General features: G+C 33.6%; 7 protein-coding genes across 8 annotated transcripts; 2 read left to right on the plus strand and 5 right to left on the minus strand.

The window, feature by feature from the left end:
- The first annotated feature begins 3938 nt into the window (after positions 1-3938).
- Positions 3939-11410, plus strand: LOC133189348 (LHFPL tetraspan subfamily member 2 protein-like). Its single transcript, XM_061324741.1, has 4 exons — positions 3939-4088; positions 8821-9314; positions 9657-9770; positions 11003-11410. The coding sequence occupies exons 2-4, from the start codon at positions 8870-8872 to the stop codon at positions 11143-11145; spliced, it is 702 nt and encodes a 233-aa protein (XP_061180725.1). The 5' UTR covers positions 3939-4088; positions 8821-8869; the 3' UTR covers positions 11146-11410.
- Positions 11411-14376: 2966 nt separating this feature from the next.
- On the plus strand, positions 14377-44621 carry LOC133189349 (CBP80/20-dependent translation initiation factor-like). 2 transcript variants are annotated; one of them, XM_061324743.1, is made up of 5 exons: positions 14377-14499; positions 16719-17010; positions 18734-18930; positions 19272-19363; positions 44452-44621. In XM_061324743.1, exons 1-5 carry the CDS (start codon positions 14395-14397, stop codon positions 44585-44587), a joined length of 822 nt encoding a protein of 273 aa, XP_061180727.1. In that variant the 5' UTR covers positions 14377-14394; the 3' UTR covers positions 44588-44621. The 2 variants fall into 2 exon arrangements, with proteins under 2 accessions (XP_061180727.1, XP_061180726.1); XM_061324742.1 differs by lacking the exon at positions 44452-44621 and adding an exon at positions 19932-20108.
- On the minus strand, positions 38063-44053 carry LOC133189184 (uncharacterized). Its single transcript, XM_061324593.1, has 2 exons — positions 44046-44053; positions 38063-38546 (listed from the first exon to the last, which is right to left on the minus strand). Exons 1-2 carry the CDS (start codon positions 44051-44053, stop codon positions 38063-38065), a joined length of 492 nt encoding a protein of 163 aa, XP_061180577.1.
- Positions 44622-49830: 5209 nt separating the features above from the next.
- On the minus strand, positions 49831-50730 carry LOC133189273 (uncharacterized). The gene is made up of 2 exons (XM_061324675.1): positions 50109-50730; positions 49831-49902 (listed from the first exon to the last, which is right to left on the minus strand). The coding sequence occupies exons 1-2, from the start codon at positions 50703-50705 to the stop codon at positions 49831-49833; spliced, it is 669 nt and encodes a 222-aa protein (XP_061180659.1). The 5' UTR covers positions 50706-50730.
- A 268-nt stretch (positions 50731-50998) lies between these two features.
- LOC133189274 (E3 ubiquitin-protein ligase TRIM45-like) lies at positions 50999-51829 on the minus strand. The gene has a single exon (XM_061324676.1). It carries the CDS (start codon positions 51827-51829, stop codon positions 50999-51001), a length of 831 nt encoding a protein of 276 aa, XP_061180660.1.
- Positions 51830-60865: 9036 nt separating this feature from the next.
- LOC133189351 (uncharacterized) lies at positions 60866-61508 on the minus strand. The gene has a single exon (XM_061324744.1). The coding sequence runs from the start codon at positions 61394-61396 to the stop codon at positions 60917-60919; it is 480 nt and encodes a 159-aa protein (XP_061180728.1). The 5' UTR covers positions 61397-61508; the 3' UTR covers positions 60866-60916.
- A 40-nt stretch (positions 61509-61548) lies between these two features.
- LOC133189275 (E3 ubiquitin-protein ligase TRIM45-like) lies at positions 61549-62893 on the minus strand. The gene is made up of 2 exons (XM_061324677.1): positions 61711-62893; positions 61549-61613 (listed from the first exon to the last, which is right to left on the minus strand). Exons 1-2 carry the CDS (start codon positions 62891-62893, stop codon positions 61549-61551), a joined length of 1248 nt encoding a protein of 415 aa, XP_061180661.1.
- Positions 62894-72089: the final 9196 nt, after the last annotated feature.

Raw genomic sequence — 72089 nt, forward strand, 5'->3', positions numbered from 1 at the left:
CGAATCTCGGCCGCGACTGAACTAAGTCGAGAAAAAATGAGTAGCAACTGTTCCTCTGCCATGCGTTTGGCACTTTGAAGTGAAAGCTGCGGGTCCTTCGGATCAGACCTTAAAAACCGAAGCCCCGTGTCACGGCAGCCGTTGGCACGATAAAGATCCTTCACTGCTCAATGGCCCTGAGCCTGAGTGCCGAGTAAAGGTCAAAATTTTGAGCCCTTCACCGGTATATGGTGACGTCTCTATATGAGTGAAAAATTCTCGAATGGGACGTTAAACAACATACAATCAATCAATCAAGCAAGCAAGCAAGCAACTTTTTTGACCTTGACCTTTCGTTTGACCTTGACCTCACTTTTTATAAATTTGTGTTTAATTTAGTTTGTAAGAAAACATTCATAATATTTTTTAAATTTTTATCAAACTTCATATGCTTATACATACTGTTGTAAGCTTTTCAACTGCATCAACATTTTTTGACCTTTCCTTTGACCTTAACTTCATTCATTTTAAATTAGTGTTTAGCTCAGCTTTAAATAAACCATTCAAAATATTTATATCAAACTTTGATATGTCAAACTCTGATATGTGTTTGACCTTGAACTTTCCTGTGATCTTAACCTCACTTTTCTTAAATTTGCATTTTGCTTAGTTTAAAAAAACATTTAAGAAATATTTATGTAAGCTTATGCACTTATAATACATAATTTGGTGTGAATTTATATTCTATAACCAACTTTTTAGATTTCAATTTTAAAGAAACTATTCACGATATTCTCATCAAATTTCATACACTAATACAAATTTTCATGTTGCATTACTAATATACCCTCTGCGGGGCATTCATGTCCTATGGACATATTTCTAGTTTTTCTCAGGAATTATCAAAATCCAAATATTATGCACATAGATTCTAATATATGTACAATTGATCTGCATAATACATAAAAAGTCCTATCTTGAAAGCTGTAGGAGGATTTATTCGGTCAAATGATGTACCATTTTGGCAGTCGCCCACCCCTTTTCTTCATTTCAAAAATCTTATTTTTCCTACGCAAAACCCGGCTAATTGATAATAAAGTAAAGAATTTTACTGAATGAAAAAAAAAAACAAACAAACAAACAAATACATATCCACTTTATTTCTTCTGATAATTGAATTTTAAATGTTGCTGACAATGAGAAGACGTAATCTTAACCTCTTGATCGTAGATGGATTGATTGTTAGTTGCTTTATATCCCTTTCGAGTTTTTTTCTCTCATATGAGACGTCACCATGTACCCGTGAAGGGCTTCAAAAGACCTCTCCTCGGCACTCATGCATTGCCATTTAATAGTGAGGGTTTTTTATTGCGAGACCTCGGTTTTTAAGGCCCCGTGACATCTATTACCGGGCGCTTGGCGAAGAATGGTCACCACTTTTGATTAGATCGTGTTAGGTTTGTTAGGTTAGTAAATAAAAATTATTACAAGCTGTAAGTTGTTATATTGTAATTTTTAGCCCTCCTGAGCTGAAGGCTCAAGTGAGCTTTTCTAATCAAAATTTGTATATTGTCTGTCCTCGTTGCCTTTGCCATCATTTTTGTATTCGTTAACTTTTCTTGCTGCAATCCACGATTGTCATACACTGTGTCCTCCCTCTTTCTATACTGTGCGAGAAAGGATGGGACGGATTAGTGAAGAAGTTATCAGAAGGTGGAAATCTATTGGACATACTGGATTCTTAAACTTTTTTCAAGTCAAAAAAAAAAATAATAATAATAATTATCTTTTGTCATTTTTTTTTTTTTTGGTGAACCTGCATTTTTAGCACATTACTGACAAACTTCAGTACCAAATTCATTTCAAGACCACTACAATCATTTCATTACTCGACAAACTGTGAGAAAAAAAATTGCAGCTTTGAAAACAAATCATAATTGCATTCTTAGTTATAATGGCTTGAGTAAAGGTGTACATTTTACATCTTTCTTCCCCATATACCCATTTCGCTATCATTCCATGTTTTAGGTATTCAAGCAGGACAAAGATAATTTAATTTTACAATTTTTAGCTAACCTCAACAAAATTGGGGGAGCTTATATATACATGTAATACCTTTGTCGTCATCGTCATAGTTTGGGAAAATTTACTGTATAGTAAAATTTTTGGGAGGAAAGTTTGCTACATAGCAATGATTCCGAGATGGGCTTTATTACATAGTAAAATTTGCGGAAATAATTCGATTGATCTAACAACAAGTAATCAAGCTCCTTTGCAGAGCAATGGCACCACTTCTAAACACAAACAGGCAAAAAGTAAGATCTCAATGTCTGGTATCTTCTAACAGTCGTAAAGCATACTAGTAGTAGCTAATTACTATAATGCTAAAAAAAATCTGCAAATCGGTATAACAGCATTTGTACAAAAAAATTGGACAGAGCGTTGAACAGAAGTCCTGCCAGCCTGCAATGAATTTTGTTGCTACCTGATGTTTGGTGCCAAGAAATAAAGGAATTTTTTCCTGATGTTCTTTTGACATGTCTTTCTTGTAAATTATCATTTGGGGGACGGGGGGGGGGTAATTTTGGGGGCTTTAACTTCTATAGCTGTATATGAATTAATGTCAACCAGACCTATTGTAGTGAACAGGATAAAGGGGTATCCCCCGGCCCGACTATAGAAAAAAGTAGTAGCTTAATTTGGAAATAAAAAGAAAATTAATGCAATTTTTTGGCCAAGAATGCCTTTTGAAGACAGGTAAGACTCCCGCCTAAGGATTATAGAGGTTTTTTTTTTTTTTTAGATATAAGCCAGAAACCGTATGTTTATTTGAGATATTAGCCAGAAATAATATGTAAAAATATACATGTTTGTGACCTAAAAACCCTTTTCACTTTCACCTTAGACTCCTTTGCGAACATGTTTTCGTTAAATACAACATTAAAGTAAATCTGATTTTATGCCATAGGAATTTGCGACCTTAATTGGGCCTTGCGTAAGTTAGAAAGAGTAGTCATCACCTAAAAAAGAAATCATTACCTTGAAACCATGAATTATAGTGATCTTGACGTTTGGCCTTTACAACGCAAAATCAGTAGAGGTCTTCTTTAAGTTTTAAGAAGTTATGATATAAAAGGATAGTATTTTCAGAGATATTATATAATCTGGAAATTAAAGTGCACCATTTCTTGATATATGAATTTGTAATTAAAATTATCTTTTTGATCTTTTGACCTAAAGTCAACTGGGGTCTTCTTCAAGTCATAGGAAGTTATGATATAAAATCTTATATTGCAAAAGATAATAGACTTTTAGGGATATATCTTCCGGAAACGAAAGTATTACAGACAGAATGATGAACAGCTAGACAGACTGACAGATTGGACGAGCGGACAGCTAGACGAAAATTAGATCCCTGTTATAGGGAAAAAAGGGGGGCAATTAATAATAATGCATCCTGGCGTAGAAATATTTACTATAAGACAATGAAATACTTTGAAAAATCCTCGTATATTTATCAGTATAAACTATTGCATATATTTGTTCAGCGAATTATTGAGTGGATAAAAGATTTACTTTTACCTACATTTATGGACACGTTTATGGATTTATCATTGCTATAAAGTTTGATTGTGTTACGAAATCTGGTATGTGTTAGTGTATCAGAAAATCTTACCAAGGCTAAATATTGACACATCGACTTTAAAGGAACATTTAATAAAATTGATTCCACTATTACTTCTTATGTAATTTTCTGTGACATATATAAGCGTTTTTAAGTGTGTCTTTGGCGTGTCCTATAAGTAGGAATAATATATGTTTAGTAATCTCGATTAAAGTAACCACTGATCTGCCTCTTCTTCATACAAACACCCCCATTTCTTTGAGTATTGGAATCGCCCGTTCTCAAAATTCGCACAATTATATGCGCGTGAATCGCTCTAAGCAGAGAGTTTTCATATTCAGCAATTAATAATGCATGTTCGAGAACAGATGCGCGTGCAGGATGATGCGCTGGGACCACCTGTTTTCACACGTGCGTGTATCCTCTCAGGGTTGTAAATAATTTGACTCCCGTGGAATTTGTTTAAAATACGCCTATAGAACAGGTAAGTCCGTCTAAGGACGTGGTGCTTTAAATGTTACATTTTTTTTAATATAGAAAGATGATACCTTGTGTTTATGCATCATTCAGTTTTTTGCTGTACTATCTCCCTTACACATGTGTGTTTCTGGTCACTGTAGCTATTTATCATTTTGACAGAGGCTGAAAGGTCGAGGTGAAAGATATTTTTTTTCTCTGGGCAATCGTGAGGTACTTAATACTTCACAGTAAATGTTGCGGCTCTTCACGCCGTGGAATATTTTCCCTCAGCATAGTAAAACGATGACATCAATGTTTACATACATTATTCATAGTTAATCAATTCCTATACCTAAAAGACGCGCGCACTGCTTTAACCTAGAGCTGGGGAGTGTCATAAATTAAGATACTTATACACTGAAGGGCTACCGGCGGTTCACATTCATTAACATGTAAATGTGTTTAATCATGAATGCAATAGAATTTGATCTGTATCAAGGGGTAATTTAACGTGTGTATTCATTACGCAGGTGAGTTAAGGCTAGGTATGGACATTTCTATGCAAATTAACTAATTAAAACGTCTAAGGACTATATCTATTATACAGAAAAAGTTAAAACTTATTGTCTAATACATACTTGGTACCCACGACATGAGATAGCCAGTACACATTATGACGTCATATTATGACGTCATAGTTCTTTACTTCACATGATTATAATGGACATCAACAAAAATGGTTCGGCGCAAGGGCATGCTCTATTTTATTTAACTGAAACATGGTATATTCAGAAGCAAAATATTCCGAAGTTTGTTGGTATTGCTGCACAAAAATCAACAGCTTAGTTGAATAATTTCTATTTGTAAAGTTCTAAGTTGAATAAGGGTAAAAATGTACAGTCCGGTAAAAGTTTCCTCAAATTCCGATCAAATGAGAAAATGCCTAGGATTTGTGCAGCAGTTTTATTAATCTATAGAATATTCTTCTTAGCATTATACAATTTTTATGTAAAAATAAATAGGGTAATCCCTTGCGCCGAAGCTGTTTTGTTGATGTGTTTTATTACCTCCAGTAGGTAAGATCAGTGACGTCATAATATGACGTCATAATGTGCACTGGCTATGACATATCAATGGTACTAAGTATGCATAAGAAAATAAATCAAAACTTTCTCTGAATAATAAATATACCTCTTATGCATTTTTATAAGCTCATTTGCATAGAAACGCCTAAACCTAGCCTTAACTCACATGCGTAAACAGGACGTTTATAACTTCTAGAGACGTGTTCTGCTACAGTTCATGTAAGTAAAGTGTGTTCTACTAACAAACACAGGAAGTTTTATTTTAAAGCTTTGATCAGTAGCCATTGGGCTGTGTGAAGGATGAGAAAAAATTTAAATTATCCCTCCATTTATTTTCTGGCTCATTAAGGACTTGTAAGACGAGGTAGGGTTTTTGATAGATTAAGGGTTGCAGTATAACTCTGACGGATTAAGTTTTGCTTGTTCATGTTGTTTGAAGGACGAAATCAGGACATTTTGAAGACTCTGATTTCATACTGCGCTTTATAAAAGATTTCTACATACACTTGTCATGCGATCAACTGTATACGTTTAATTTTTGATTTGTGACGTGCAGTCAATCCAGCAGCTCTTATAAAAATGATTTTAAGAACTGGTTTTATCTGAAAATGCAGATATAATCGTCAAATAACATCGTAGGAATATATACATGTTTAAATTAAATAATCGCCATCTGGGAATGTAACAGCTAGGAGAGGGGAAGGTGTGGTGACTTTATTGAAGGGGGGGGGGGGGTATACTAACATGTATTTAGTTAGTTTAGGTGACCTTGACTTGATGTCGTGATTTTGCCTTTTGCATATAAATTTAGGAAGTAGCACGTATAGATAAATAAAAGTAGCGTTCAAATACCACATGTAATTTGAATTAAAAGTCTCTCAATAAATATATAGTTGGCAAGACTGTGCAATTAAGATTAAATCCTTATTTAAGATTTTTTAAAAATGTGAAAATGTAACATTATTCTACACAGGAAGGTCAAAAACTGACACAATATCAAAGTTGTGGAAATATCCCCCTTAGACATGTTAGAGCTGAATAAATGTGTCTTAATTTTTTCCTCTACGGCATTGCTATGTTTTGATGTATTTACAGAGTTTAACAAATTGACAACGAACAATGTACAAACCGTTATCCTTGCTATTCAGTAAGAATTCATTATTACTTACAAAACAACAGATTTATAACGAACATCCGTATCCTTATCGTCGCTATTCAGTAAGAACTCAATATAATTTACAATACAACCCATTTATAACGAACACCCAAATACGAGTATCATTATCTTTGCTATTCAGAAAGATTATTTACAGTCCAGCCCATTTTAAACGAACATCCAAAAACTATTATTTTCACTTTTTGATAAGAAATCATATTATTAAGAGTAATTTGTTTAATTTAAACCCCAGAACATTATTTTGATTCAACTCCCTATAAGAGTTAGTTATCTGTGTCTTCGTTTACACAACAAGGTAGGCGCATATCATGCGTGCCGTTGTACAATTGTCTAAATATCTATATCAATGATTACGGTGTTTTGGACTACGTACGTTTTTCTTTAAATCATTTTCTTTACAAACACTGTTTGGTCATATTGGTAACTAAAAAACTTAATATGTAAATATCTTTTTCAGCAAAATATACAAAATTATTCATAAGAATTAAAAGAAATTAAACTTGAAGATGCACTACGAATATAAATTATTCGGCAAAAATATTGCGAATGGCTTTCCAGTTAAGCCCAGAGAACAGTAAAAAAATGATGGGTAAATGAGAAAATACAAATACTGTTTTGGCATAGAGACTGTAAGAGACGGGGGGACGCCGGATTATCATACCCTAAGTATGATCCAAACACAGCGGGGAGGGGCGCGCACCATCTGCCGCGGTTGTTGTGATAATGAGTAATAGTGGAGGCTGTCGACCAAGTAACGTGTTATCAAAGTTGTAACGGTAATCAGAGTTATCTCCACAGCTGTCTGTGATGTAGAGCCTGATTCAGAGTCAGGATCTCAGCGAATCTCTCTCTCTCCCCATCTCTCTCTCTCTCGCTACATTGTATTACTCTCTCTCCATCTCTCTGAAACTTGAAAAGATGAAGATATGCAAACAAAATTCAGTTCGATATTCATGCAATTGTGGAAAGATTTTAATGTATCACGCATGTATGCATTACACTAAGAAAAGAATTTGCATGCAGGAATGGAAGTCAACATTTACATTGATGATTCTGATTTCAGGAAAATTGACCAGAGATTCAAAATGAAACAAATATTGCTAAAACATGTAAAACAGAGTGTGACTCAATTCAAAACACGCTTCCTTTGAAAGCATTTACATAGACTATGGAATGCATTGGTATAGATTTACATAGATATTGTCATGTACACATTTTGATATATATATTTTTTTTTTGGCATGAATACATTTTTAAGTATCAAATTCTAGATTTAGTGAACGACGATACATTTGGAGTTCATAAGAAAAATTAACGACTTTTTCTTAGATCCGCTCCATATTAAACAAATACTTCAAAAGAAGCACCGTTGCAGATGATAATAGAAAGATCAAGACACGTTATCCGTGGGTATCCGTGTTATCGAATTCGTTAGAGGAAATCTTAGGGCAGGCGAGGTTCCTTAACCTCTGACAGGAACTTTTCACGGGGTGATAGCAACTGAGTTAATGATAGATTTTTTAATCACAATAAAGGCTTTCTTAATTAAACAATTATGTCTGGAATGCCTGTATATATACTATAGCTTATAGTGAAACTGTCGTATTTATCATTACCTGGGCCTAGTCGACCTTATCATACATTCTTTGAAATGTTTTTCGCGAAAAGAATCTAAGGAATACAATTAAAGAATGCAACATTTCTCTAATAATGTCGGAATATGTATTTTACCCGTTGCAAAGAAGAAAAATACCACATAGCATTTTTTTTTCTATTTGTCACCCCCCTTCCCCCACCCAGTAACACACATACGCGTACGCGCGCATACAAACAGACAGATTGTTAGGACACCAGATTCTCGAGCCCGATCAGAAAGTCGATTGTTTGGTCAAAGATCGACCTACAGCACAGAAAACCGATTTAGTGAACGGTTTGCATAATCCGCGTATCATTAGATAAGCCGATTTAGACCACTTGATGTCAGACAGCGGTTTATTTGACATTGGACGGTGAATTATAATATAATGGTTTTATAATACAAAGATACATTTCTTTAAGAATCGGAATTAAAAGGCGATCAAAGTAAAAGCGGATTAAAATACGGCGTGAAAATTCTGCAGGGCGCCTCGTATACTGATCCTTAGAATTCCTGGGTATAATTCTAAACTTAACATGTACGTTCATTTCGTTAAAATCTAGAATATGATATGATAAACAAATAAAATATCAAATAAAACACAATCGTATGCCTGGTTATTAAATAGAATCATGCATAATAGAGATGTTCCCCCCTTTTTATGAAAAGTTTACCTTAAGACGATATCTATCAGTTACATGTAATAGTACAGAGTGTATAGATTTATTTTAAAATCAGCTAAGGTTGGAAACAAATTCGTCAAATTTTGCAATCTATAAAAATAACTAAACTTGTCATTTTATATATTAAATGGTATAAAAGATGCATGGTAAATATATTGTGTTTCTTTTATTTACAGAAAGTAAACTTAATCGAACACGTTCGTTGATTTTCATCTGGAGGACATAATGTGTTACGTCATCGTCACATGTCGTTCTTTAGGCTGGACGCTTTTAAGTGTCACTGTTACCTTGGCAACTGTCGCCGCTGTTATCTCGCCTCACTGGATGATCGGAACCCCTCGAGAAACTGCCATAAAATTGCTGAATGCTTCAGAAGATTTTATGGACTCTGAAACTTTCAGACCAACGCTAGGAATATTTAATAGATGTACAAAACTTCAGTTAGACTTCCAAATAGCCAAAGTCAGGGATAATTGTGCCACATTCGTTGTGTCGTTTTCTGCAGCGGACGATTTTTTCCCGCATGCGTGGAAGGCATGTGTGATATTGTTCGGTATTGCCGGAACCCTTCTGCTCTTTTCCATGTTGTGTTCTGTAATGAGTTTGTTTGTCCGATCAATTTGTGGAAAAAGTATATTTACAGTTGCAGGATTTATACAAAGTATTGGAGGTAAATATTTATAGTTACACAAGTCTTGTTCAACCTGAATAAAATCTAAAATCCCTTAGAAACATATTAAATTGGCCTTTTTGTATGATCGATATAATAATTTGGTAGACCAATAATTTCAACAGTCCGCTGACCTTTTTAAGACTGTAATACCTTCAGGGGTTCTTTTAAGACTGATGACATTGGTTACCAGCGCTCTGAAGACTGCAATGAGGGGCAGAGAATCAGTGCTCCACATTTTCTGATTTTTTAATGTAAATAGTTAAGTAAGCCTTTAACAGTGTTTAAAATCATAATTCAAATATTTTAAGTTTTTAATCCCATATTTATAATTTTTTTCAGGTCTATTTTCAGTGATCGCGCTGGTCATATACCCCACTGGTTGGGGCACCAAAAGGGTGCGGGACCTTTGTGGTGAATATGCTGAGCCTTACGTTATAGATAACTGTACAATAGGTGAGTACATGACAGAAAGTACTAGTGCACCTGCACCATAAACAAGTAAACGATGAAAACACTTAACGCAGCTGGGTAATAGCGTGCTCTATTTGAAGGACATAGCATACATGGAAAAATACATTATTTATCTTTAGAGAAGGAAACTTTCAAAATGTATTTAATTTACATGATTTAGCGAATTTATAATCCTTTTAGTATTAACTCCTTGATGTTTAAGATGGTGCTGGTATCGTCCTTCCGATCTGGTGTCTACATATACACGAATTCTTTGAATCATTTTGCAAATATTATAACAGAAATATAATCATACGACATTAAGTTATACATCCTTAAATTAGATGTACATATGTACTAGCAAACATTCGAAATATGAAAATGATATATTATTGTTTAGAATTTGTACGTTTTATTGCAAAATACCGTTGAGGGTCCATGCTTTTCATTATCATACATAATTTCAATTAGAAAATAACAACTTTCACAGTTAAAGAATAAAAACTGGCAAAATAGAATTATTTTTCATTTTATTTGACATATATTTCTTGTAATAAAATAAGTACCCTTGCATGAATAAGATTGAGTCAAAATAAAGACTAAAAATATCAGAACAATTAAGGTTTCTTCGACCCTTTGGTAAGAGAGGCAACTCGTACAGGGACTTATGACTATTACATGTAATTGTCTAGTTAAGGACATACGCAACGTAGTTTGAACTTTATTGTCTTTTTCCCTGGAGTTGAAGAGTTCCAATACTGAAAGGAACTGTGTGCTACATCTAATGTCTATATATGCCGTTGTACACTTCTTCTAAAACATGTTTGGATAAACAAAACATCCAGAATATATGTTTTGTAATTTTTGTATATTTTTCTTTGATTTATACAAGAATCTTCATCAATTGATATCTATTCAAAACCCCTGGTAATGCATGCTGATTTTTTGTCTACGAACATCTGATGGCACTATAATCTTAAATTAAGAATATCTTGAAAAAATATCAGTAGGTAAGGTACGTTGCGTATGTCCTTAAAAGTTATATTTTGTCAAACTTTAACAGGAAGGTAAGCTAAAATGTTTTGCATTTCAATGATTTTTCCTTTCAAATATCATCACTGATGCAGTTTTTTTTTATTTGTCAACAGAGGGATGGTGAACCTCTGTTAAATCTTATATACCAAGTTTGGTGTATTTTTACATAATTTTTTATTATCCAATATTTATTTGTTAAGGTTGGTCTTACTACCTCGGAATTGCGGCCACAGTACTCGTGTTTGTAGCAGCGGTTTTGTCTGTTCCCGCCGACAGATCCACAACAAGCAGGAAAGTAGAGGAGGAAATGCTGGAAGGAAAAAATCTCATTTGTGTATTGTGACATCACTTCCTGAACCCAATATTTGAAACACCTCGGCTTGTTTCTGAAGAAACATTTCCTTTTATTAACTTGTGCGTCCGATTGTTTTGTGCTGATGAAAAATGCTGGTAAATGAGATTAATTATGGCATTTTTTAAAAATACCAATTTCAGGGTTTCAAATATTTCTTTGGTAAAATATGTTAAGATTTTTTGAAGTTTCACTATGAAGCTATTAAAATGGAAATATTTTGCCAAATGAAATAACACAAAGGTGTAAATTTTAATAGAACATGTTCATCTATTGTTGATCTATAATTTGTCAGTCGTAAAGTATACTAACTCTAGTCTCCAAGGATTATATGATATAAAGTTACAAATGAGAAACCAAAGATATGTATGTATATCCGGAATATACGTGTACTCAAAACCGACTACTGAACATCGAGATGATCTGCATGTTCTCTAGTGTTGCCAGCAGGAAAAATACGATTCTTTAACTACTTTAAAAAAAAATCCTCGGCGAAGTTTTTTTTTCTAGTTGCACGTGTGCTTGTGTATTTTTATACCTTTGTAACTTACCCAAAAACGATCAATAAATGCAAGTTGAATTTTGAATCCTGTTTGTACTGAAACTTGCAAAAAATTATGTTAGTACCAAAAATTTTATATAAATACCAAGGGTAAAAAAGGTAATACATATAAGTTGATTGAATTCAGTGAATGAAAGAGTTATGTCTGTACGAGTGTGTTGATATTACGTTTATTAAGAATACTCAGTCCACAATGACAAAGAACGTAGATTAAATAAAACTTATTTATATGGCGATGTCATTGTGTATATATAGGAGGTTTGACTTAACATGGACTGTATTTATTCTCTCTAGAGAAGTGGACAAGCTTTCACCTACATCCAAAGCCTGTCCACTTCTCTATAGAGAATATAGAACAGTTTTTGTATACTTAAGTTATTATGAATTTTGTACTGATCATATATATGTTTTTTCTCCCTGTGTACATATTCTAATGATATGAGTGTTTTTGGTTTGATTGTTCATTTATTTCAATGTGTAATTACAAATCATTAAATAATTGTTAATTTATTCCCTCTTTTTATTTATGTTTTTTTTTACATTTATATGATTTTTTTTCATTTTCACTTCTACCTTCATTTACACAATTTTTTCATTGTTCATTTATCAACTGTTATTCAGAATAAATTATGAGCATGTTTACAATTGATTTAAAAATAAACGTAATTCAAAAAAAGTTTTTTTTTATTCTTTCAGACTGACCCCATATGCAAAGTATGAATACACAACCCTAAAATTACTAAACAAGATAATTATACAGATGTATTAAAAAGTTGGGTCTTGTGTCTCCCATCTTTAATTCAAAAGTGTTGGGGGGATTTCACTGTGATGTTATTCATGTACTAGGACGTACATAACAAATTAGTGACTTGAAGCATTTCCCAGGCTCGCAACATGATAATAAGGCCGTGATGTACAGTGTATCTTATTTAATTCAGCAGGCGTGTTTTGTTGAAAGTTCAAGCAATACTCTTTGAACTGCCACTTGGTTGCAATCAAATGTTCACTGTTTGGAACTCTGATCTATCTTTGGACATTTTGATGCTCAAATATTTTGGTTTCTACTGGTTACTTACCACTTCTCCATGAATGTTGAGTTTCAGAAGACTCGGGTCCATTTTTGCGTTACATATATATATTGTTTTAACACTTTTACGAACACCTGCTAAACTTGACCTTTGAACCTTCAAGGCTGTATCAAGTCTAAGACTGAAATTCACTGCAACTTTTAAGGAAATGTTCATTTCCCTCTAGTCACCTATACCTTATATCTGTTACGAATACGATTGCATGTTTGAGAAGAAATATATGTTCTAATGCATGCAGTGCTAAGAGCATCGGCAAATGTGGCAGAGGCAGTGGTTGTCGCCACAATGATTTTGTCAAAAAATTAATAATAAATATTTTCTTTGTATGAGAATACGAAAACTAAGATAAAGTTTACTAATGGTCTCAGCAAAGTTTTTACATCTATATGTGGTGTTAAGCTAGGTCATATCTTAAGCCCATCTCTCTTTAACATTTTTATCAATGGTACTGTTGATGAACTTAAAACAGACAGTTTTCATCCAGCTGCAGATTTTAGGAATACATTGTAAAACTGCTTGTGCTCCTAGCAGAACAGATTAAGGTAAACGATCCCTGTGGATAAGAATTAAATTTTTCATGTATAAATTTTTGGAACCATCTTATTAATTATTTATAAGAACTCAAAAGCATTTAAAGTCTATATAAAACAACAGTCCACACAAAGTCTATTTTTTTTTTCATTTTCAACAATTTAGGAATTTCATTCATTACTGAAAAGCATAATTTAAAAAAAAAATCACTTCAGAGAAGTATAAAGCAAAGAATATCAGATCAATGCTTACAAGAATAATACGCAAAAAAAAAAAAAAAAATTCTTAATTCACCAAGAACTAAAAATTTATCAATTTATTATTGATAATTCTAAATGCTGTGGATACATTACGGGAAAAAGATGAATCATATATCATCAGGATGAGATTTAGTGTACATAACCTTGCCATAGAGAAAAAGGGAGATACTAATCTATACCAACAGATGACAGATTTTGCAATATTTGTAATACAGATGCAAAGAGAGATTGAAGATGGATTTAAATTGTAATTTAATTAAGGTTTCAATTTTGGCCATATACGATATAATGTATATACTAGTTATATTTTGGTAGTTAAATTAGGAGGGAGAGGGGGTAATGATATTACGATATCTATATTATTCACGTTTCAGGTGCCTGTCACAGTGAAGGGGGGGGGGGGGGGGTGAAAGAGAGTCCTAAATACAAATTTAGTATTTTCAAACAAAATGATATACTTTCAATATGTAGGCCTACAACTAAAATATTTTTCACTGAAAAGAAAACTGGCGAAACTTGTTATGAGTTCTGTCTAGACAGCTTTTCCAGGGACATATACATGTATATGTATACTATGTAGGCCCTAGTTAATAGGTTTCTCAGAATTGCACTTCAATTTCATATTGTTACACTTTAATTTAAAAGAGTTAGTACGCAATAGAAATAAATTTAATTTAAAAGATTTAGTACGCTATAGAAATAAAATATTCATCTATTACTTTGATTTAAAACGAAATAGTATTCGTACGAACTAACATCACAAAGGCAATCCCTCCATCGTACGAGTTGATTTTTCATCATGGCCAGTGTCGGGCGAGGGAGGGGGAGAGGGAGGGGCCTATTGGTCACCAAAGTTGGATCTGCACCTAAGCCTGGACCAGAGGGCGATGTGGGATCGACAAAAGTAAGTGACCATTTAGTCCTTCGGTACACGGTATGTGACTATATCCGAATTTCCTCAGTTACGATTTCTGTATGGAACTGGATTGCCGCGAAAGTTTTAAAGTAGGGGATTTTACTAAAGTGTCGCCTACCCCACTATAAGGTGACGACCAAACACACAGGTATACATGATGAATAAACACGGGTATATACATTAGTGAATAGATAGACTGGTAGGACTGAACTGATGTGGGAAGCGTGCCGACAGGCTTGAGTGGCTACGAGGTTAGGGTGTAAGGTAATAGTGAATATATTTACATTTGCAATTTTACTACATTCCTCCCCGTTTTATTTAGTAAAGCAAATGGCAATTGCTGTAACTTACTTGGAGGAACGCAGGGCGATAAATCTGAATATATCATTTAATATGACCTGGAAAAGATGTGTACCAATTTATGAGCTTGGTCGGAATAATTATGTCATGGCTCTTACAGTAAACCTTCATATCCCCTGTAATGGCTCTAACATAAACTTTCTTATTTCCTATGTAGCTTGTAACATGAGCTTTGATTGGTTACAAAGTCAGGTGTAAATTTTCGTACACCCGACTTGAGCTGGGGGTACAAAACGTGACATCACAATGCATAGTTTCTCTATGATAAAAAGCAGATACATTGTAGGATGTAGTAACTCTTTATCGATAGCTTGAATCACAGTTGATTGGACCTGTTTGCAAGTAATTTATTTGGGTACATAGGAACTAAATTCATTATCCAGGTCCAATCAAGGGTGTACGGGGATTTACCCCGGATTGTATGCCAAACACCCTGAAGCTGAAGGCCGAAGGGTGTGTGGAATAAAACCCGGGGTAAATCCCCATACACCTTTGATTGGACCTGGATAACTAATATTATTTCCTATGTAGCTTGTAACACTTGCTTTAATTGGTTACAAAGTCGGGTGTAAATTTCTGTACACCTGACTTGAGACGGGTTAAAAAACGTGACGTCACAATGCATAGTTTCTCTATGGTAAAAAGCAAATAACGTGACGTCACAATGCATTGTAGGACGTAGTAAATCTTAACAGTTGATTGGACTTGTTTACAAAAAATTTTTTTATGTACATAGGAAATAAATATATTATCCAAATCCAATCAAGGGTGTATGGGGATTTACCCTGGGTTGTATTCCATACACCCTTTGGCCTCAGGGTGTATGGAATAAAACCCTTCGGCCTCAGGGTGTATGGAATAAAACCTGGGGTTAATCCCCGTACACCCTTGATTGGACCTGGATAACTAATAATATCCCCCTATAATGGCTCTTACAGTAAATGTTTATATCCCCCTGCATTCTTGCCAGGTACTTTGGTCTTCCATTTTGACTTTGCAGGAATTCATTTTCTAGGTAAGGAACTTAAGTGAGGAACAAAATTGTAATGCTCAAAAATATGAATGCTGATTAAATAAATGCATATAAATACATATAGAGTGTAAGTTTTTATCTATAGATATTTAATTCAGAATTTTAATTTTGAGTGATAAATCTCAAGTGTCTGATAATAGAAATGTTTTGAAGTGGTTTGATTGCACACACATGTGATATGTACCGGCTGTACACAAAATGTCCCGTATTTTTTACCCCATTCACGGGCTCACGGCGGTACATCAAAATTCAAGGGAAATGAAAATTTGTTCTGTATTACCGGAAACCGCCATTTTTCTTTAATTCTCTCTCTCATAACACAGGAAATCTCGTTTGATGCATGAGTTACAGCACTTGGTTAATGTAAACAAAACATCATCATCGAAGGTGTGAAACATTCCCGTGATAATTACATTGTAATTAAAACGTATCAAATCTTTTTGTTAGGCAGAATATTCTTCCATAAGACTCTTATTAAGGGTTTTTTTTAAATGTAATTAGTCAAAATTTTAACAGTAGAAATTAAAGACGTTTCAAAGAGAAAATGACAAATAATCAGAGCAACTGTGTGACAGCAACATGAAATTTCATCCACTTGGTTCACTTGTTCATTGATTTTAAAATTTATTAATAAAAAATGAACCTCTTACATTGATTTTTGGTCGGTATTTTGTACAGTTTTTGTACAGTTTTTTGATGAACAATGTACAGTATTTTCACCCAAATTCCTGTATTTTGAAGACTCCTGTACAGTATTTGGGTCTAAATATTATCACATGCATGTTTAGAAAATGCCTTGTTTTATATTTTACAGAATGGAGAATCCCCACCAGCAGGGGGCACTGTACAGGAACTTGAGGATTATCTTGAGGGGCTGACCCTCAATCTGACTGAGGACAACCTGGAGGACATCTTGACCTTATCAAAATCAATGTCAACAGAAGACCACGTAATGAATGTGGCTAAGCGGATTTATGACAAGAGTTTGAAAGACCTAGAATTTGCCAAATGTGGAGCGTGTATTTGTGATAGACTGTCTAATGTTGAGGTTCAAACAGCAAAGTTCAGAAATGTTATTCTGCGATATGTGCAAGAGGATTTTAAAGGTACATTGTATTTTATCAGGATATGTGACTTAAAATAGCATATAAGAATTTATCTTGAGTCTATTAAGACAAAAAGGGATGGGAATCCATAGAGTGATACATAAAAAATCATTACAAGGGTACTAATCTTAGTATTTCATTGAAATCATATATTTCTCCATTATATTCCTAATTTTGCATCATAAACATCTTAAAAATGAAAAAAGCCAATCAGAGCCGCTAATGGCGGAAAGTTTAATGTATACTGTCAACATACGGGCAGCCCAAATACTTCAAATGAAGTAATTCACAATAAAATATTAAATAATTTTTGCAACAAGTCAATAGATATGGGGGGTCAGATCCAAGGTTGAAAGGAATAATTAATTCCTTGGCATATTTTATTGTATGAATCATGTCTCCACTTTCCATGGTAGAGAATCCCTCATTTGGGCATTTAGTGAGAATGCTAGCCAGAATAAAACCTTAAAAGAATCTGCACTGAAACTGCAGGAACACATTCAAACTTCAGTGGATAACTTCAATATTTACCATTTAAATATTGCTTTGATATTTGAAGGGATAGGAACTTGAAAGTAATCGATTATTAATCAATTTCATCTTCCAAATGAATCGATTACAGGACAAAATTGAGTGCAATCGATTAATAATCGATTACACAAAATTCCTCTATGTAATCGATTATTAATCGATTACATTTTTCAGTAATCGTGCTCATCCCTGGCCGCTATTGACATAAAGGCAATATATGCACATTTGTTTAACAAGATAATTGGATCTGACATAAAATGGTTAAATTCCTTTCACAATTGGCGCATGAACACTTTATAACACTGCAATCAGAATGTTTTAGCTTCGCATGAGCTCTTTCATATGTTGCACAATGTCTCGCATTTGTTGCATGCTTTATGGTGGTTGCATCAAGTCTCCTCAAAATAGTGGACATATGCACACTATTCAGACGTGACCAAATGCGATCCAAATTATTGTAATACAACGCATGAACATTAGCACGAATGTCTTACAATGTTTTGTGTACTCTCAAGAGTGATGCATGATTTTTAAAGGTCGTAAGATGAATTGCAGCTGTCTATGTATTTGCTTTGTGACCATGAGACTGTTGCTCAATGTGTCTCATGTAATCCTGCAATGTTTTACTACTATCATTGCACGATTTATCAGCTTCAATTTGCCATGCTTTGCCACGAGTACATGTATATATACCCCGTATAAGCATCTCTGTTTCAGACCACAATTGAGTGTCAGAATTGGGCGGTAAATATACCCCCTCTGACTCACATGAGCATTAGTATCATGGAACGCATGATTGCACGAGCACTGCATGTCCAATCGCATTGACGCACATTCAATCGTCCGATCACCTGATTACTCGCGCGATCCTATCGCATTATCTTACAACACTCGCTTTCATTGTACAATAGTTGCATATAGATGCAAGATATATCGCAAGATTTAATGTGTTTGCATCATACAATGGTTGCTTTTGATCGTGCGAATTTTGTACGAATACGTTTTCATATGAGATTATTTTGGAAACAGTTAACGATCAAAATCAAAAAAAAATTTCGGTCAAATAAATATTCTGTCGCTTCTGCTTGTGCACCAATTGTGAAAGGGCCTTTATTTATAACACACAATTAAACCTGGATTTGTGACACAGACAGTTCTAAAGTTGACTTGCTGCTGATAATATATTTTACAGGTAAAGAAGAAATGCGAAGTTCAGACAACAAGCGTTACCTCGGATTTGTCACATTTCTTTGTCAGGTCTTTGGAAATGTTCGACTTACGACAGGGGACACCATGAAGCCATTAGTGGCACCTGTGTTCGAGTGTTTAGAACAAATCTTACAGGACCAAACCTCAACTGAGGATGAGTATGAATGTTTATCATTACAGGTCAGTATCTCAGGTCAATACAAATCAGTATCTCTGGTCTGTACAGGTTAATATCTCATACCATTGCAGTACATGAAGTACATCTATCCCATGTCATAACAGGTTCATATATTCATGTCTATAAAAATCCTCATGTTATCACATATCAGTATCTGTACTCCATAAAGTTAAGTTCCCTTTTTGTTGCAATTGTTTTCTTATTCATTATTTTCTTCAATGAATTTTATGAATTAAGATTTGGTTTTATAAGTAAAGGAGAACCACCTCTTTATTAAGGTCGATTAATCATGATGTACTAGTCAATATAAATACACTGAAACAGTTTATATGTTGATGTATAGCTGCAGTGCATTGGAAAAGACCTTGAACTTCAGGATCAGCCACGCATGTCTGCATTGCTCGATCAAGTGCGAACACGCATCATAAAAGATGGGTATGTCACAGGGCAGATAACAACCCAGATACAATATCATATTAACTGCTATTAAAACAAATTAATTTTGAGATTGATAGTTGTTCGTCTGATAGTGTATCAATGGATTTCAAGAAGAGAATGGAAACTCATATATTTTCAGCAAGAAATGGTGTGGTTTTGTGAATTTTATCAATATTTTTAGTCAATAAAAAGTATATAAAAACACTCAACACATGTAACAGCATATTTTATTATTTCTGATTTACAAAACATTGTTTATTAAAATTGAAACTATGCAAACTTTTGTGAATAATATTTATAATTTTCTATTTTAAAATAAATTTAATGAAGTAATGTGCTGAAAAGGACTTGGCAGTCAAATTCAAATGAATTATTTTCGCAAGATTGCGGAAAAAAAACCTCAAAACAAAAACAAGAAAAGGAATATGTATCAATGTTTTTGCAAGCCTACAAATGATTAAACAAATTTCAAGTAACTAAATAGCACGCATTTTCAATGAAAAATGATTGCATCTTTCCATGCGGATGACATTGAATTTATTTGATGAAATCCTGACTGTTACAGGCTGACAGCTAGAGGGCGCTGTACTCTTCTTGAACTGCTGGAGTGTGGATCACGGGGTTGGAAACCGTTATCCAACGACCTGACTCGATTCTACTGTGACACCATGGTAGAGATATTTGCCACAAGCATCGAGTGACCGCCATTTTACAACCGTACAATTACACCTTGTTACAACAGGAAGAGAGCTTCTGTTAAGTCACGTGGCTGGTATGAATTCAGTGGAACGTGACTGTGTCCTGTCTGCTGAACTTATATCTTTTTAAACATGACATATCAACGTGTTTTGTTTAGATGAAATGGGAAGGCACCAATTGGTATGATTTCCGAGTTTGACCTTATTTTTGTTCATGTGTTCACATGTTTTGCACAGATGTCAAATTTTGAACAGATGGGTCAAATTTTCATGAAATGTTAGTCTTTTACTGCCAGGAAAACTTGTTTATTTTGAGTCTGTTATAATCAAAACATTCTAGTTGTAATGCAGGAAATATTTTTGTAATGATGTCAAACTTCCCTTTGGTAAACAGTATTTTTCTAGGAATTTTTATTGCCATAGAACAAGATTTGATCATTCAGAACACTGATCTCTTTTTGGGTTGAAACTCTTTCATAGGTTATATATAGGATCTTTATATTTGTGATTTGATCCTTCTGTTTTAAGTTGGTTTTTTGCTTCTTAATTAAATTTTGGGAATTCTAATTTCTGAGTATGCAATTTTTGCAGTTTCCTTTGAAATGCAAATAACTAAAGATATGGAATTTAAATTTTTCGATTTTATTTGTGGCAAGTTTAACAGAACCTCAAAAATTACTCAAAAATAGAAATCAAAAGAAAATACCTGTTATGCAGTATATATATGTTCTTTACTGTTAACAGTTTGAAAATTTTTCCTGACAAGGATATAATTTATTGTGTAGAAAGGCATCTAAATTCAATAATTATTTCAAAAATTAAATCATAATTGATTTTTTGTTGCCTTATTTTGATTTCTGCAATACTGAATGTTTACAGTGTTACATGCATCTATCTTGATACTAAGGGAATTGTTGTGTTTCTACTTGGAATATTTTTAGTTATAATCCATTCTATATTAAATATTTTTTAAAGGGCATTATGATAATTTGATATGCAATAACTTTGATAAAAGCATATAGTTTGTCAAATGTTTGAGTTAAACTTTTACATTTTAATCTTAGTATTGTGTCAAATGATATGAGTTCATGAGGATTTACCTCTTTTTGTCACTGTTTTGTCATTCATATTGAATTATGTTTATACTTCTATAATAAGTCCATGATTAGCGGACCTGGGTGTCGCCAAGTGAAATTATGATTGATAAGTACATCTACAAAAGTTCAGGGTAAGAGAATATGTAATTTTTTTGTTGATAATCATTTCTTTTCTCATATTTGTTTTATTTTATTAATTTAAAAAAAAAAAATGGATTTTTCATTCTAAAATGGAAATTTAAAAGAGGATCCCAATATGAAGGCTCACGTTTTTTCTGTAACCTTTTATAACAGAAAAGTTAGCAGCGTTGTCTAAATGGTAACTCAAATGTTACTCTGTCTGGTCAGTTTATCATGAGTGGACAATTTTAACTATTATACTAGTATTCCTAGTCTACTAATGGTACCATTGAAATATGGTAAGATATTGCCGACTCGATTTTAAGCAATATAATGGTTGGTGCAGTTACAATTTCATCTGTGAGAATTTTTTTTTTTTCACAGTAAAACTTAATGTAAACTGATCATTTATTCCATGGAATATCACCTTATTTAGCAACAATACGGTCAGAGATTGTTTAGAAAAATGGAAAATGTTATTTTGGGGATAATATGTTTTGGCACACCATGCAGATTGAACAAATTCATTTACTGCAATATTTTTGATGAAAGATAATGCTAGATTTTTTATTATTAACTTCCACATTTAATAAGGTACCAAATTCTCCAAAGATCAAAGATTTCGATTTTAATTAATCAGTAAACAGGTTTTTTAAATCAGAGTTATGTGAACTTTCAGGGTTTTTTTTTAAATACAACAGTCTCAGTCATAAATATTAAGTTATAAGCAAACGAATATGACTTTTTTAATTCATTTATCCAACAGTTTATAATTTGTACTTCTATAGAATCTGTGCTTTGAATTGATTAGTCTTCATTAACTGACAGTAGAGAAGTGTACTTTTACATTCACCAAAATAATTTGTTGCTTGCCACACAGTGTATAATTGTGCTTCTTTACTCAACAAATGGAGGGGAAAAAGGCATAATGTGAAGCTCTAGTTTGTCAATTTGAACTTGGTTGATGTTTTATATTTTGTACTTTTCACAACTAGAACAAAAAGTCATAAATTTAATTCTTATTTTTTCAATAATAAATTCTTATAAACATACTTCTGAGTTTAGCTTGTTCCTTTCTGTCTTCTAGTTTGAAGAGTGATAAATATTATGTTTGAGGTAGGGCATTAATTAAATCTTGAATTTGACACGAGTATATTAATATTCAAGCCCGCCTTGAATATGTCTGATACTAGAACATTGTAAAGTTTATGTAGTTATTAGCCAAGCTAAGCCGAAGGCTCAAGTGAGCTTTGCTGGTCGAAATTTGCCCGCTGTCTGTCGTCGTCATTGTCATAAACTTTTCACATTTCATCTTCTTCTCCGGAACTAGCTGCAGATCTATAGCTCTCTGGTCTGAAAAAAAAAAAAAAAAAAACTGGATTGACGGCCAGAGAGCTACAGTGCCACCCATTTAAAAAACTGTATATTTATTGTGCACAAAAATGCGCTGTTTTCTCGATTTATTTCTTCGTATATTTACGCTCCCATCTCAAAATTTTACTACTAGTAATCGTGTGTTCCTAGCATATTATTTTACTACTTCCACAATAAAACATTTCCCCAAACCGTTGTTTATAGCCCTACTGGGCCTGAAATTGAGACCATCGAAAATTTCGCCTATTTATACTGCCATATTAGGTGGCAAGATAATTCGGTCCAATGCACTACATGCATGATTTGTACATGCAGTTTTGTTGTGTAAGTAGTAAAAGAATACGCTAGAAACACAGGGTTAGTAATATTTTTAAATATAAAGTGAAAAAAATATCGAGAAACAGCGCACTTTTTTGTGCGCAATAAATATACACTTTCTTCTATGGGTGGCACTGCAGCTCTCTGGTCGTCCATCCCATTTTTTTTCATTCCAGAGAGCTACAGATCTGCACTACTCCAGAACCACTGAGCCAATTTCAACCAATCTTGACACAAAGTATCCTTTTGTGAAGGGGACTCAAGTTTGTTCAAATGAAGGGCCATCCTTAACAAAAAAAAAAAAATACTATGGTAAACTATAGTTAACTATAGTAAATCAAAGTTTCAAAGTTTTTACTAGAGTAAATCAAAGTTCCAAAGTTTTTACTATAGTAAACAATCGTAAATTGAAGTTTCGAAGTTTTTACTTTGATACTATAGTTATTCAACGTTTTACCATAGTAAATCAACGTTTCAAAGTTTTTGCTATAGTATATCAAAGTTTCAAAGTTTATCAGCTTATTAAAGTATCTTAGTAATTTATTGCTTGTTTTACCGTTTTGGGGGATAGGGGTGGGGTAAGGGTTGTATATCTTTTCATTTAAATTTACAAATTAGTTAATTAAATGCAATATTTTCATTAATAAATTAGGAAAATTAATGTTTACTTAAGTTGATGGAGCAGATATTTCGGTTCTAAATGACTCAAATTTCATTTTATAGTGTTTTTTCCCTTTCTCAAAACATGTAAAAATAATCTTACACCACATTAGCATTATATTAAATTCATTCAAATAAATGTTGCTTATTTATCGACGCGAGTGACAACCTCACATTAAAATTCATTTCTTGTTCTTTAATTATGTTTAGGGGAAGGATCGGGTTTGTAATAAGTTCTCTGAAGCTTTTATAAATTATGACCATGAAATATCATAAAATGTCCAGAATGGGATTCAAAATCATAATTCCACGATTCTATTGTTACTCAGAGTTAACACTACGGTAGATCAAATTTTCAAAATTTTTACTTAAGGTAACCAAAGTTTCAAAATTTTCACTATAGTAAATCAAAGTATCAAAGATTCTACTGTAGTAAATCAAAGTTTCAAAGTTTTTGCTATAGTAAATCAAAGTTCTAAAGTTTTTGCTATGGTAAATCAAAGTTCCAAAGTTTTTACTATAGTAAATTAAACTTCCAAAGTTTTTTGTATAGAAAGTCAAAGTTTTTACTTTGATACTATAGTTAACTATAGTAAACTATAGTTTACTATAGTTTTGTTTTGCTAGGGCACTCCCTCTTCCTAGGGGAAATAATTAGGAAATAGTGTAAATTTGGTGGTAACTTTCAAAAAATCTTCTCAGGAACCACTGGGCCAAAAGAGTTGAAACTAATTTGGCAGCTTCTTTACATAGTGTAGATTCAAATTTGTTCAAATCATGACCCCCGGGGGTAAGGAGAGGTCACATTGGGGGGGGGGGGGTAAAGTTAAACGTAAGAACACATAGGAAAAATCTTTGAAAATCTTCTCAAGAACAACAAAACCATGTTTAGTCATATTTATTTGGAAGCATCCTCAGGTAGAGTGGATTCAAATTTATTCAAATCATGACCCCTGGGGGTAGGGTGGGGCCACAATGGGGGATTAAAATGTTTACACAGGAATATATGGGGAAAATTTTTTGCGGCTGTTGATATATTGATAGAACTAGCGACTGTTGAGTTTGCGACTGTGGAAATGGTGATGGAACTGGTGAAAATGTTGATGAAGCTTGCGAATATGTTGATAGAGCTGTCTACTGTGGATAAGTTGGTTCTTCTTTTCAAGGACAGCAAAACCTTGTGTAGTCATATTAATGTGGAAGCATCCTCAGGTACTGTAGATTAAGATTTGTTCAAATGATTTTCGCAAGGACAGCTAAGTCTTGTGTAGCCATATTGATATGGTAGCATGTTAACGTAGTTTAAAAATTAGGTTTGTTCAAATCATGACCCCCGAGGGTAGGGTGGGGTCACAGTGGGAGATAAAAGTTTTACAAAGGAATATTAAGGTAAAATTCTTGAATAATTTTCTTCTCAAGAAAAGCAAAGCCATGATTAGTCATATTAATATGGAAGTGTCCTCATGTAGTGCAGATTCAGATTTTGTTTAAATCATGGCACCTGGGGATTGGGTGGGACCATAACAGGGGTTCAATGTTATCAAAGTTTTAAATAGGAATATAAAGGGATATGCCAATAAAAAATTCTTCTCAAAAACATCAAAGCCAGTCATTAATTCGGAAGCATCCTCAATTAGAGTAGTTTCAAATGTGTTCCAGTCATGTCCCTAGAGGTAGGGCAAGGCCTCAATTGAAGATCAAATGTTGGAACCACATGTATATTCAAACTTTTCAATACTGAACTGATTTCTGCTTTTTCCTAGCCAAAGTACTTTAATGAGCGATGTGGCCCATGAGCCTCTTGTTATAATTGGCATGAACATTCTGAAAAGAATTTAGAAAATGTATCACAATTGATCTGACTTTGTCAGATTCCATTGTTTTTGAGACGATAACCCGATAGCTCCGAAAATTGTAAACGTGTAGGATTTATTGTTTTTAATCAATATAATAATGCTTTGTTTGTTTCTATAGAAAATGACTTTGTAATTGTGTCCGAAATAATGTGGGTTATGTAATTTTCTGCAATAGCTGCAACCCTTAATTCCCGTACTATCAATCAAATACATTTTATTGTTTATATTTATTTCTGTATAAATAATCACATAAAGGTAGGTTTATGCTCAATATTTTATTATTGAAAAGTACGTTTATGTGAATTTATTAGGGATGGCAGTCGAATGCAGAATTGCTAATCGGTTAACCGCAACACGTTCCGACCGATTAATCGGTTAGTCTTATCAAAATACACATTTTCATGATTTTTTTCCCAAGAACTTCTATTCATATAAACACAAAAACTAAAAGTAGTTGGAAGTTAGAAACATTCTGTATACCTTGATCAGAAATCTACATGTAAATATATTTTATTTCAATAGAGAAGAGGAAATTAAGAAAACCCGTGAAATATACCTTAGAAAACAAAGATAATTTTCTAGAGAAGATGTCACACAATAGAGTTCATACTGCATTGTTATAAAGAACCGCTTGTCCTCTATCAAACTTTTGAGATTCGTCGCTTCTGAGTTTTTTAACTTGCAGGCCCAGTATGGAGATAAGTGGCCAGTCATAGGTTGAAAATGCTTTGTTACCATAATCAAAATTAAGTCGGAACTTTCACTTCTTTTACCATGTTTGTCTAATAATATAATTTGATGGATAACTGCAAAAGATAGACATACCAATTCACAGTGCGCAAATGTGATTTATTTAATTATAATATCATTAAAGAATAACAGGACAGTCAGGACGTGTTGTTTAAACAGTAATTAACACTTCACATACGAAACAAATGCCCCGCAATCTCAATCAGGTGAGCCATAATTACCAAAATGCAGAGGCTTCTTTTCTAAAAATTGAATTTTAAGAAAACTGCGTTCAAATTTACATACATTTTATTTTTTCGACTAACCGATTACTGAATTTCTAACCGATTACAATCGTTCCGACCGAATAATCGGTTAACCGGTTACAAACTGCCATCCCTAGTATTTATTTGATTAAAATGAATACTGCATAACAAATTTAAACACTCAGGTGGCTTGAAAAACGTGTTCTAACCGGTTGTTTACGGAAAGAAGTGGTTTTACTTAATAGTCAAAAAAATTTGCATTGGATGTATGAATTATTATTCGAAGAAACGTCATTAGAACTCGTTAAGAGCACGTCACATACTGGGAACATATACAGTGGTTCATGTCTTTGGAATATAGAAAGTATGTTCAATTGAAACCATTTAAAAGGATCCTTATCTAAATATAAAAACCAAACGAAATTTTCCTTTCTCCTGGTCAGTGTATACAATTATAAAGAAAAAAAAAAATTCTAAATAGACTGAATAATCTAACATTTAAGTTGTTTTCATAAATAAGACTGCCAAAATTTCTAGGGTTTGTTGAATCATAAACTTGTAATGGTATGCTTATATAATATTTGTTAAAATGTTGTTCTACTCAATTGCAAGAATTTTTATCATATTAGATGTCACCATATACGGGTGAAGGACTTTATATTTTGACCTCCGAGCGCAGTTGAACAGTGATGGTTCTATCTCGTGCCAACTTCTACCATGATATCAGACGACGGTTTTAAGAACACCGGTTATTTGGCGATGAAAAAACCTAAATAGACTGATAAATCTAACACTTAAAGAGTTTTCATTTACATGACTGGAAAAATTTCTAGGGTTTTTCCGAAAGACCAATAGCTTTCAACTAACGTGGGTTGCTTGGCGATAGAACAATCATTATCTGTGTAACCGGAAGTAGAACTCTTCAGTAAATAAATAAATAAAGTTAACAGCCAACTTGGCTTCAAATGTTAAACTTTCATGATTGTCAACCAAAGTAAGAGGATTTCTGAACTATGATTAACGCTAAATGAAAACACTGTTGTAAGTTTTATGAATTTAATAAAGTGAGAATTAACCTTTTAAATGATAACAAATGATAAATAATATTCAAATTTAACAAAATAAAGTCTTTGAACATTGCACAGGAATAAATAAAGTTTTATCAAAAATATAATTTAATTTGGTAAATGAATAACAATACTCTCAATAAATGAAAAAGAAGCTTATGAAAAATTTAATAGAAAATGGGAGGAATGTAGAAGACCTATGAAAAATCTAAGAGACCAAATAAAAATATCTATTTCCCTACTGGGCCTCCATACTTATGAAAAATGCTCAAAAATCCTGTTCTATGATTAAACACTGCTATAAATACCAATGAGTTTGATTGATTGATTGATTGTATGTTCTTTTACGTCCCATTCGAGAATTTTTCATTCATATAGAGACGTTACCATATACCGGTGAAGGGCTTCAAATTTAGATCTTTACTCGGCACTCAGGGCCATTGAGCAGCGAGGCAATCGTGCCAACGCCTGCCGTGATACGGGGCCTCGGTTTTTAAGGTCTCATCTCAAGGACCCGCAACGTTCACTTCAAAGTGCCGAGCGCATGGCGAAGGAATAGTTGCTACTAATTTTTTTAGGTCAGTCGCGGCCGAGATTCGAACTCACGTACGGCCTTCCGATCACGGAGCGAGCGCTCTACCGACTGAGCTATCGTGACGGCCAATGAGTTGGAAAAATGTAAGGTAAATGAGCTACATCACCCTAAATGAACTTATCAACACTCTAGAGTTGAACTTCAAATAATAATGGTAAGTCCAGGCTCTAAAAATGAATGACCCAGAAAAAACAACACTTATAAATATTTACTAAATAATGGTTCTAGTAATTATACCTGTAAGGAACATATCCCTAAACCAGGCAGGACTTGTAAAGGGGAACTAGATTTTTTATTCACTCCCAACATTTATAGGTATCAGAACACAATTTGGAATATCCTGCCTCAGTCATATACAGTACCTTGTACAGTACCTTGTAAGCAAATGAATATATTTTTTATTCATTTATCCTGGAAAATTTTTACTACTTCTATAGAATTTGTGCTTTGAAATGACCAGTTTTCACAAACTTAAAGAAGAGACAGTTTACTTTCACTTTCATCAAATATGATTTGTTATTTGGCACAAAGTGTATAATTATACTTCTTTATTCAACAATATGGAAGAGAAGTGAAGAAAATGCAAAGTTTTTGTTTGACAATTTAAGCATTGTTGAAGTTGCATATTTTGTATTTTTCATAACTTGAACTAAAGGATACTCATTTAACTCTTATTTTTCAAAAATAAATTCTTATAAAATTTGACAATTCTTCAAGTTTTTTTTTCTTTTTTCTTTTTTTTTTTTGCATACGCTGCTTTAAGCTTTAAAGGTGAAAAATACGTTTGAGGTACAGCTATAATCAGTTTTCAATGTTACATAAGTATATTGAAGTCGTGCTCTTGAATATATCTGATAGAGCATTATAATGGTTTGAACATTTTGAAAATGAGAAAATGTAACATAATCGTTATGATCTTGTCAAATTCCATTGTCATTGAACAGAAAACTTGGTAGCTATGAAATAGCAAAAATTTAGGATTGATTATTTATTTAAAAAATAAAATGCTTTGTTACTTGTGGAATTGAATTTCGAAACCCTTAATTCGCCATCTAACAAAGGAAGACATTTTATTGTTTATATTTTTGTCTTTATAAATAATCACATAAAGTAGGTTCATATCATATACTGTATTTTTGATATGTACGCCAATGTGTACATGTGTTTCATTGATTGAAAAGCACACTGCATAAGAAATATATGCAGGTGGTCTTAAAAACGGGTTCTAGCCGGCGTTCACTATTTAAATAAAGAAGTAGTCAGTGAAACTTGTATCCGGATGTTGTGTATTCCGAAATCTTGTCTAATGATGATAACTTCAAGTCACTCTTAGCAATTTCAATCGTTTAAAGTGTTGCCTAATCAGGAATGTTGACTAATCCGGCCAATTTCTTTGGAACAAGTGGTGACCTGATTAGGCAGGTTTTACTGTAATCAAGAAAATCTTCATTGGATGTATGTACATTTATTTGAAGAACGTCATTGAAACTAGTTCAGAGCACGTTACCTATTGAGCACATATACAATGAGCGATTTTAAGTGTATCTTAAAATTTGTTGTAGCAAGTCCTATCTTCCTATCAACATCCACCCCTGTCATTATTACTTACTGGTCACCTTATTTTGTCCTTCACGCCTTTTGTGTGGACAGAAATATTGCAAAAGTTTGTCACTATCAGAACTACGGGGGTTGTTCGGAGAGATCGCGGACTACCGTCATATTTTTTTAAAATTTGGCAGAAATATTTCAACAATGAATTCAAATGACGTGTGTTAAAAATTATAAAATATCGTGATTGATGCCAAACTTACTTATACATGTACTTAAAAAAATTCGAAAATCGGATCACGGAGGAGGACAAAATTTCGTAATATACAATGAAGACATCAAATAATGTTTGAAGTCATATCTTCAGTAAAATAGCACAGAACGAAAAAAAAATCCAACCGTTACTCATTCAAATTAAGAATTGTTACATCGTTTCAAATTCCCAATAACGCCTTAGTATTTTGCTTCGTTGAAAGAAATGAGTTTTGTCGTTGGCGACAATATGTACCGTGAACATCTGCACATTTTGTCGTCGATATATTGCATTGAAGAATATTTACTAAGGTCGTGAAGAGAGAGAGAGAAAGAGATGATACACACATATATACAGACAGACAGACAAACAGCTAGACTTTCAGTCCATTTAGTCCTTTTGTAAACTTTCACGTTTTCAGTTTCCTCTCAAGAACTACTGGGCCATTTATAACCAAACGTGCCACAAAGCATCCGTGGATAAAGGGGATTTAAGTGTGTTCAAATGAAGGGTTATGATGCTCTTTTTCAAGAGAAGTATTCAAGAATAAGTGAAACGTTAGTGTCTTCTTTTAAAAATCTTTTCAAAAACCGTTGTTTCAGAAAAGTTGATACTTATGTGAAAGCTTTATTATAAAAAGTAGATTCAGTTTTATCCAGATTATATCCCTCGTGGCAAGGATGCGGCTACAATAGGTGATCAAAGTTTTTCTTAGAACATATAGGAAAATATTTCTTTTAAAGTCTTCTCAGGAACTACTGGATTAGAAGACATGCTGTGGCCTTCAACTCAGCATTTAGATATATTGACGACGTATTGTCAATTAACAATGGTTATTTCCATTCTTATGTCGATACGATATATCCTGGTGAGCTTGAGATAAAAGATACCACAGAGTCTGACACATCTGTTTCATATTTGGATATTTTACTTGAAAAAGACGTTAATGGTAATCTAACAACCAAGCTTTATGATAAACGTGATGACTTTAACTTTTCAATTGTCAACTTCCCTTACTTATGCAGCAATATACCTTCATCACCTGTATACAGGGTATATATCTCTCAGTTGATTCGATACGCAAGATCATGCTCTACGTATGTACAATTTCTAAAACGAGGTAAATTATTGACAAACAAGTTGATGAAACAAGAATATCAGCTGTCTCGTTTAAAGTCATCATTTCGTATGTTCTATGGTCGATACAATGACCTTGTCAGCAAATACAACCTATCGCTAAGTCAAATGCTGACTAACATTTTTCATACTAATTGTTAGACACACTGAATTGTCGACGGATTTTTCCGTTATTTCCCGATCATGACAAGGAGCACACGGCGGGTGTGACCGGTCGGCAAGGGATGCTCACTCCTCAATGGCACCTGATCCCACCTCTGATGTTTTGGAGGTCCGTGTTTGCTCTGCTCCTATTTTGTATTGTTTAATGGACTTTTGATCTTGAATACTGTTCGTTATCTCCATATATTTCATGTAAAAGCTTCATTACGTAGTGTATGTTCAATCATGTAGGTGTTTACATGAAAAAGATCCCTCAATGCTCAATGGCCCTGAGTGCCTAGTATAGGTCTCAAGCTGTAGTATTCAACCAGCAAATGTTGGCGTCTCAATATGAGTGAAAATTCTTGAGAGAGTTGTTAAAACAAGAAACAAACAAACAAAAACAAAATCAATTTTGATCACATCATGACCCCTGTGAGTAGGGTGGGGCTATAGTCGCTGAACAAAATTTTACATAGGAATACATACATGTAGGAATATATACAGAATACCTTAAAAAATCTTAAAAACTAAAGGCGGATCTAGCACCGACGCACATCCCCACCAACCCCTGTTGATTTAATTTTTAATTTTTTTTTTTTTGCTTTTGTAAATTCTGTTTGTTAAATTGTATATATTTAATATAATTCACAGATAAAATTTCGCTAATATATAATTTACTTATATATTTATACTATATTTACTTTACTCAATATACAGTAACAAACCTTCACATACAAATGATTTTTTTTGCTTGTCAACCACATTACCTCCCTGTTCTGAAATTTCTGGATCCACAACTGAGAATAGCAGTAAGCCAGGGATTTGTGATGTTTATATGGAAGCATCCTCAGGTAGTTTAAATTAAACTATCTTAAAATGATAAACTCCGGGCCCAGGATGGAGCCACAATGGGCGATCAAAGTTTTACGTAGCCTTATATAGGCGATTTCTTTAAAAAAAATTTCTCAGAAACAGTGATTAGTCATAAAAAAATATTGAAATTGATATGGAAGCATTGCCATGCATTGTCATGCGACATGTACTGATGGACGACAATATGCGGAGTGAGAGAAGGTACAAATTGTCGCCGGCGAAAATAAGTAAAGGACGACAAAATTTACAGTCATAATCACCCTGAATGGAATAGCATACGAGACACGTCAGTATTATTTACACACCAATTACATTCACAAAACTATCAAAAAACAACAAAAATATCATTAAAGCTGACATGAATTCTTAAAAACGCAATATTTGCATCAATGTACGACTTGTTTCATATCAACTATTCCGCCATATTTCTTTCAGATACCTTGTCTTATTGTAACGATATATACCCCAGTGTCCTCGTTACACTTGAGTGAATTTTTTGGTTTGGATATCGACGCATGCACATCTCCGATAGTAAAGTGTTTGGGAACACATGGATTGATGAAAATATTTTAAAACCAGAACAGATAAAAACAGTCAAAACGATAATTATGAATAGTTATCGGTTTGAATAATATAAATGCAAGTTTGGAAGAAAAAAAAACATAGTTGCGCGTCTTTTTTAAAAGCATACCAATATATATATATGCACAATAAACATAAACTTGAAATAATACACAGTAAAACTCATACAAACAATTTGCAATAATCTGTCGTAAGAATGGAACAAACAACTAGCGTATTTGCTATGCACGTCAATATGCATTCAAAAACCAGCTGAAAACAGTTGATGCATATCGAGAGAACACGTCGAACACTGTAAACTTATTCATACCTGGAAAAAGACCATTGTACCCGTTCGAAGATATGCACACGCCGAGTGATTTACACCCTGTATTCCATTTATTGAAATAAGCATCACAAAAAAGAAATCAAGAATCACCCCACTTTACATTTGGGTACGCGGTAGAACTATTTCAATTATCAATATTACTTTCATATAATAATACTAATAGTGTACTTAAATTCAATATATACAAAAAAATGTACTGTGGATTATTTTATATACACATAATTATGTCTGTGCTTGTTGGTAATTGTGTCAATTGTGCTTGTAATTTGTGACGTCTAAAAGGGCCCTGATTTGAAAATCTGTCTTGATCAGCGTGTGTAAATATAAGATATATTAGTTTTATATCTAAAATAGCTGAGGCCAGTTCAATGCACGTATTTAAATATATTTGATTAAGAAAAATCCTACCTTTTTTACGACGTTTGTTTAAAATATATTGAAAAATGTATTCTACATATTCCACCCCCCCCCCTTTTCATTTTCTTTAAAGATGTAAAGATCCGTAACAAGAATGTATGTTTATGTAATAAATTCGATGTAATGAAGCCACATGCATAAACATATTTACACAGTTAGTTCGATTTCTGAAATGTTTTTATTTGCGTGACTAGATTGTCTAATCAGGCAAATACCAGCGTCATTTCCACCTTCGATATTTTCCCTGACCAAAAATGATGATCGGCAGGAACCACGTGTGTTCAAGTGCTAGTGACAACGTGTTTACCGTTGAGTTACAAATGGAGTTATTTCTTTTGTGATTCATGTTTCAATAAAACGAAAATAGGAAGTAATTCTTTCGACATGTGTACATCCCTGTAGCGATAGCAGTATTTCAGGCAAATTAGTTTAAAGCGTTCGACGCGTTTTCTCGGCATGCATGCATGTATTACTTGAATGCGTAAGTTGCATAATATGTGCTTATAATGTGTAGCATGCATAAAGCTCAACAGTACCGTGTTATTTGAAAAAAAATACATGCATGTGGTAGCCTTTTCTTCTTTATTGTTTAAATATATATGTATATCAAACATGCATTTAGCGTTTTGATTTTTATGCATTACATCTAAATTATTCAAAATTTATATACTCCTTTCCAGTTTTCAATAAAATTCCTAGTTTTGGTAGGATTGTTAGGTTTATTGCATGTTCCAAAACTGCTTTATCGGAGTTGATGTTTTCGGTGAGTTCATGGCGTGTTCCAGAACGGTTTGTACATGTCGACAGCCAGGCTAGAAAATGACTCAAGTGTAACAAAGGTATCAGGGATTATGTAGCCTGTAGAATAAGTGAGCGAATCTGAAGGAAATTGACGGAAAAAAGAGAACGGGAATGAAATAAGTCGTACAAGGATGAAAAATTCACATATTGAAGAGTTCATGTCAGCTTTAAGCAACAATATCTGTGGGGCGACAATATGTACAGTGAGAGTAAGGCACATAATGTGTGCTACAATATGTACATGTTTAACTTTTTAGGCAGCGACAATATGTACCGATGGACGACAATCTGTGCAGTGAGGGTAGGTACATGTGCATAATGTCGCAGACGACAATATGTTCAAAACGACAATATGTACTATCACACACCCATTTATGGTACAAAATAAGAAATAAAGGTTCATTCTTTGTAACATTGATTTGACTTGTACAGGATGATGATAAAAGTGAGTAAATTTTCCGCTATTTTGATTTCTGATTGCCGAAGTAGAGTTTATGCAAATAAAGTATTCGATACATACAATAACAACTCAATAGTTGTTATTGTCATTTAAAAGAATGATTTTGGTACGACTGTGTCAGCTCTTCAGTGTTAAGGGGTACAAGGGGACAACTGCACTTTACCGGTACGTACAAATAACAAGAAATAGCACGTGCTCTTTCTCTATTAGAGAGTCACGCGTTAGCGTGACGATTTCGCTAAAAAGGCAATGCAATGCAAAAATATCCTATTTTATGAATTCCTCATCATTTTTTCTGTAAATAAACTTCGTTTAATTAACGAAGTTATTAATTAAAACTGAAATCACTTTCAAAACAAACCATTTGCTCTCATTCCGTCAGCCACATTCCAAAGTCATGACATTGTTAAGCACGTAATTTATTTCAATGCTGCGATTGGTCAAGGTAAGTGACGTTAATTTGGAGTTTGATGGTTGGGCTAAATGTAAGCAGTGAATCAGCTGATTGTAGTACTATGCCTTTTGTTTACGATTTGTATGAGATATGCTATGAACGGGGATTTTAATCGATTGGTTGCAAATTTTTTGACTTCTTGGAAATTTTATTTGGAAACATGACTCTTGCATTGATGGAAATGTTAAATTAGTGGAAATAAGTGACATCAGATGGCGGTGCTGACAAGGATATAATAGCAAGATTAAATAAAGGCGGAGGATCCTTTGTCAAACTTAAGAATATATGAGAGTCAAACAACATCAGCAGACACACTAAGATCAAGCTGTATAATAGCTGTGTACCATCTGTCTTAATGTATGGTGCTGAATGCTGGGGGATGACAGAAAGTGATATAAACAAACTATCAAGTTTCCATAATGGGTGCCTCAGGAAGATCTTGAGGATATTTTGGCCAGCAAAAATTACCAACAAAAATCTACATGAAACAACAAAAACAACTGATATGGGGATATTTCTAAGAAAATACAGATGGAGAGGGATTGGCCATGTCTTAAGAAAATCAACAAACGATATCATAAGGGTGGCACTAAGATGGACCCCAGAAGGGAAAAGGAGGAAAGTCTGACCAAAAAACAACATGGAGGCGGATAGTTGAAAAAGAACTGAAGGACGGGAATCTTACATGAGGTGGAGAGGATAGATAAGAACAAAGAAGATTGGAAATCCCTAGTCCTTGCCCTATGTGCCTCCGGGTGCAACAAGGACTAGGTAGGTAGGTAGGTAGGTAGTGGAGGACCAATCAAGGATGGTGTTGTTTTGAGGTGTAGCAATAGACAGCGTAACAAAAAAAGTCAGTAACAGAGGGATCCTGGTTTTCCGGAAGCCATTTACTCCTAGAGCAGACAATTAAATTAACATACTACTGGGTATACGAACTACCCGGGGATTTTGTTGCAAGAATTATTATTGCAAGATTAGAAGTGACCAAACCATTGTAGACTGGAAAAACTTTGCAAGAGAGGTTTGTCTCTGCATTTCAAAACAGGACAGTGAGAGGATTGGTGGACCATTAAAAACGTGGAGATAGACGGGAGTAAATTTGGCAAGAGAAAGTACCATTGTAGTAAGAAAGTGGATGGTGTTTGGGTGTTTGGTGGGATTGAAAGGGAGTCCAAAAAGTGCTTCTTCGAAGAACTGGGGGAAAAAACACCCCGATTCCTATAATAAAGAAATTTGTAGAACCTGGAACCATTATTTTATCAGACTATTGGAAAGCATATTCTAGTTTGAAATCGGAGGGATACGGTCATCTAACTGTCGATCATTCTACAGAATTTGAAAATAAAGACACTCGAACCTGTACGAACTTTAATGAATCTACATGGAACGCAATAAAAAAAGTTTGTACCCAAAATCGGAACACAGAAACAGCATTACGAAAGTTATTTAATTGAATATTGATTAAGAAAGAAATATTTGAAAGACGTAGACGATAAATTTACCTACTTCCTTTCCCTCATCAAACGTATTTACACCTGCAAAAGAACAACCATTGGCTTTTTTACAACAACGCAGACCAGCTAAATGCTAGCTCAGACTTATTTGACGACTAAGGTAAGTTTAATCATATATTCACTCATATATTGGGGGCTGCCGCTACATAATCCCCGCTTAATATTGCGAAAACACACGTTTATTTTTTTTTCGCTTCCTAACAAACATTATAGTTGATACGTTGCTAAGTTTTAAAGCCGGGCCACCTCACGCACGGATCTAGAATCAAAATGGCGACCGTACCGGTAAAGTGCATTCTATGTTATTGAAAAAAAAAATTCCAGCAACAATCTGTAGGTTTTTGGAGCGGTATCTGGACAGCGGGTCTATTGAAAATCGCCACCGATCTGAAAAATGGACAATTGGAATTGTCGGACACTTAATTACATCATTCGCAGGAACCGGACATCAACTCCGCTAGATATTACTGAAGAATTCACTACATTCAAAGATGACTTATCAGAAAACTATTCATAACTTTAATCTGAAAAAAGCGAACTATAGCCAAGAAGTTGGGAGTCAAACAAATAAACAGAGTACGTCGAGTTTCTTGGACCAGAAGTAAGTTAACATTGAAAGTAGGGTTGTTAAAGTCTGGAGAACAAAACGAGAGAAGTATCTTCCCGAGTGTATTGGCCATACTAACAGGAACTTGAAAGTAATGGTGTGAGGTTGTATAACTTACCATGGCCAGGGATTATAAACTTTCGCAGACGGAAATATGGACAGCGAGAAATTTAAATGTGTAAGATGAGAAACTGTGGCCAGTTATAGCCAAATATTTCAGAAACAAACCATATATGTTTCAGGATGACAATGCTCCACCTCATTCCTCCAGAATGACTAAAGCCTGAAACGAAAATAACAACATTTCAACCCTACCATGGCCTGCTCAATTTCCTGATGTCAATATTTGTGAAAATATTTGGCTTATCTTAAAAAATCAAGTAAAAAGACATATGATGAATATAAATACAGTTGATGATCTGAAAGCAGTACGTCAGCATGCCTGGCTTTCAATTCCTTTAATGTACATACAGAACTTATATTCCTCAATTCCTCGCCAACTTCAGTTGGTTATCAGATCAAAGGATTATATCACGAAAAATAAGTCAACTTAGAAGAGAGGTAAGTAGTTTTTTTTTAATTAGCTTAATTAGTTTACACACAAAATTCAAAATGGCCACCAATGTACTCAGTTTTGTTACCACCCTATATTCCATAGATACTTGATGCTTTTATTAGTAAATAAATAATTTCACCTAAACTAAAACAAAAAAAAAAGAAGTACATTTGTTTAAAGTAGTTTTCCTCACTCTTTATGTTTAAGTGTGTCAGGTACAATATGTATATGCATCGATTTTAATCTAAGTATTTTATTTTCAACACACAAGACTCTAACATGAATGAGGGATGTCCGTAACCAAAAAGGAACAAATTGTCCTCTGTATCTGTACACAACCCACATAATGTAACACGTTTCTCACAGCCTATGTAATGTAGGAACTGACCATCCTCATTTATGATGTGAACACAGTGATTGTTATCGTCACTTGTCAGAATATGACTCTGGCTGTCTCTAGTGATTCCTCTTGGATTGAATGGTATATTCTGTGGGTTAGGAATATGTCCATTATATCTAAACCTTAGTTTCCCGGCTTGATTGACCACCACTATTGCTTTAGCTCCACAGTCAGCCACACAGATATCAAGGTTTCTGTTCTCACATATGTATTTATCAGAAGCACCGCATGAGTAAAGAGGTTTACTCTCATCATCAAACTGTATAGATTGTTTCTCTGTGGAGGCAGAGATTCTGACAACTCTTGATTGTTTGTTTTCATCACTTTCGATGATAACCAGAAGGTCACCAGAGGAGGCACTACAGACACCGTGAGGTTTCCAGTTCGAAAACTGTAGTCTTAACACCTCCTCCATGTTCTCACTCTTCACAATGTTCACGGTTCTATCTGAGTAATCAGTGTAAATAAGATCTCCACTACTTTTCACTGCTATGTCTGCTGGTCTGTTTCCTGACTTTGTTGTTATTGTCTTGATTGGTAAGCCCTGTTTTATACTGTAGAGTGTCATGGAGCGGCTATACCCACTTATCCAAATCTTTTCATTTCTCAAACAGGCAATAAGTCCAGGGTATCCTGATGCAATATTTCCAGTGTAGCTTAAATCAACATTTCGAGGGTAACTTGAAGCAACCTTTCTAGGGTAACCTTGCGCCAAATTTCTATTGAAGCCTGTGGCGACATTTCCATAGAAACCTGAGGTCATATTTCCATTGAAGCCTGTGACAACGTTTCCAGGGAAGAATGGAGGCATATTTCCAGGTAAGCCTGGGGCAACATTTCCAGGGAAGCCTGAAGCCATATTTCCAGGAATGCCTGATTTCATATTTCCAGGGAAGAAACCATTTCTATGGAAGCCTGGGGCAACATTTCCAGGGTAGCCTGAGGCAATATTTCCTCGATTCAACTTCTAATAATCTTTGTGTTCTCTGTATACTGTATCCATTCTCCTCTGATTTTAGAGAAATTGATGATAAAGCTCCAAATAATTTACTAAGTTCTTCCCCTTGAATTGTCCCTGGAAGAAATGTAGGTACTGAGAGAACAAGCTTGTGTGGAAGTTTCTTATATTTTTCTACATTGGATTTTACACTGAATGCTATTGAAATGTCATTAGTGTCTGCAGCAATTTCAAGTGAATCGATTTCGAATTTAATGGCAACAATTTTCTTGTTAACCTCATCCAGATGTTTCTGTAAAGTTTGTAACTGTGAGGTCTTCATTTCATCAGCTTGAGTTTTAAGCTTCCTGACAAGTTTGTCAATTTTTCTGTGCCAATCCTCACCATGTTTTGTTATGGCGTTGAGAGAACTCCATATTCCGTCTCTAACCGACTCATTCTGTTTTGCACATCAGCTTCTATGTCCTGGTATGTTGGATAAATTGTTTCATTTAATTCATTTTGCTCTTTCCTTATGAAATCTTTCTTTTCACCCACAACATGCAAAATTTTTGAGAGCTTGTGACTAAGATGTTGATCAGATGCCAGGCAAGTGTGACAGACAGGAATGTCACAATGTCTACAGTACATCTCACATTGTTCTTCTTCATGGGAGGCACATCCAGGGTAGAGGGGGGTGGTTTTCCTAGATTGAAATTTAACCACTTTGTGATCCTTGGATTCATTTTTTGAGATGTGTTCTCCCACACATGACTTGCACACGTTGGCGAGACATGTATCGCAGTGCATCTGTACCACAGCAGTCTCACACAGATCACATCGCATCACATCCTGTGCAGTAGTACGGGTGTCCATGATGAGTATTTGAATCTGAAAATATTAAAATTATGATTTTTTGTTGAATAATACTTGTATGAACATCATTAATACTTGATTTATGAATAGAGAAAATTGTGAGATAATCTTTTCCCCGCTTTTTCTTAACCTGGTTTACTTCTCTCTCAATAATGGATATCAAGTCTATATTTATATAAGCAAGTGTCTTATGTCAAAATGACAGAAGAACATAATTACTTCAAAGGTATCAATTTTAAAGGCATAAAATCAGATTTTTTTAGTACGTATTAACTACAGCAAAATGTTAATAATTTGTACGAACAAACAAGCTTCAAACTTTATGCTACTCGCTAATCAGCCAAGACTTTGTTTTCAACGGTTCAATTAGGATTGTATCTGAACATAAAAGTTCTGAGATTTATTGATTTCCCACAATAGTATTAAAAGTTTCTCTTTTTTGGTTTATGAATTCAAATGAATATGAAATCGTGTATCACTGACCATTGATCTAACAGGTCTGTTATGATTCTTTGACTGTCAGACACATTCATTTGTAGGAACATAAATACTTAACATTTAACGCAATACCTCGATTACAAAATATTTCAAAAGATATATAGATATCAGAGTAAATTATGAGTTAAAAGGAAAAAAGTCTAGAATTCAAAATAATTCTATACATAATTATTACCTGTCAACAAAGGGGTAAATGGCGGTCCCTCTTAGTAACTGAAATCTAACACAACTGGTGTTTTTAGGTCACATGACCCATATAACTGCGTTATGTACCTGTCATGTATTTTTCGTCCTAGTTTGTGTAAGGTATTTAAATGTCTGTATTATAATACTCTGTAAGAACCATTTCATGCCCATTTTTCTGCATGGCTGGAACTAAGAGCTGCTATTTGTGATTTAATATAAAGTAACCAGTAAAACACAGAACTGAAGTTGAAAATATCATTCATTTATCATTAAATAACAGTTGAATAAAGTTTAGTATTTTAAGTTTAAGAAAAAAAAATTCTTTACAGTGCCAATATGGTGCTGATACCAATTCAAATTGCATACTCAATCATATCCGTGGCTGTTCAAATACTTCAATGAAAAATTAGAGTTATCTCATTTGTCCCAATAAGCATAAAATGAAATGGGCATAAAACTTTCTATGAACATAAATAGCTTTCGTGTTTCAGCATGCAACTTTTTCTGTGACACTATTTTATGTAAATATATGTCTAGAAATTATTTTATGTAAATATATATCTAGAAAATGAAGCATATTAATTTATAAACTTACAATAGGGAATCCAAGTTTTTCATTGAAATATGTAGAAAAAATCTTTAAAAATCGTTTTCTCAAGAACCACTGGGCCAGAAAAGCTGAAACTTAAGTGGAAGGATCCTGGGGCAGTGTAGATTCTAAATTGTTCAAAGCATGACCCCCAAGGGTAGGGCGGGGCCACAATAAGTACTACGGGGGGGGATCAGGTGAAAACAGCAAGGCCAATGTTACTCAGGTGAGCGTTGTAGCCCATGGGCCTATTGTTTTGGCTGTCATAAAAGGAGACAATTTTTTAGCAGATTTGATCCACCCTGTCCCAGAAAAATTTCTTGATCTGCCCTTATAAAGACTATCATTTCCCAAGATTTTTACTATATCGGATTTGATATGCATTATTGCTCTTACATGTGCGGATGCTTACACATGCGAGAGAGAGAGAAAGAGAGAGAGAGAGAGAGAATACTTGTATTAAAAATGCAAAAAATATTTATCCATAATCTTGCGGTTTAGGTTTCAAGTAAGATTTTGAGATTTAAAATTTTCTCAAAGTACAAGAAATTGAATAAGTACCAAATTTTAGACTGCCTGCGGAAACTCCCCAATCTTGAAAGACTTTCTATACATGCATATAAAACAGGAACGTAGCACCGTTTCTCAAAATGTATGAATGCAAGGGGGAGCGAGTGGGGGTTGGGGGAGGGGGCAGTAAAATGATTGACAAGCAAAAGAAAAACTTTAGGGACTTAAAAATTGGAGGAAGTGAAGAAGGAAAACAGGCATATAAAAAATCCGTAGTCAGGGGAGGGACAGATTCCATTCATACTATCATTTTCGGCAGAAAAATATTTGAGTACAGTGTACAATAATGTTGGATGAGGGGGGTGGGGGAGCCAGCTAGTCCGAAAATAAAAATCCCTCCAAAATCAACCTTAAAGATAGGAATCTAGAACGCGTGGGTGTTGGATGCCCCCTTTTTTTCCGAGCATAATGTTTTACTGTTTAGTATGAAAAACACACCCAAAGGCTATCTCCTCCACTTTTTGTTGCACTATACTCAAATCCTCGAAAAAGTGGCCCCGCCCACAAAATAGGATTTTTTAACTTTTTTTTTATGCTATTTATTTTTTTATTTGTTGATTTCATTATTATTATAATTTTTATTATCAATTTTTTTTTTGCTTGTCAAAGATTTTTCAGGTAAAGTGTCAATTATTTCTAAGATGCTACGTTCCTGAAAGACACTCTGAGAAAAGGGAGTATATCCCCCCCGCTCCACGTGTGTGTATATTTGTTAATTTGTGTTCTGGTTAAATGCTCTCATGTCGTGTTCTAAATCATTTTTTACACCAAATTACTCAGTTAAGTTTTTAGATAATTAGCAATCAGACTTTTTTTTTTTAGTGATTTCTTACTTTTTACCCAGTCCCGCAAATACTAATTCCTTTTTAACTTTTGATATTTTGCCTAACCAAAATCTGATCAGCACGGACTAAGTGTATTCGAGTGCTAGGCTGTACGATGAAGTGACAACGTGTTTACTGTTGAGTATTTATGGAGATTATTACTTTTTGTGATGCATATTTCAATGAATGGAATACAAGGTGTAAATTATTCGGCATGTGCACATCTTCGAACGGGTACAGTGGTCATTTCCAGGTATGAATAAGTATACAGTGTTCGACGTGTAATCAGACTCGATATGCATCAATTGCATTTGGATGCATGTGGACATGCATAGGAAATACGCTGGTGGTTTGTTCCATTCTTACGATAGATTATTGCAAATTGTTTGTACGAGTTTTACTGTGTAATATTTCACGTTTATTGTGCATATATTGGTATGCCTTTTAAAAAAAACGCGCGCAACAATTTTTTTCTTCCAAACTTGCATTTATATTATTCAAAACGATAATTATTCATAATTATCGATAATTATTCATAATTATCGTTATCACTGTTTTTATCTGATCTGGTTTTAAATTGTTTTCATCAATTCATGTGTTCCCAAATACTTTACTATCGGAGATGTGCACGCATCGATAGCCAAACCAAAAATACACTCAAGTGGAACGAGGGCACTGGGGTATATATCGTTACAATAAGACAAGGTATCTGAAAGAAATATGGCGGAATAGTTGGTATGAAACAAGTCGTACATTGAAGCAAATGTTGCGATTTTAAGAATTCATGTCAGCTCTAAGATTAAGTAAATACTAATATTAGTTCGAGCAGATAAATATATTTATTGGCTGTCATAATATAATACATTATATTCCAAATACAATTTATCATTGAGTCAAATGCTGACTGTCGTTTTTCATACTAATTGTTAGGCCATTATTTACACACTGAATTGTCGACGGATTTTTCCGTTATTTCCCGATCATGACAAGGAGCACACGGCGGGTGTGACCGGTCGGCAGGGTATGCTCACTTCTCCATGTCACCTGATCCCACCTCTGATGCTTAGAGGTCCGTGTTTGCTCTGCTCCTATTTTGTATTGTTTAATGGACTTTTGAGCTTGAATACTGTTCGTTATCTCCACATATTTCATAATACAATTCGGGAATTGCTTACCTTTGCATAGAAGCTGAAATCAAGCAAGCACAGGATTTGCTGTACCTATTGATTTGATCAATATTTATGATATCAAGGAAAAATACGTAATTGTAAGCTATAAAAAGGTAGAAAAAAATCTGTAAATTTTATCAATATTTTCAGTCATTAAAAAGTATGTAAAATACTTATACATGAAACAACATATTTTATTAGATGTTTTGTGCATTTTCTGATTTCAAAAAAAAAAAAAAAAAAAAAATCATTCACAATTAAACATATTGAAACTATGCAAACTTTTGTGATTTATATTTTTAATTTCCTTTTAAAAATAATTCAAATTAAGTATTTTAACTCTGTGCTGACAAGAACTTGACAGCCCATTTCAAATGAATAATTTTGGCATGGCAAGATTGCGAAAATAGCCCAACAACACAAACAGAACACAAACAAGAAAAAGGTATCCAAGTTTTGAAAGCCTACTTATGATGAAACAAACTAAAATAACTTAAAAGTAGATATATTTGAAATATACATGACTGTATCTTTCCATGCAGATGCCATTGAATTTATTTGTAATCCTAACTGTTACAGACTGATAGCTAGAGGGCGCTGTACTCTTCTGGAACTGCTGGAGTGTGGATCACGGGGTTGGAAACCATTATATAACGACCTGACGCGATTATACTGTGACACTGTGGTAGAGATATTTGCCACAAGAATCGAGTGACCCCCATTTTACAACCGTAGAATTACACCTTGTTACAACAGGAAGAGCTTCTGTTACGTCACGTGTCTGGTATGAATTCAAAAGAGCGTGACTGTATCCTGTCTGCTGAACTGTTACATTATATTTTTTTAGACATGACATATCAACATGTTCTGTTTAGATGAATTGAGAAGGCACCACTTGGTATGATTTCAGAGTTTGGCCTTATTTTTGTTCATGTGTTCACATGTTTTGCACAGATGACAAGTTTTGAACTTAAATTTTTGGATTTTATTTTTGGCAAGTTTAACAGAATCTCAAAAATTACTCCAAAAAATAGCCAACAAAAGAAAATACCTGCTATGCAGTATATATATGTTCTTTGCTGTTAACATTTAACAAAGTTTGAAAATTTTTCCTGACAAGTATATAATTTATTGTGTAGAGAGGCATCTACATTCAATAATTAATTCAAAAATTAAATCATAATTGATTTTTTGTGGCCTTATTTTAATTTCTGCAATACTGAATATTTTGTGTCCAGTGTTACATGTATCTATATTGATACTAAGGGAATTGTGGTGGTTCGATACAGAATATTTTAGTAATAATCCATTCTCTGTAAAATATTTGTTAAAGGGCATTATGATTGATTGTCTATTGTTTAGCGCCGAGTCGGCAATATTTCAGCCATGTTTCGGCGGACTGGCATTTGATATGCAATAGCTTTGATAAAAGCCTGTAGTATGTCAAATGTTTGAGTTAAACTTTCAAAAGTACATCGTAGTTTTGTGTCAAATGATATGAGATCATGAGAGGTAACCTTTTTTATCATTGTTTTGTCATTCATACTGAATTATGTTTTTTACTTCTATAATTAGTCCACGATTAGTTGACCTGGGTGTCGCAAAGTGAACTTACGATTGATAAGTACATTTACAAAAGTTCAGGGTAATAGCTTATGTAATTTTTTTTCTTGATAAAAACTTCTTCTCTCATATTTCTTAATTCTAAATTTAAAAAAAATTGGATTTTTCATTCTAAAATAGAAATTTTAAAAAATTCCAATATAAAGGCTCACATGGTCAGCTTTTGATTTTCTGTGACCTTTAATTAACATAAAAAGTTAGTAGCACTGTCTAAATGGTTACTCAAATGCTATTCTGTTTGATCAGTTTATCATGAGTGGACAATATTTGACCATTTATTATACAGGTATTCCTAGTCTACTAATTGTACCACTGAAATATAGCTAAGATATTACCGACTCGGCAATAAAATGGTTAATGCAGTTAAATTTCATTTGTAGGAAAAATCTTATCAAAATTTCTTTTACAGTAGAAGTTAATCTAAACCAATCAATTATTCCATGGAATATCACCTTATTTAGCAACAGTACGGTCAAAGAATGTTTTAGAAAAATGGAAAATGTTATTTTGAGAATAAGATATTTTGGCACACCATGCAGATTGGGCAAGTTTATTTACTGCAATATTTTTCATAAATGATAATGCTAGATTTCTTTATTCACTTCCACAGTTATTAAGGTATCAAATTCTTCAAAGATCAAAGATTTTGATTTTAACAAATCACAGTTATGTAAACAGGTTTTCTAAGACTACAAACACAACTTGGATTATCCTGTCTCAGTCATATACAGTACAAATGAATATGACTTTTTTATTCATTTATCGAACAGGTTAGGAATTTTGTACTTCTATAGAATTTTGTCTTTGATTCACAATCGATCAGTCTTCACAAACTAAAAGTAGAGACAGTGTACTTTTACATTCACCAAAGATAATTTGTTATTTGACACACAGTGTATAAATATGCTTCTTTATTAAACAAAATGGAAGAGAATTGCATAAAATGTTCAGTTTTTTTTGTGACAAATTAAACATAGTTGAAGTTGCACATTTTGTACTTTTCACAACTTGAACAAAATGTTACTCATTTCATTCTGATTTTTTCAGATAATAATTTTTTCTAAACATTAACAATTATTCAAAGATTTCTTTTTCTCATGCTGTCTTCAAGTTTGCAGTGTGATAAAATTATGTTCGAGGTAGGGCTATAATCAAATCTCGAATGTGGCTTTAGAGTTTATTCAAGTTGTCGTCCTTGAAAAGTCTGAGAGAGCATTACGTTTACATGGTTTTGGAAATTCGTATGATTATTTTGAAAAAAAGGATGTTATTTATTCATGTTTAAATATAGGTTTGTCCTTGACAGATTTATTTTCTATTGAGCTGATAACCTGGTAGCTCCGAAACAGTAAAAGTTAATGATTTGTTGTCTATAAATATTTTAAGAAACTTCATTAGAACCAGCTCATAGCACATGACATACTGGGCACTTACACGAGGGTCCATGTCTTTGTTTCTTAGAGCTGTAGAAAAAGATGAGAATTTTCTTATTCCATAAATGCCTTAAAGTACCTTTTTCTCTATGAATTCAGAAAGTATATTCAAGAGGAACTATTTCAATGAACTGTTTTCTTAATATGAGAGACTAATGTATTGAAAATTCCCTTTTTATTGGTCAAGTCATACATTGATAAAAATTTTTTCTAAATAAACTGATTACTTTAGTATTGAAGGTGTTTTTGTTTACTTTTTGTACATTAATAAAATTTTCTAGGTTTTGTTGCGTCATAAAACTTATAATGGTATCATTATTGAATTTTTCAGTCATATGAGACGTCACCATATACCAGTGAAGGTCTTGAAATTAAGACCTTACTCAGGGATATTGAGCAGTGAGTGTTCTTTTTCATGCCAACACCTTCAGAGACACGGGACCTTGGCTTCAAATTCATACCAATCTGATCACTCAGGGCCATTGAGCAGTGAGGGTTTACACTCGTGCCAAGTCCTACCGAAACACGAGACCTTGGTTTTCAAGGTTTCATCCGAAAAAACAATGACTTTCACGTCTTATGCCGGGTGCGTGAAGATGGAACAGTCTCTATATTAGGTTTAGCGCGGCGCCATGAACAAAAATCGATTCCGGACAAGAAGCTACCGCTCTACCAGTGGGCTAACGCAAAAGCTTATGATAGAATGTAAATGAAGTAGATCCCATTTTCCAATCTGCATCCACCCGTGTCGTATATACTTTCGATAAAATTTTTGATAGTTTGTTGATTTATGTCCCTTGAGAGGATTTTTTATTCTTATGGTTATAAATGCAATCAATAAAAACATAACACAAAGAAAAATAGAAATTTATTCCTCGAAAAAAGTGCTAACACAATTTTCTAGCATTTCTAGGAAACGGTTACGCTTTAGTAAATACTAAATTTACTTGCCAGTTTGGGCATTTAAATATCTTTTTTTAACAATAGTAACATATTTATTAAAAACACCATAAGCAAAGAGGTATAGCGCCCTTTCCCAGTATTTCGCCTACTACCACATTTAATTGGAAAGTACCTGTTACTATATAAGTAGATAAAGTTGGCGCATTGGTTTAGGAAATCAACCTTGTGAAAAAATATTGGATACTACTTTTACATTTATATCACTTAAAATATTTACCCGTAAACTTGTGGTCTAATTCGGGATATAAATTCACGAGAAACAAAACTTGTTTATGTACGAGATATTTTGATTACTTCACAACCAGCTTCTTTGCACATGTGAATAAACATGTATCATTAAATAAAAATAAACATACGTTTCATAATTTTAATATTTTTGTTTCGTTTGACACGTTTCGGAATAACGCATCGAGATTATTTTTAGATTGTTTTAAAGGTTTTTGTTATCATGACAGGTTTTCATTACTATTCGTTTTGAGAACTATTGTTGCATCTTATGCACGTCGTCAACGAATCCATATTTTTTTGTGTCTCTTCTTTCCACAAAAATCGAAAATCCATGTTGTATTTAGTCAGTTAACATTATTTCTAATATGTATATTATGTGGAAAATATATTGATTCAAAATCAACTAGATTTAGTAAAAATATATGTATACTAATAACTATCATTAAAGCAAGAATAAAAAAAATTCTGGAATTTGGGGTACTTGAAACAGAGAGCTCAAATACAAAAACAGTTCAGCGTAAACCACTGGACCACGCAGACTATTGACAAACATCGTGTCCTTTCTGTATATATAGACCCGAGTAAGAGTTTTTTAGGGGGGGGGGAGATAACTACGTAAACACACTAAATTGTCTATGGATTTTTTTCGTTTTTTTCCCGATCACGACAAGGAGCACACGGCGGGTGTGACGGGTTGGCAGGTGATGCTTACTCTTTCATGACACCTGATCCAATCTGTGATGTTTTAAGAGATCCGTGTTTGCTCTGCTCCAAGTTTGTATTGTTTAAACGGACTTCGAATTTGAATACTCTTTTATCTCCAGATTTCATTAGATATATAGACCAAGTTAAACCAAAAAGATTAAATATAACAGTATACTTTGATATCAAAAGAACATAACCTCTTCCAGATGTATCTAGTTTAAGTTGGTCCAATTAATAAAATCTGAATTTTTTAAATTTTTAATGCTCACTCGATAGTTCTCTGCATATCCTATGCAAATTCGGTCAATTTCATTGATCTTCTTTGAGATAATTATGACTATTTGTGCCAAGTACTGGTATAATTTTTTATGGTTAGATTTACTAAATATCATTGAATATTGAAATATATCGGATGTTTGTGAATGCGCCATATTATAGGCTATTTCGTATACAAAGTGCGCTATACCTTTTTACCTTGTCAAGTCCCAATGGAATTGCGAAATATTGTCAAAACAGTAAACAATCCAATATCAATTTAAAAAAAAAATCCCTAGTCATGCATACAGCAATATGCATGGTAGAAGAATCCCGTGTCAGTTTTAAGCTATGAAATATATATACAAACTCATAAGATACATTTTTAATTATTGATTGGGCTTAATCTTGCCAATTTGTTTGTTTGTTTGTTTATTTGTTTAATGTTCCATCGAGTTTTTAAAATTTATATTGAGATGCCACCACTTGGCTGTGGACGGCTTCAAATTTAGACCTGTACTCGGCACTTATGGCTTTTGAGCATTTTTGGGATCTTTTTCGTGCCAGTACCTACCAATACACGGGACCTCGGTTTATACGATCTCATCCGATTGACTGGTCTCAAGTCTCTTGCCAAAACACACATTGACAAAGAAAAAAGACCAGAATCTTGATGCTTTAAAAATCGTTTTAAGAACTTTGTCGAATATCAATGGTACGATTTGTCTCCTTAACCGCCCCCCTTTCGCTTTTATACAAGAACAGCTGTTGTCTCATCAGATTCTTCTGGTATTTTGTATTTATTGTCCTCCAAACCATTGATCTAAATAAGAATTTTAAAAGGAACTAGTGAAGGACTGGTATTCATAATTATTTGAGTTGTTAATTGCAGTAAAAATCACCTAAGTGAGAAAAATTAAAACGTAGAAATCAGTTATATGTTCTGTTTAATCTTCTTTCTGACTTTCAAGTATACCATTAAAATGATTATTAATGTGATTGATTTCACATATATTTTATTTTCATAACGCAACTGTGCGTATAAAATAAGTCATCCATTTCTTTATCCTTTTCTTTGCATATAACAAACAGATTGCCAACTGCATCTGTACAGATTCCATATGGTTTATTCTTTCCAAAGGTTAAGTAATGTAGGAACTGTCCATCGTGGTCCATGATATGGACACAGCGATTATCATAATCAGTTGTAAGGATGTGACTCTGACTGTCTGTAGTGATTCCTCGTGGACTGAATGGTTTATTCTTCGGAGCAGGAGTATGTCCAGTATATTTAAATCTCAGTTTCCCGGCCTGATTGACCACAACTATTGCTTTAGCTTCATAATCAGCCACACAGATATCAAGGTTCATGTTTTCACATATATATTTGTATCGGCGAAAACCATCAGATGAGTAGAGAGCTTTACCCTTATCATCAAATTGAATGGTTTGTTTCTCTATGCAACCAGAATATCGAACAACTTTCGATTGTTTTTTGTCATCACTTTCCATAGTAACCAGGTGGTCAGCAGAGGAAGTGCTACAGACATTGCGAGGTCTCCAGTTCTGTAGTCTGATCACCTCCTTTATGTCTTCATTCTTCACAATGTTGACAGTTCTATACATGCCATCAGTATAAATGAGATCTCCAGTACTTTTCACTGCTATGTCTTCTGGCATGCTTTTTGACTTCGTTCTGATAAACCTGTTTTGTGAATGCTCTTTGATATCGTATAGTTCTATAATATTGCTTTCATCACACATCCATATTTTTTCATCACCCAGACACGAAATATTTTGAGGATCATTTGAAAGATAGAAAATGTCGATGTAAACCTGATGGAATCCAAAGTCTGGTGATTTCTTTTTGAGTAACAGAGAGGAACCAGCTTTTGGTAATTCTTGCATACCTGTAGTCTTCAATCTGTAGCCATGTTCTTCAATGTAAACAAAAATGGCGATAAACCTCCAAATTGATGACAGAATGTTTCGTCTTGAATTGTCCTTGGAGTGAATTTTGGTAGGGAAGGTACAAGTTTTTGTGGAAGCTCTTGATATTGATCTGTCTTGGGTCTTACACTTATAAATCTTGCAATGTCATTGGTGTGTTCAGCAATACATGTATCAAATGAATCAATTTCATCTTTAATGTCAATAATTTTCTTGTTAATTTCATCCAAATGTTTCCGCAAAGTTTGTAACTGAGAGCTCTTCATTTCATCAACTTGGGATTTAAGTTTCTTCACAACTTTGTCAACTTTTCTGTGCCAGTAATGTCCACGTTTTGTGATGGCCTCTGAGATCCCTTTATATTCCCTTTCTAGCTCACTTATTCTGTTTTGAACATCAGCTGCAATGTGCTGATAGGTCGGATAAATAGTTTCATTTAATTGATTTAGCTCTTTTTTAATCATTTCTTTCTTTTCCCCCAGAACTTGTAAGATTTTTGATAATCTATGACCGAGGTGTTGATCAGATGCCAGGCAGGTGCAACAGACAGGAATTGCACAGTGTCTACAGTACATCTCGCATCGTTCTTTTTCATGGAAGGCACAACCAGGGTAGAGGGGAGTGGAATTTCTAAACTGAAATCTGACCACTTTGTGATCTTTAAAGTCATCAGTAGAAATGTGTTCTCCCACACAGGCATTGCACAGGTTATTATGGCATGTATCACAGTGCATCTGTACTTCAGCAATCTCACATAAGTCACATCTGATCACATCCTGGGAACTAGTATTGGGGTCCATACCTTCGTGTTGTGGCTATGAAAATTAAAAAAAAAAAATTTTATACTGATAAATATTTAAAAAAACAACATTTGAAAGGGTCTTTTTAGCTCTACTGGTCAGACAGTAGAAGACCTTAATAAGCATTAATAAGGTTTTTTTTTTGTCTGATCGTCTGTATAGTTATCTATCTGTAAACAATTCTTTAAAATGCTCTTCCTTTTACAATTTTAGTGCGATTTTAGTAAGACTTGGCAAGCAATTAACTAATTAAGGGGGAATGCCCCTCTGTTAAGAGGGATAACATTACAAGAAAAAAAATAAGGAGATGCCACCACCTGCCGGTGAAGAGCTGCAAATTTTGACCTATACTCGGCACTTAGGGCCATTGAGCAGTGAGGGATCTTTTTCGAGCCAGCACCACCTGCGACACATGACCTCTGTTTATACGGTCACATCAGAAGGACCGGTCTCTACGTCCCACGGTGGGATTCGAACCTGCGACTTAAGGATCAACTCCTTACGCCGCGACTCTAGAGCAAACGCTCTAACCACTGCGCCACGCGGGCAGCTCCATTTTTGGAAAGAACATATCATTAAATTCTTAACTAAGAAAATAATGATTCACGCTGCTGCACGCTAAAGAATTGCCAATGTTTGATATCAAAATGTGTAAATATCAATCCAAGATAACTGAAGCTAACTAACTATTTAACAATTCAACATGAGGCCTTACAAAAATCAAATGAGTACCTTTTAGGTAGAGTTTTTTAAAGAGTAAATTTTAGGTGTTGAAAAGAACAAAATTTTTATGCACAATTTATATTGATATTCATATAACCTGACCAACTCAAATCTGTTTAATGATATACTCTATATAATAACTCTGATGAAAGATTTTGCATTGAATTATCTTCTGCAAATGATCTACAAAGTGACAACATATTTTCATTACGTATATCAAAACTGAAATAAGGACTAAACCCTGAAGTACATGTACCTCGGCATTAATAGTCTAGCTAGAGAATAACATGCCTGTATACAAACTTCTGACTTCAATTATTCAGATAACTATAACGTCATTCAAAGGGATTGCCAAATATTCAATATGTTTGTAGTTTAAATAGAAGACCTTTATGCGATTCTCCAACGAAAACCTTTGATAGATCACAAAACACCATACAACAAGTTTTTCTCTCATCAATGCTTTTAAAATAACATTAAGAATAATTGACAATCGGCTGAGTGACCCTGTAAGAAACCTGCCAGATATTGATTATACACCGTTGGCCTTTTATCTCTCATAGTTTTAATTATGCAATCCAATAAGTGAAGCTAGTCCGTAATTTAATGCAGGAGATCTAATGTTTAATGTTGATAGATTTGAAATTTTTTTTTTTATAAAAAGAGGAAGAATGTGAGCTAATATGATTCCTGACACTTAAAAAACTACATAAATCTGTTTCAACTTATATGACACTATACCCGTCTTAAACAAAAATATACACAATTGAAAAATAAGGAAATAAATAAAAATAAAACAAGATAAAAAAATCAATCTATAGTTTTTACTTCTTTACAAACAAGGAAAAAATGACTGTCGAAGCTAGGTTCAATTAATATATACAAAGTATAAAAAAAATCAATTTAAAATGAAATTAATGAATTATTTAACCAAGACTTATTACCTGACTAGAACTAAGTAAAGGCGGCTGTCCTTACCAACGGAAACGCAACACAATATTGATGTTTCTACGTCACGTGACCAACATACTCGTGTGGTTAATCTCTCACCAGAGGGTGCTATACTACATCGATAGTACCGGGAATGATAACTCCGGGTAGAGAGTATATTACTTTCCCGTTTTATTCTAGGTATATAACATGTCTACTCTCATGCCTACCGATACTCTGCTCTTAATTGATCTTTAATTGTGCATACAACCAAGTGAAGGCTGATGAATGGTACGGCACATAAAAGTTTATCTTTCCTGACCTTTTCAAACCTGAATACGCATGTAAATCACCACAAATATCTTGGTAATTTCAGTGTCAGATCATGTGAAGAAGCTAAGAGGAAGTTTACATCAGCAATGCTGGTAGATATCAGTGACTTCCATGATGTCCAGTGTCAACATTTGTATCGCAAACTTGCATTATATTACACAAAAATACCAGCAGCTGAGTATATCTTTTACAGAAATCTTGGTAACTTCAATGCCAGGTCATGTGCAGAAGCTGAGAGGAAGTTTATGTCAGCAATATTAAAACATGTAGATATAAGCTAATTCTGAATCTACTAACTTCAATGATGTCAACATTTTAATCGCAAACTTGGAATATATTACTCAAAAAGTACTAATGCATAAAGATATCACTACCGATATCTTGGTAACATCAGTACCAGATCATGTGGAGAAACAGAGGAAGTTTACATCAGTGATATTAGTAGATATCATCTTAGTAAGAGCACAGTTACTTCAGTGATGTTAAGAATTGTATAAAATTTACGTACGATTCACAAATAGTATTAGTAGTTGAAAAGATGACTAAAGGTAAATGTCAATCGTCATCAAATATTATGTGGAGAACCTTGAAGACAATTCTTATTACCTGTATCAGTAGATATCAAGTCTCTAAATACTAAGCTACTTGGGGAATGTTAACTTCTTACCAAAAAAAAACGGATTCATATGTCACAAAACGTACTAGTTGCTAAAGATATTACAATAGATATCTTGGTAACTTCATTGCCAAATCATGTAGAGAATTAAACAGTAGGTTACATCAGCAACATTAGTTGATATTAGCTTAGTAAGAACCAAGTTACCTCAATGATGTCAATATTTGCATGGCAAACAAGCTTTTTTTCAAAGATATAATTATTTCAAAATGCACACGAAACGACAGTATTAAACTTCAAGTATTAATTTAAAGTAGCATACTATGATATCAGATATTTTTACTAGCGAAACAAAAATAAGAGATTGTTATTCAAAAACTTTAAAAAATGCATTCAAAACATTTTTTTCCTTTAAATTAATATTGGTAATGTAGCCATTAAATAGAAACTACGTACCTTTAATAACATTTTAAGTCAGTTTCTAGTAGCCAGCTACTGTAGTAACTAGCTTTACTCACACTTCGCAGCCAGTTACTAGTAGCTAGCTTTATTCATCTTTTAAGTCAGTTACTAGTAGCCAGGTACTTGCAGCTAACTTTACACATCTATCACACTGTCATTATAACAGGTTAATACAAGTATCATAGTAATTTTCAATATCTAAAATCATTTGGTTGTATTGAAAACTTATATATACAGGAAGATTTGATGTTATTAGTTACAAGAGACAAATATATTTTATGTTATCACTGCAGTTGTTACAATTTAAAATATGTAATAGGTACCTAAAAATATGCACAGCAGGTGGCATATCTGTAAAATTTGTCAGCATTTTAAGTCTCTGAAAAATATGTAAAAATACTTGATACATGGAAAAATACATTTATATTTTATTATATATATTGTGCATTTTCTTATTCACAGAAAATGTTCATTAGGCTTGACAGGAAGACAAAGTATCATTTCAATTTTATATTCAAAATACATTTAAGAATGCTTTTCAACTGTGTGTTAGCATGATCTTAGCAGTCAAGATTAAATGAATTATTTGGCAAGATAAAAGCAAAAAATGTATTACTATTTTCACCAAACATGACCTGATAAATACTATAATTAACCAAATTCCAAATAACTTGGCATATATACATATGGAAAATAATATGCTCATGCACCTTTTGATACAGATGAACCTAGATTATAATTTATAACTCTGTTACAGACTGACAACTAGGGGGCGTTGTACTCTTCTGGAGCTGTTGGACTGTGGATCAAGGGGATGGAAGCCATTATCTAACGACCTCACTCGTAAAACAGAAAGAGCTTCACTGGTTCAGTCACTTGGCTGTTAAGTGTTCACTGGAGCGTCACTGACCTGTCTGCTGAACCGTGACATTTTATTTTTAGAAATTAAGTATCAGTAAGTTTGGTTTTGATGAAACGAGAAGGCACCAATATGTTTAATTTCAGGGTTGAGCTTTATTTTTGTTCAGGTGTTTACTTTTTTTTTGCACAAGTGGGTCAAATTTGGCATAGGTGGGTCAAGTTTTCATGAGAACACTAATGTTTTACTACTGGTTGAACTTGTTAAATTTGAGCTATATTATAATCAAAACATATCAATTATAATGCAGGAAAAATTTCATTTAAAAAAATTATTTTTTATAAAATTTGAACATCCCTTTGGAAAAGAGTATTTTTCTACAATTTTGTAAATGCCATGGAGCAACATTTGAGTATCATTCAGAACAGAGTTTCCTATTTTAGATTGAAATTCTGTTATGGTTAACTATAGGATCTGCATTTCTGTTATATAATCTTTCTCTCTTTTGTTTTGCATCTAAATTATATTTTTGGAAATTTAATTTCTGAGTTTGCAATTTTTGCAGTTTCATTCGAAGTGCAGAGTTAGAGCAACTATATCAAATTTGACAGTACCTCATAAACTCCTTAAAAAATGGACAATCACAGAAACTACCTGCTATGTAGTATATACGCACTTCAATGTTATTGTTTTTTTAAATATGTAAACAAAGTTGATAATTTTTCTTAAGCAAGGGTAAAATTAATTGTATAAAAAAGACTCCTTAAAAAATGGACAATCACAGAAATAACCTGCTATGTAGTATATACGCACTTCAATGTTATTGTTTTTTTTTTTAAATATGCAAACAAAGTTGTTAATTTTTCTTAAGCAAGGTTAAAATTAATTGTATAAAAATAATTTAGATTAATTAAGTAATTCAAAAATGAAATTATAATTGATTCTTTGTCCCCTAATTATTACTCCTGCAATATTGAATATTTCAGGTTCAGTATTATCTACATGTATAATGATACTATTTTTATTGTGGTGTTTCCTATATGATTTTTTTTTTGGATGATCCATTCTCTGTTCAATGTTTTAAGGGCATTATTATTGAATTGATGCTTAAGGCTAATTGATTACATTCCTTGTGACTTTAAAATATATCTCAAACTTAATGTATATAACGAATTATATATTATAATGAAGCATAAGCGTCCCTCCCTAGCTGAAGCACTTCACTATAAGCGTGCATTCCCGTAAAGATATGCATAAGCTTTAATAAAAGTCTGTATACAGAATATTGAATTTTTTTTAATTACAGTTTAAGTTTTGTGTCAATTGATATGTATACACGAGTACCTTTATTTTCTCACTGTTTTATCATTCTTGTTAGATTATGTTCATTCTTCTATTGTTATTGCACGATTAATTGAACCAGGTGTTGAAAAGTGAACTTTTGGTTCAGTTGACAAAATTTATGGGGTAACAGCATGTGTAAAATTTTTTTTTTTAATTTTTTTTTTTTTTTTTTTTTTTTTTTGATGAACAACTTGAAAAATTTGATGAAATTTTGTTATTGTAAATTTAATTAAAACAATCAAAAAATAAAAAAAATGAAATCCCTGTGAGAATGCTGACATGATTAGCGTTATATTTTTGTAATTTTGCGTGATTTATAACAGAAAGTGAGTAGAGTTGTTTAAATGGTAACTTAAATGTTACTCTGTCTGGTCAGGTTACCACGTGTGGAAAATAATTAGGTAATATTCACCTTTTCGACTTATGCATATGGTAAATATGGCTGAGATATTGCCGACTCAGTGTTCAGCAGTAATAAATCAATCTAGTTAGGGCTGATGAAATTATAATTTTATTTATGGGAAAAATCTTATAAATCTTATAATGATATCACAGTAACACGTTTACGTAAACCGATCATTAGTTCCACGGAATGGAATCATATTCAGCCACAGAAGGGACGGAGAATATGTTACAAACAGAAAATTATGTTTTAGGAATAAGATATTTTGCACATCACATAGAATAGACAAGTTCATTTCCTGTAATATTTTTTGATAAATGATAACGCTAGATATTTTTAAAAATTCATTTTCCAATTTTAATAAGGTATCAAATTTTGCACAGATCAGGTTTTCTTAAGACAACAAACACAACTTGGAATATCCTGTCTCAGTCATATACAGTAACTTTCAAGCAAATGAATGTGATTTTTTTTTACTTTCAGTTTAGGAAATTTATTACTGCTTCTATACAATTTATGCTTTGAATTAATATGTCTTCACAAACTGAAAGTATACCTTCACATTCACCAAAGTAATTTGTTATTTGACTCACAGTGTAAAAATATGCTTCTTTATTCAACAAAATGGAAAAGAAGTGCATAAAATATTTTCTACCTCTCACAACTTGATCAAAATGTTATGCATTTATTCTTATTTTTTTTTCAAAAAACGAATTCTTATAAACTTTAAAAATTCTACAGAGTATTTTTTCCCCATACTGTACTTCAGGTTTGCAGAGTAATAAAATAATAATAAGGCTAAAATCAAATTTCGAATGTGACTTAAGAGTTTATTCTAGTCGTCCTTGAATATATCTGACAGAGCATAACGTTTACGTAGTTTTGGTAACTTGTATGATCATTCTGAAAAGAAAAAATAAAATGTTATTTATTAACGTATAAAGTTACTGAATTGTTATGACATTGACACTGAGAAGATAACTTGATAGCTTTGAATTAGTAATAGCTTAGGATTTGTTGTTTATATAAATATTTGAAGAAATGTCATTGAAACTAGTTCACATTACGTACCTGGCAAATACGACGGTCCATGTTTCCATGTTCTGGAGTTGTAGGAAAGAAATTGAATTATTTATTCCATAAATGCCTTAGATTACCTTTTCCATTAGAATTTACAACGTATTTTCAAAGGAAATCATTTAAAAGGATCGTAAAACCCAACATGTATTGAAATTTCCCCTTGTATTAGTCAATGCATACGTTAAATTTTATAAAAATTCTTTCTATATATATATAGACTGATAACTCTAGCACGGAAATTGTTAACAATTACATTTTTTAAGTTACTGTAAAAATATTTAGGTTGTGCTGTATCAAAAATTTCTAATGGTATAATTTTTAGAATCTTTGTAACCTCGTTGTTTTAGGTCCCTTAGACACGTTCTCGGCACTCAGGACTTTTGAACAGTGAGGGTTGTTTATTGTGTCAATTTCTACAGTGATACAGGACCTCAGTTTTTAAGGTCTCACTAGAAAGACCAATACTTTTTACATCCAATGTTGGGCGCTTGGCAAAAGAATAATCTCTATATATGTGTAGTGCCTTACGTCTGATTTGGAATCGGGATCGAAAATCAAAGCAGATACTTTCGATCAATAGACTGCAAGGAACAGTAACGATAAATGTGAATGTACCTTGATATTTGTTATAATAAATCCAGTATTCCTATCAGTATCCACCCCTGTCATTTTTACTCGCAAAACAATTACTGGTTAGTCTAATTTTAGCCTTTCACAGGAAAACGCAACTTTTGACTGACTGAAATTTTAAAGTCATTTGTTAATTACAAAATTGTGAGCGAACGTTATGAAACAATAACATTTTTTCCCATGACTTAAAAAATTGATGCGTATTCTAGAGCAGTTTTGAAGAAAAAATTATCTTAGTATTTTAAAAAATGTTACCCAGTGTCTTTTAATAATAGAAAATACATTTATAAGAAAGAATTCAAAACTTCTAAGGATCCTGACCAGTTACTAGGACAAGTATGTGAAATTGATACTAAAAGGAAACTCGAAAATTATCTTAATTTCCTCGCTTACAAAATTTGTAAAAATTCTAGTAAGACAGACATGTGAAAATGAACAAATAGATAAGTTTAAAATTATTTGATGGTGTGTTAGTCTCAGGTGAACATTATACATAATATAGCCAGTTTAGCCGGCAAACTTTCTTCTATATTACATTCGGTTTTTTCCTACATTTTCCATATTTCATGTTTTGTTACAATTGCCCTTGCACCGTCATGGTAGCTCAGTCGGTAGAGAGCTCGCTCCGTGTTCGGAAGGTTGTGTGTTCGAATCATGGCCGCGACTGACCTTGGTCAATAAAAACAGGTAGCAACTGTTCCTTCGCCAAGCGCTCGGCACTTTGAAGTGAAAGTTGCGGGTCTTTCGGATGAGACCTTAAAATCCGAGGCCTCGTCTCACGGTAGGGGTTGGCACGATAAAGAACCCTCACTCCTGAATGGCCCTGAGCGCCGAGTAAAGGTCTTAATTTGAAGCCCTTCACCGGTACATGGTGACGTCTCTATATGAGTGAAAAATTCTTGAAAGGGACGTAAAACAACATACAATTAATTAATCATTCAATTGTCCTTGCTAATTTAATGATAGTTGAAAGTATTTGTAATAAAAGACTATGTTTTGATAATTTAATTTGCAGCGTAGTCCGTCCATATTTGACATAATGGTTATCATGAATAAATATTATCATCTTAACATACACAAAACAGCAAGTATATCAGGTATATGCTACATTTCCTCTGCATTTCGACACAGTTGTTTCAAAAGTTGCCAATGAAAAACTGCTTTAACATCAAGTATTTTATTATCTTCACATTGTTTGACAGACCTGGAAAAATGAGTCTGACAACAACATAGAGATTGATATCTTTTATCTCCACTCAAATTGTAAGGAAGAAAAAATTGAACTTTCTGTAACGTAGGAATTATCCGTTCTGGTCTATGATGTGAACGCATAAATATCATAATCACTTGTACATGTTTAACTCTTGACTGTCTGTAGTGATTCCATTTTGACTGAACACTTTATTCTATGGTTTAGTATCTTTGTCCTGGCTAATGTTATGATAGGTCATAATAAGAAAAAAGTCTTTCTGGTTAAAATATGTCTGGCTGTATTCTTTGCATATATATATATATATATATATATATATATATATATATATATATATATATATATATATATATATATATATATATATATATATATATATTACAGAAAATAAGTGATCCATAAAACATACAGAAATTAAAGAGTACATCAGCTATAAATATGTTTTAGTTACTTCTGCATTTAGACTCTTGTGTCTCAAGAAAATAACTTGATTGATTTCATCGTAAAAATTCAACTTTCTGCACTGTGTTTGGAGAAGAAGAATTTAATTCTGCGACTGCTAGAAACAGATTGTCATCTGAATCGATACACATCCTATAAGGTCGAAACTTAAACTTAATGTAGCGTAGGAAATCTCCATTTTTGTCTAAGATGTGGACACAGCAATTATTATAATCCCCTGTAAGGATATTACTTTGACTATCTGTGATGATTCCTTTTGGATTGAATACTTTATCAAGTGGGCCAGGTGTGTGTCCATCATATCTGAATTTCAGTTCCCCGACCTGATTGACCACCACTACCGCTTTAGCTCCACAATCAGCCACACAGATATCAAGGTTCTTGTTTTCACATATGTGTTTATCAGAACCATCAGATGAATAGAGAAGTTTACCTTGATCATCAAACTGAATGGATTGATTCTCTGTTGAGCCAGAGTATCGGGTAACTTTTGATTGTTTATCATCACTTTCCATGGTAACGAGCAGGTCACCAGAGGAGGTGCTACAGACACCAAGAGGTTTCCAGCTTTGTAGTCTGATCACTTCTTGTATCTCTTTTTCTTTTACAATGTTCACAGTTCTCTCCTTCTTATCAGTATAAACAAGTTCTCCACTTCCCGTTACTGCTAAGTCTGTTGGGATGTTCCCAGACCTGGTTGTGATTGACTTAAGTTCAGAAGTGTTATTGATACTGTACAGTTCCATAAAATTGTTGCCTTTACATGTAAGCCATATCTTTGTCTTTCCCAGACAAGCAATATTTATCATCAATTTTGAACATGGTATACTTGTGCTAAAAATCTGTGGTTCATTCTGCAGCTTTTTGATTAAAAAAGGGGATGCATCTTCTACTGATTTCTGTATCACTGGGGAAGGGAATCCATCTTCTGGTGATTTCTTTTCAAATGACGGAAGGGAAGTAACTTCTGGTGATTTCTTTTCAAATGACGGAGGGGAAGTAACTTCAGGTGGTTTTTGTTCGCCTAAAGATGGGAACAAGTTCATCTTTAGTGGTTTCGGCGGCACTGGTGGAAAGAATCGGGCTTCTGATGATTGTTGTTTAGCTTGAGGAGAGGATCTAGCTTCTGATGTATTTTGTCCGACTGGAGGAAAGGATTCCTCTTCTGATGATTCCTGTGTTGTCTTCATACTGTAACCATCCTCCTCTGACGTATCAGATACTAACAATAAAGCTCCAAAGAGTTTATGAAGTTCCTCCCCTTGAATTGGCCCTGGAATGAATTTAGGTACAAATGATACAAGTTTTTGTGGAAGCTTTTTATATTGATCTACAATGGATCTTACATTGATTGTTGTTGAAATGTCATTGGAGTTTGCAGCGGTATCAAGTGAATCGATTTCAATTTTCATGTTGTCAATTTTTTTGTTTATGTCATCCAAATGCTTTTTTAATGATTCAAGCTGTGAGACCTTAGTTTCATTAGCCTGAGCCTTAAATTTCGAGACAAGTTGGTCAATTTGCTGGTGCAGGTTATTTCCATGTTGTGTTATGGTTGCTGAGAGATCTCCATATTCCTCCTCTAACTGACTTATTCTGATCTGTACGTCAGAGGCAATGCTCTTGTAGGTTGGATAAATTCTTTTATGCAATTCAGTTTGCTCTTTTTTTATCATATCTTGCTTTTCACTAAGAACTTGCAAGATTTTTGATAACGTATGACTGAGGTGATGATTCGTTGCTAGGCAACTGTGACAGACGGGAATATCACAGTGTCGGCAATACATCGCACATTGTTCCTCCTCGTGGGAGGCACAATCGGGATAGAGGGGAGTGGTATTCCTATACTGAAAATTCACAACTTTGTGATCCTTGGAATCATCCTTTGAGATGTGTTCTCCCACACATGCTTTGCACAGGTTGGCGAGACATCTATCACAGTGCATCTGTACTATAGCCGTCTCACAAAGATCACATCGCATCAGGTCCTGGGCAGTGGTACGGGGGTACATGACTTAGACCTTGTGGATCTAAAACAAAATAGACACTATAGGACTTTCTGTTTATACGAGGGCTGTTCGGAAATTATTGATACATTTACTTCTACTCCATAACGGACAGAGATAAATTCATGAAAATTTGTCAAGATTTTATGAACAACGAATAAAAGAAATGTGCAAAATTTCTAATTTATAGGATAATTAGACAAGTTGCGGTGAAATTATAAATATGCATACGTCCACCGACCCGGAGAAGCATCGCTACTTCATTTTAAGGTCACGTCAGCCGAAGATGTTTTCGCATGTGAAACGATCGGGAAGCGTTTACTCATCTTTCTCTGTTATCACATATAACATTCAAAAAATCAAATGTCTCTTTTCTTAAACGATTCTTTAAAAAAATAAAAATAAAATGTGTGCTGTTGCTACCCCAGTGTAAAATATACATGAAGTGTCAAATACAAGTGGCTTAGCATCATGTAGTACCGATTTATGCAAAGAGGGTCAACGTTATTTAGTCCGTAATAATTGATGGTCGTCGAGTTTTTGTTTTTACTCTGGTTGAATTATTTTAAGAAAAAAATATATATCACTGAAAAAATCAAACCTATAGACACATTTTTTCACATTGTTATTGTTTTAGTAGGTCGTTTAGTCTGCAGGAAAAGAGTTCACTTTAGCGCTACACAAAATTTAAGGTATGCTCGCTGCGCTGCCTTGACGTCAAAATCCGTTTTGTCGTCGTTATCAGATTTCTATATCGCTCTTATCTCCGTATTTCTGATCAAAATTCTAACAAACTTGCACAAAATGAAGTCAAAATTAAATTGAAAAATTATATACATAAATTGAATTATTTTCGCTCTAGCTATGGGTCCATAGGGAGTTTGAACGTTGGTGTTACATACTTTCAATATCCGATTTCGTGACTGCGCCGGGTACTCTTACCATTGACACGTTAAAATACCATTGAAAAGAAGAAATAAAATATTTGAAAAATATTTTTTGCTTTTATTAATTTTCAGTGTTTGTCAAACGTATATGCAAATTTTCACCGAAAGACGTTCATTAGAAAGAAGAATATACACAATGTCTCAATAGTTTCCGAACAGCCCTCGTAAGTATTTAATTGAACGAAATTAATTTGGTTCCTCTTTAACGAACAGAGAAAAATTCATTGATAATTGTTAGATCAGGATTTTTTTTTTTTTTTTTTTTTTTTTGTCTTTCCCATTTTTTTCAATAATGGATACTTAATAATTATTATGCACTCTTTAACTATGAAAATTGTTACTCGGGGGCAATTATAAGGTATTTATATTGATTTTTTCCCCCAAGTTGTTGACATACAGAAATATTTTTTAAAAAATATTATAAAAATTCAAGGATTTACTTAAAGATTGTAATATATTTTCATCACAAGAGAACAAATCTAATCTGGTTACCCCTGGTATATTTATTGGTTGTATTGATTAATCAGTAACGAGAGTGAAATTTTACGATAATCTGATAATAATACTATAGTAAAAAAAAAGACTAAAAAAATACTCATATTAAGAAATTCTGAGAAGGTTCTTAATCGTGACATTTATCCATATTATAAGGTAAAATTTTGATATCTAAATTTATCGAATCGAGAAATCCCATATCTAAATCATATATATATATATATATATATATATATATATATATATATATATATATATATATATATATATATATATATATATATATATATATATATATATATATATATATATATATATATATATATATGTATGTATGTATGTATGTATGTATGTATGTATGTATCTGTAAATATTTTGCAATAAAGGATACTCTCCTGGTAAAAAAAGCTGATACCCACTTACAGAGCATGACCTTCTACTCAAAGGTAAAGAACTGAACATTTTGACATGTCAACCCTCATAGATTTCCTCCCAAAAATTTGGAATCGAATGGAAATTAAAATGTTTTTTAATCAATTTAATAAAATCGCACGTCCCATTTCATGGCGGACGTGTACATGTAGGCAGTTTGCCAGAAACAGTCATAGTATTTTAAAAGTCAATGATGCATTAATTTAATGTATGACTTGTAAGAAATATCATCAAGCCATATGCTATACTTTGATCACAAAAGGTACACACATTTTTAATCCATCTGTGAAAAGTTTGAATAAAATGGTTAATTGAGAAAAAAGTATTGAACAAAGAATTCATGTCAAATTAAATACCTACCTGACTACAAAATAGTGAATGGCGGCTTCATCTCCTTTCCAATGAAAGTCTTACACCATTGATGTTTTAAAGTCATGTGACCTGTGTTATTTGACCTTTATCTGTTTTCTCTTCCTGGTTCAATGTTTTTGGGAGTTAACTTTGTTTAATCTCCCTTGGCGATGACGCAAATAAAAATAATCGTGAAAGTGATTTTTATATGTTACTTATCACCAACTCTGTGTGAGCCAATTTACTCAAGTTTACCCTGACAATTATATCCATCTATATACATCCACTGAAGAACTTCAACACCGTACGGAATCATTCTCTTTCATTAAATATCTTTTTTCTGTTATTCAAACGATTTACTATTTCTAAATGTTCCTCTACATTTAATGGTGTTATATTTGAAAATTTATCGGAACTGCTCTGTGAAAACTTGAACATATGATAAATAAAAAAGTGTAAAAATAACGAACAATTATCGATCTCATAAAAACTTTAAACAATACAAATCTGTGAGTAGGGCATTTACACCGACTATTGGAAATTCCAGAGTTGGAAACAGATGTCTAGGAGGAGTAGGCATCCCCTGTTGACCGGTCACACCCGCCGTGAGCCCTATGTATTGATCAGTAGACGGAACAGTCCAGTTTAGTACAAAAACAATTGGTAGGAAATAAGTCAGCCAAAATACGAAAAATTTGCAAATTTTATACTCCATACAATTATCCTGTTATCAAATATATTCAATCGTTAAGTTGAATGATAGTTGGCATTTTTCATACCAATTTTTAGGCCATTATTTTCGCACTTAATCACTGTAAAGTGTTCCCGTTCAGCCTATCATGACAAGCAAGGAGCACATGGTGGATGTGACCGGTAGACAGGGAATGGCACCTGATCCCACCTGTGATGTTTTCAGAAGTCCGTATTTGTCTGCATACAATTTGTAGTGTTTCAATGGACCTTGAGCTAAATTACTGTAGGTTATCTTCATATTTCACTTTATTATATTATTAAAAAAACCCAAAATATGGGAAAATTGCGTCCTTGATGTTAAAATAACCAAATGCTTTTCTTCACACAACACTATATAGCTAGCCTATATCTGTCTACCATTTATCATACTCGTGATTGTAATTGCTCTTTTCTTTAAATTTGGAACACCTTAGTTATTTTCTGCTGTAATCAGATGACAAAACAATACATCACTAAAACTTATTTTGATGAAAAGTATTTGTACTACCACTGGACTTTTTTGGAAAGTCCTTGAGAAATAGTATATGTACATTAAAATCTGTTTTTTTTTTTTTTTTTTTTTTTTTTTTTTTTTTTTTTGAGAGTGATTTTCTCTATGCTTTCTAAAATTTGTTTCATAAACCTTGCTCTCCTCTACTATTGTGTGAATGATGTCTCGGTGTTAAATTTGAAATGATCTTAGATAAACGTTCTCAAGTAGCAATTTCATACTTTACCATATCCGGTAGTGACCTTTCCTTTCTGCAGCCTTAAATCTTTATGTGCAAACTGATTTTCTCCTCTCTTTTGTATGAATGGTATGTCACTGATGTAATAAGAGACGATCCAGTGTGTTGTCATGCAATGTTTTCATTCTTCACTGAATTCAATATAATGGTTTTATTCTACGGACTTTTAAATAAGATTGTGCAATTTGACTTCTTCCTCTAAATTTGCGAATGATGTGACAGAGATGAAGTGGTAACCACATGGATTTCTTTTTCTACTGAATTACTTCTAAATGTAGTATTTTTGTTTTTGCAGAAAAATGGATTCACCTTCAAGATTAAATATATGAATATACGAATTATATTTTAAGATTTTATTTATTTATTTATTTATTTTGTATTCTCAGCTTAACATTACCAAGTTTCATTCTCTTGACTTTGCTCAGTTGAGCCAAATAGAGCTGCAGTTTCATCAGGTACCATGGGTATTTCATTTTGGACTTAATATCTTGTATAATATTCACTAAATGTGTTGGTTTAATAATAAATAAAGACTGTAGTCCCTAAATGTGTACCAATTAAATAATTTTACCAAAATATATGTAAATAACAGGCGCACCTTTTAGGTGTTTCAATCGTCTTTATGATCAATTGGTTTTCAGGAAAAGAACCAATAAAGTGATTGATTTCACTGCAGTATTTGATTTTTTTTTCCGATTTGTATCAAACATTGAATCAAAAGTGTCATATCTATCTATACTTATATTGATCAGAATAACCCAAAAAGCCAAGGAGAAACCAATAACACGATTTAAAACTCACGATTTTAATTTTTAAAAATGGCTATGAAAATAACAGTTCAGAATAATAGAGTGTCTATTGCTGGTTTCAACTCTAAAAAGATCGTTTATAAATAGCACCGTATGTTGTAATGGAGTGAAATACATGTACAATCCTCAGTAATAGAATGTATTCCACGAAATGCATTAATGGTTGTAAATCTGTATACTTTGTCATCCTTGTGGCGCAGTGGTTAGAGCGTTTGCTCTAAAGTCTCAGAGAAAGGAGTTGATCCTTACGTCGCTGGTTCGAATCTAATTGAAGACCGGTTCTTCGGAAGAGACCGTATAAACCGAGGCCCCGTGTCTCAGTAGGTACTGACACGAAAAAAGATCGCTCACTGCTCAATGGTCCTGACTGTCGCATACATTCGACTATTAAAGATTTTATAGCTGTTAAGACACTACTTCTGGATCAACCCTCGTACATAAGGCTAATGGCGGGCGTGTCTGGTCGACAGGAGATGCTTACTCCTCCTACGCACCTGATCCCTCGCAGCTAGGTCAAGGATTCCCATACATACATCATCCTATGGTTTAAAATAATACAAAAGGTCTCGATGAATAAATGCTAAAACTTGTTTCATACACGCTAATATACTTTGCTTCTCATTAATAATGTAGAAATAAATCGACATGCAAATTTCTCGCCATAATAGCATTATACCAATGTAGAATAAAAGCCAGCTTGTGATCTCGCAGCATTGACTGAAATGACTTCACTGCCTAGTTTGACATACAGTTTCTTTGTACTTGAGGCGTGAATCAAACATTTATTGTATCTTGTAAATATGAAAAAATAAAATGAATCAAGCGGGATATGCCCAAAATAGAGACATATTTTTCAATGCATTAATTATCATCTTATAATCCAATTTAATTGAAAATGTATAAACCTCATTGAAACCGTAATAAAAAAAGACTTGTACAGTAAGATACAGTAACTTGTATCACTAGTAACATACTAGAACGACAGTAATCTTGCTCACATTACAAACTGAATGGGGAGCAAATATGAAACTCTGCAAACATTGGAAGTGGTATGAGAGCAACTTTGGGCCTCTAAAAAACCAGAGGTGGGACCAGATGGCATGGAGGAGCAAGAATCCCCCTGCAAACTGAACCATCTCTCGTACGCCAATTGGCTTGGTCAGGTAAACATAGTAACCGTGGTCATTTTCATATTTTAACTTAGTCATTGCATTATTCATTTTACTAATGATCAAAATAAGACTTAAGTCCCTAAATATTTAGTCAGTTTATACAGTAATTAAACAATTGTACCTACAAATGTACGGAAACAAGAAATACTTTTTTAAAAATATTTTTTAAGTCTACTTCTTCACGCCTAGGTGACTCAGGTAAATTTTCAATTACACGATTATTTTTACTGCAGGTATTTGATTTTCTTCACATGGTTCAGTGGAAAAATGTTTTTAAATCTGTGACAGCAAGAAACAGAATGTCTTCTGAATCTGTACATAATCCATATGGTTCAAGAAATCGGAGACTTATGTAAATTAGAAACTGTCCATCTTGGTCCATAACGTGGACACAATGATTATTAGGGATGTCAAGGAGTACCCGGTTAACCGGGTACTCGATCGAACGTCCTAGTACCGAATACTAAAAATATTAATGGTACTCGGTTACTCGGATGTATATATATTTTTTTTATTTCAAAGTACATATATTTATTAACAAGAGGCCCAAGGGCCTTAACGGTCACCTGAGTATCATACAACAATTTAGAGAATTCATAGAGTATAAAATGAACTAAAAGGTGAACCTTTGTTGCCCAAATGCAAGAAAAATAGGGTGATCAGGATCAACAAAATAATTAGTCTAGTATTCAATAACAGTTCATAAATTAGGTTCTAATCTCTTCCCCATTTATCACTCTCACCATAAGTATATTAACAAACTATCAGTGCTTCTGTAATATTTTAATTCCTTGTTGAAATCTCTTACATTAGCCTCTCTTGGTCTTTGATGAACATTTCATAAGACAAGTTATTTTTGTCTGATTTTTATTTATCTATTACTTACAAGTCTACCTGATCATTTAAACTAAGAAAGTACTTTTTGTATTATACAATAACAATTCTTGCATAATTCTCCTATTCTATTAACCTTTCAAGTACATTATTTACAGTGATTAATTATCAAAAGTAAATGGCAAAGAGGAATAACTCCTCTCAATAGAATACAAATTAATAGAGCCCTGGCCAGGACCAGAACACTTGAACAAATGGTCCAGATGTTCAAAAATCTGGTAAAAATACCCTTCCTTATTAAAACTTTTACTCTTTTTGCCTCTGATTTGCCCAGGTGCAGAGAAAATTTTAAAGAAATAATGCACTTTTACTACAGATTCACTATATTCACTATATTATCAATAGAGCCCCCCCCCCCCCTCCCCACCGAGAAACACCAGAGCCTCTCACCCTGGGACCAGAAGTTTGCTCATCATAAGTAATCACTTTGTTTGTCTGCTTAACACTAAGAGCAGACAGGATTATTTAATAGAATTAATGCATTTTCACTATATTATCAAGAGCCCCACCCTTACACAAGCACATCTGACCCAGGGGGTCATGAAATTTACTACTCTGGAAGAAGCACTCTTGCTCATCATAACTATACACTTAGCTTCTTTGCTTTTTAACCAGAATATTTTCAAAGAAATTTTGCTTTTTCGCTATATAATCAATAGAGCCCCCCCCCCCCTTTTCACCAGAACCTTTGATCCTGGGAGCCTGAAATTCACAATTTTGGAAGAGGCATCCTTGCATATCATAACAATGTACTTAGTTTATTTAAATAATACCCAGGGGCAGAGAAGAAGATTCTCAAAGAAATAATTCACCTTCACTATAGGATCTATATAGCCCCACCCTAGCACCAGAACCCCTGTCCCTGGGGCCATGAATTTAACAATTTTGGAAGAGGCATCCTTGCTTATCATAACAATGTATTCAATTTGTTTAAATAATAACCAGGAGTAGAGAAGAAGATTTTCAAAGAAATTTTGCTTTTTCACTATATAATCAATAGAGCCCCCCCCCCCCCTTTTCACCAGAACCCCTGACCCTGGGGACATGAATTTCACAAATTTGGTAGAGTCAGCCTATCATAACTATGTATTTAATTTGTTTAAATAATACCCGTGAGTAGAGAAGAAGATTTTCAAAGAAATTTTGCTTTCTCAATATATAATTAATAGAGCCCCCCCCTTTTCACCAGAACCCTTGATCCTGGGGCCATGAAATTCATAATTTTGGAAGAGGCATCCTTGCGTATCATAACTATGTATTTGATTTGTTTAAATAATACCCAGGGGCAGAGAAGAGGATTTTCAAAGAAATAATGCACTTTCACAATATGATCTATGTAGCCCTGTCCTAGCACCAGAACCCCTTTCCCTGGGGCAATGAATTTCACAATTTTGGTACAGTCACTCTTGCTAATCATAACTATGTATTCAATTTGTTTAAATAATAACCAGGAGTAGAGAAGAAGATTTTCAAAGAAATTTTGCTTTCTCACCATATAATCAATAGAGCCCCCCCCCCCCACACACACACACACCTTTTCACCAGAACCCTTGACCCTGGGGCCATGAAATTCACAATTTTGGAAGAGGCATCCTTGCGTATCATAACTATGTATTTAATTTGTTTAAATAATACCCAGGGGCAGAGAAGAAGATTTTAAAGAAATAATGCACTTTCAGTATATGATCTATATAGCCCCGCCCTAGCACCAGAACCCCTTACCCTGGGGCAATGAATTTCACAAATTTGGTACAGTTACCCTTGCTTATCATAACTATGTATTCAATTTGTTTAAATAATAACCAGGAGTAGAGAAGAAGATTTTCAAAGAAATTTTGCTTTTTCACTATATAATCAATAGAGCATCCCCCCCCCCCAACCTTTTCACCAGAACCCCTGACCCTGGGGCCATGAATTTCACAATTTTGGTAGAGTCACCCTTGCTTATCATAACTATGTGTTCAATTTGTTTCAATAATGCCCAGGAGTAGAGAAGAAGATTTTCAAAGAAATAATACACTTTCACTATATGATCTATATAGCCCCGCCCTAGCACCAGAACCCTTGACCCTGGGGCCATGAATTTCACAATTTTGGTAGAGTCACCCTTGCTTATCGTAACTATGTATTCAATTTGTTTCAATAATACCCAGGAGTAGAGAAGAAGATTTTCAAAGAAATAATGCACTTTCACTATATGATCTATATAGCCCCGCCCTAGCACCAGAAACCCTGACCCTGGGGCCATGAATTTCACAATTTTGGTAGAGGGCTCAATGCTTATTATAATCATGCCAACAGTTTGACTCCTTGTTGTCCAGGAGTAAAGAAGAAGATTTTTAAAGATTGCATTAATTTTAGTGGTTTTAGCCCCACCCCTCAGGCCCCAGGGGGGCAGGGACCGTGAAATTCACAAATTTTGTTCCCCTTCACACATAGATGCTATATGCCAAAATTGGCTGAAATTGGTTCAGCGGTTTCAGAGAAGAAGCTGAAAATGTTCAAATGTTAACACACGACGCACAACGCACGACGGACGACGGACGACGACGGACGAAAACGGATAGCAATAGGTCACCTGAGTGACTCAGGTGACCTAAAAAAGACTTACCAAAAAAATA

This window comes from Saccostrea echinata, unplaced genomic scaffold (genome assembly GCF_033153115.1).
Source record: "Saccostrea echinata isolate AGI-Se365-2 ecotype Australia unplaced genomic scaffold, CSIRO_AGI_Sech_v1 ptg000017l, whole genome shotgun sequence".
Lineage (NCBI taxonomy): Eukaryota > Metazoa > Mollusca > Bivalvia > Ostreida > Ostreidae > Saccostrea > Saccostrea echinata.

Coding starts and splice junctions, on each gene's coding strand:
- LOC133189273 (XM_061324675.1), bottom strand. CDS start 50,705: ATGTATAGAACTGTCAACATTGTGAAGAATGAAGACATAAAGGAGGTG. Junction 49,903..50,108: donor TATTTTATACGCACAGTTGC/GTTATGAAAATA, acceptor ATTCTTATTTAG/ATCAATGGTTTGGAGGACAA.
- LOC133189348 (XM_061324741.1), top strand. CDS start 8,870: ATGTGTTACGTCATCGTCACATGTCGTTCTTTAGGCTGGACGCTTTTA. Junction 9,315..9,656: donor ATTTATACAAAGTATTGGAG/GTAAATATTTAT, acceptor AATTTTTTTCAG/GTCTATTTTCAGTGATCGCG. Junction 9,771..11,002: donor TATAGATAACTGTACAATAG/GTGAGTACATGA, acceptor TTATTTGTTAAG/GTTGGTCTTACTACCTCGGA.
- LOC133189349 (XM_061324743.1), top strand. CDS start 14,395: ATGGCCAGTGTCGGGCGAGGGAGGGGGAGAGGGAGGGGCCTATTGGTC. Junction 14,500..16,718: donor GCGATGTGGGATCGACAAAA/GTAAGTGACCAT, acceptor TATATTTTACAG/AATGGAGAATCCCCACCAGC. Junction 18,931..19,271: donor ATGAATGTTTATCATTACAG/GTCAGTATCTCA, acceptor GTTGATGTATAG/CTGCAGTGCATTGGAAAAGA.
- LOC133189274 (XM_061324676.1), bottom strand. CDS start 51,829: ATGGACCCCAATACTAGTTCCCAGGATGTGATCAGATGTGACTTATGT.
- LOC133189351 (XM_061324744.1), bottom strand. CDS start 61,396: ATGGAAAGTGATGATAAACAATCAAAAGTTACCCGATACTCTGGCTCA.
- LOC133189275 (XM_061324677.1), bottom strand. CDS start 62,893: ATGTACCCCCGTACCACTGCCCAGGACCTGATGCGATGTGATCTTTGT. Junction 61,614..61,710: donor ACCACAGATTTTTAGCACAA/GTATACCATGTT, acceptor GGAACTGTACAG/TATCAATAACACTTCTGAAC.